The following is a 72,089-nucleotide window of genomic DNA, read 5'->3' as shown; positions in this document are numbered from 1 at the left end:
ATTATTGTTCTTTGATATTTTTTTTGAAGGCCTATTGTTCTTTGATATTACTCTCTCTCTCTCTTTCTCTCTATCGGTTCCCTATTTATAGGAAAAAAATGTGGAGACAACTGAAAGTTGGAACTTAAGAAAATTATTGTTCTTTGATATTTTTTTTGAAGGCCTATTGTTATTTGATATTACTCTCTCTCTCTTTCTCTCTATCGGTTCCCTATTTATAGGAAAAAAATGTGGAGACAACTGAAAGTTGGAACTTAGGAAAATTATTGTTCTTTGATATTACTCTCTCTCTCTTTCTCTCTCTCTCACTTCTTAGTATTCATTTGGGGAGTCCGAATATCCTATAAATTTCTCTATACGATCTATGAGACTGACACACGTCAATGCCAATACGGGTTGAAAGATTTGTACGTTTGAACAATTTAACCAGCATGAAATACCACCACACGGTTAATATAAAAGATGTCTCATTTAAAGTAAAATTTATAATGGAGAAGTACAGATTTGTCCAATACAGATTTCTGATTTTCATTGCATAATTATAAAATATTCAAAAGATCAACAATCTACATTTTATGTATCAACGCCCGTCAGTGAATTAGCATCAATTTTGAACTGGCACTTACCTTGACAGTACTTTAAGCCTACAAATTCTAGTTCTGGGTTGATTGGTCATTCTCTCAATTTATAAAACAAAAGAAAATAGCGACAATGACAAATTTGTGTGTTTTTTACTGGTTAACTGACTCTCCAGTACTAAAATTATAGAAGGTTTCTCCCAAGATGATATTGCCAGGAATTTAGGAACTTATGATAGATAACTAGAGTTTTAATCTTGAAAACATGATCAAGCTAATAAAGGGGAGAAGAAAAAATGGAAAGCAAGGCAGGAGAACAGAGCATTTAGAGAGAGAGAGAGGAGACCCATCTCTCTCTCTCTTCTTCTTCTTCTTCTCCCAACACCCCTTTGCGCATGTTTTTCTCTCTTTTATCCATCCAATCTTCATCTTCTGCAATTATTCCGTATGTGTGATAAAAATTATGTTATCCTCGGATTTCAGTTTATCAATGCTGTGATGATAGCCTTCTACACACTCACATTTCATAAGCATCACCCGGAACTTACCACTAACTCCCTCTTTTTTTGTTTCAATGTATTTTTAATTTTAAAAATTTTGGAAAACATAGAAATGAAAGTAATTTCATGCTGATTAAATTGTTCGCACGTACAAATCTTTCATTCATGTTTGTCGTTGTACATGAAAATGTATAGGATATCGGGACTCTCATTTGGGGTAGAAGATATTAATTTGGGTAGAAAAGAGAAGGAAATCTACAGCAATCTCTGCCTAAAATCTCTGCTCAATATGGGGTAAATCTGTCTCGATTGAAGATACCAACAGGGGCCCTGGACTCCTGAGTCCACGGTCATAATTCAGGGACCACCATCACCGTCCATGAGGAATTACCTCACATCTGGGGCCCATATATTGTTTATCATGGGCCCTGACCCATTTGTCTAGAGATGTTCAGTGGCAATTAGGTTAGGGCTTAGAACATAAGAGATATAATAGATATTGGCTTATGGCTTAGCTCTGGAATCTTTACCAGAAAAAAAGTGGTCCAATCCATCTAGAATTGCCTTGTGGACCGGGCTGCTTTTTTAGTCCAAATAAATATAGATTAAAATTGCCTTGTAACTTAAATAGAAGAAAGCAAGGCGGAGTGAAGTCAGCTTTAGGCAACATATAGTAGTATATACTTGGAGGGGTGGGTGCTGTTTAGGTCTCAGAATTGAATACGGCTTTTTGGAAAGAATACAATGAATCATGTTGAGTTCATTGGAACAAGGTTGCACGCATGCAGTGTCTGGTCTCAGCTGGAATCACTAATTCATGGCTTCATGGTCCCCTCCTATTATGTAGATCAAAAAATAAAAAAAAATGAAGTCAATACACTTGATGCTTACTTACAATCATTCAGTTGAGTATACTAATTCTTGGAGAAAGCAGAGAGCTTACCTTAGCAGTTAGTATCTGTAGTTCAATTTTGATTGGTGAATCCGAAATCATCTTGGGCCTTTCCATTGTCAGTAGATATGTATGGGTGATGGTGGGGGAACATCTCTTCTGGGTATATTCCCATGCAAGAGATGGCCCACTAAATGAATGGCCCAGATTAGTAAGTAGTTTTGGTGGAGTTGTGAAGTAAGCAAAAGCTGTCTGGACTATGGAAGGATGGCGACCCATGTTTGTGAATGGGCACTGGTGGGTACAAATTTTTGTTACTACTTACTAGGTTGTAACATTTTGGACTCAAGCCCAAGACTTTTCTGGGTTGTTTCACATGGGTTGTCGTTCCTCGGTTATGAAGCCCAAGACTTTCACATGATGTGTTGCTATGGGGTGGTGGTATTTGGTAAACTGGTAATGGGGTTGGGTTGGAGTGGTGGTGGTGGTCAGGTTCAGATCCGGGTCAGGTTGGAAAATGTGCAACCCGAAACCTAACCGGGTTGATGTCAATCAAACCCAAAAAGCCTAAAATGGATGAGCAGATGAGCCCAATTTGTTGGTTGGTTTATTGTTGTAAAGCAAAAGCAATGAATTCGCGTTAGGTAATATCAGGTCAGTCGGTCAGTCTAGAGAAAATGGATGGATTTGCAGGTGGGTTTAGCAGTATGTGTCCATGTCTAAGTTTAAAGAAAGAGTTGAGGAATTGAATTGCTTGGAACTAAGTTGTCAATTGAAACAAGTTGACTCCACCGAGTCAAAAGGCTGGTTTTGGGGAACATGATAGTTAATCAGTTATTGCTATTGAGTCCTCTGTGTGTGGATTCCTTCACAATATTACACTCAGATAGGTTGTTGTTCATAGTGAAGGAATCAATCACCAGGGTCCACTTATTATTCTTTTGGTTATATTAAATTCTAAGAAATAGAAAAAATTGGGTCCATAGTACACCAGCATGTGGCTGTGTTAGGGTCCATGGGGCATATAAAAATGAGCCTTTTTTTCTCCTTTGGCTGTATTTCATTAAGAGTGTAAATGTGAATCAATATAAAAATTCAACCGTTGGTCTGCATTTATACCTATTTGTTTCTGGTGTAAAAGTGGATCGGTGTAAAATTTTATACTTGATCTATTTTTGCAGTTGTTTATTTCTCATATAAAAGTTACATCGATAAAATCGATATACTTTTATATTCATTCACACTTAAAAATTACCAATGATCCAAACAGTTTTAAACTAATAGACTTTTACACGATGAATTTTTTTATCAATTGATTTTTACATGATGGATTTTTCCACTGCATTAAAATGCAGCCTTTAAAACTGTTAAAAAGATATTAATGAAGCAAACTAATGTGGTTTTAACAGTAAAACATAGTAATATGAGCAATACTTGATCTAATGTATAGGTTTTAACACAAAATAAGGCCAGGATCATGGCCACAGTGCTAGTTGGTGAGTTAAAAGTTAAGACATGTCACAATTAGAATTAGGTCATAGGATATGAGGCATTTAGTATGTGGGGTTTCTAGAAAGATTTGGTTGCGCCTTTTCATGGGTCTATCGAGAGAGAGAGAGAGAGTCACATCGGTCCTTATCAAAAAAAAAAAAAAAAACATATCCATAACATGCTATTGTTGTCTTTGTTTAAGTTAGTGTATTTTTGAAGTGATCAGCTTGGGTGTGGCCACTTGCAAATGCGGGGAAAATACATGTGTATATATTCTTACCTATCAAATCAAAAGTATTTTATATTCCTTTTTTTTTTTATTTCAAAATACTGTATTTTATGTAGTAGGTATTAGGTATGTGCATTTTAAATTGGATTTTCTTTTTCATTTGCTTCAAACAAAAAACTTATCTCATTACATGTGTATAGTGATCATAAACCTTTTTTTTTTGTTTTATTTTTTGTACTTGCACTTGTTTCCCTACATTATTAAAAATGGTTTTGATTAATTTATAAATAAAATTCAACAACGATGCATTCACTAATATTAACTGAACGTTAAATTAAGATCTCAAACAATCATATTAGAATGTTACATAGTCAGTAGTTTATTTTTCATTGGTTCACGTCTCATAAAGTATACTTTCATATTTAACAAGATGCATTACTATCAAAACTTGAATGATCACAACTTTGTTAATTAGTAACATCAATGGTAACTTAGATGAAGATTGAGTAATCCAAAGGCATAGGCATCCATGCATGGAGGTGATGCCAAAAAGTTCAATAAAGCCAGGCTCACATTTCATGCATTTGAAGGCTAATCCTTTGCTCAACTCCTTTGCTACAATGTTGTTTTTTATCTTCCATTCTTGTTGAGCATATAAGTTTCACCTCTTTACTAAGGAAAATAAGAGAGAAACATAAAGTTAAGGAACAGATGTTAACAAATTTTGTAAAATTCTTTTTAACTTTCCCTCAACTTTGTATTTGTCTCTTGCTTTATATCAAACTAAATACAACTTGGTGAGAGGGAAATGTGAGGAAATTAATATAAAGCTAAATTGGGCATTTAGGGTAATTCTTGTTTTGCTTACTCCACTCACAACCAGACACCACCTACACTTGTCTAATTGTCTTATTTTGTTGCCCAATCTTTTAGGAATGGCATCTATAGATAGGGCTGTAATGGGTTGAATCCAACTACATCCATTGACATCCCTATGTGTAGGATTGAGGACCTTTTTGGGAAGGCTGAAGCTTTAACCGAGCGGTTTTCATAGCTTTTATTGAATTGTTCTAAAGAAGCTATTAATGGAAAGTCAATTTTTTCTTTTTTTTTCCCTGAATGACAGTTTATTTGGACTTTATGGATTAAATTTTCACCAAACATAACTTATAGGCTGTTTGCGTGGAGGCCCACCTTGCAAAGCTTGCATAAAAGCACTCCCAAACTGGCATTCAGATTGATCTACAGACAATTTTCAATCCAAACTCCCAACATCTTTGATCTCACACTCCCATTAAAGCCCCAGACTCATAAGAAAATTCAACTTAATTGACTATTTTTTTTGGTAGAAATTATATTGACTTATTCTTAATCTTTTTCTTCTTATCCCATTTGAGATTAGAGCTTAATTAAACTTTAGAGATGCCAAAGGGATTTTAGAGGAAGTCCAAATTTCAAAATAAAGTGGTTTTCTTAACGAGGCAAACACGCTAAAATGTTGTGTGAATGGAGCTCAAGATAAACCACTTTATTTGAAAATGTTGTGTGATTGGCCTAGCTGTTAGAGAAAATCTTCTTGAATGTGATTCCTTCTAGCATTTGTGAGAGATATGAGAAACAAGAGGAATCTATTTTCCGTGCATGCCTTAGTGTTGTGTGATAAAGCAAGATGTCTTTGGGTGGGGTCGGGCCTTGGTGTCAATCCAAAATATTAAAAGAATTCAGTTCCTTTGGTGATTGGTTTCTCAGCCTTTTATTTTTTATTAGAAAATCAAATTCCGATTTAATTAATGCAAATATTACTATTTCTCTTTGGGTAAATTGGAAAGATTGAAATGGGTTTATTTTTGAAAAGCCTTTCGCAGATTAATAGTGGAGAAATCTCTTATATTGCAATAGAAATTGGGAAATTATTCAAAGGTAAGGTTGTTCATAAGAAGGCCCAATCCGACCAAACTGACCAATTTGGACTAATCCAACCCGAGTCGGCCGGGTTTTCATCAGCACGGATCGGTTTTGGGTTGGGCAAATTTATAAACCGAAATACCGGGTTGGTTTCGGTTTCCTTGTGTAAAAACTGAAACCGACCTGAAACCGAACTGAACTAATCTTCCTACTTAACTAGTCTTCTACTAGTTCGATAGTTCCTAGTTTCCTACTTAACTAGTCTTCTACTAGAACTAGAACAACCCTATCTTCTAGTTCCTATTTAACTAAATTGTATCTATCCTAGTTTCTATAGTCTTTTACACCAAATAGGCAACCCATTAGGCAATTACAATTAGAATTAGGTGTCATTTTTTACCTAGATTAGAATTTAGAAAGTTTCTTTAAATATAAATGTTTCAGCCTTCTTTTTATAAAACAACTTGACTTTCTATTTTATTGTCTTATTGAATATTGATAACTTTTGTCTTTTGTTTTCTATTTTTTGCCTTATTGAATATTGAATATTGATAACTTTTGTCTTCTATAATACAGTTTTGTCTTTTGTCTTATTGAATACAAAAGCTTTTTGAGTGGAACAGGGGTTAGTAAGGTTGACAGTGGACCAAAGGTGAGACAAGTTTCAGAAATAAGGTTTGACTACAGGAACAAAACTGAAACCGACCCAACCCGACTCAAACCGACCAGGTCGGTTTTGCCTATCAGTGGGTCGGTTTTTGTTTCCACCTCAGGTAACCCAACCAGGTCAGGTCGGTTGGAAAAACCCCAGTAAACCGACCCAACCCGACCCATATGCAGCCCTATTCAAAGGGTAGAAGTGCTAAAATCCCCAATGCTTGTTGGAAGCCTTTGGAAGCAAGTTTTTGGAAAATTAACAGTGTTTGTTTACTCTAATGCTCCAGGCTTTGGTTTTGTGATTAGAGACTCGTTTGGTCTTTGTTGGGGTGTTGGATGGGGTTCAAGTTGTGTTACTTCTCCTTTATTAGCATAAACATCTGCCCTTTTAAGCTATTTTATTTTCTATCAAGTACAGTTTGGACAATGTTGTGTTTGAGTCTGATAAACTGGTTTCTTTTCTGAATGGAGATGATAGTTGTTGTCATCAAGACTTTTGCTTCTTGCGCAAGGATTTGAAGATGTTGTGATCTGGCAAGAACTTTAAGTTCCTGTGAACTCTAGGGGTGCAAATTATATTGCTCAGGCTGCAGTGTCTTTGGGTTTAAATTAGGAGTGTAAACAGATCGAATTTGAACCGAATAAGGCAATATCCGAATTCGAATCTGATAAGAAAATCCGATATCCAAATTCGATTCGATATCCGACGGATATTGAAAATTAATATTCAAATTCGAATATGATTAAATATTTGAATATTCGATTCGATTCAATTCGAATTCGATTAATAAATTAATTTAGGTAATTAATAAATATATAATATAAATATTTTATTTATATAAATATATACATTATTTTATATAATTTAATTATTATATATAAATTAATATAAAAATTCGAATCTCGAATAGTAGTTTCAGAAGCTGAATTTTTTTTTTTTGGGTAGTTAGGTGTTTGTGTCTTTTCTTTTCCGGTAGTTCGGTATTAGTGTCCTTTTAGCTTTTCTTTATTTATTTTTTTTTCTGGTTTTTGTTTGTATCTGTTGTTTTCAAGTTGCGGTTTGGAATTTTCCCTTTAGCCCCCAAAAAAATCAACAGGTAAAAGTAATGTTTTAAAGGGGTTAAACACCTTTATGATAATAGTTGATTGGTTATAAGTCCTTCTGCTATCATGTTTTTTCGACATCATTGTCGAACAATTAAACTTTACAAAAATTAGATTGATTACTACAAAAAAGTCTACAGTCTAAATGTTGAAAACACCAAAATTTAATTTGCTTCTACTTCTAACAAGATTCGAAGTATTTACTTTTAATAATTTAATGGCCACGTACTATTCTTCCAATCCTTGACAATTGATCTAGTGGTGCAGAAATACAAAAATGTAGGGCTGTTCATAAGAAGGCCCAACCCGATGAAAGTGATCAATATGGACCGACCCAATCCGAGTTGATCGGGTTTTCATCAGCATCGGTCGGTTTCAGGTTGGGCAAATTTATAAACCGATATATTGGATCGGTTTCGATTTTTTTGTGTGAAAACCGAAACCGACCTGAACCGAACCGAACCAATTAGTCTTCTAACTAGTTCCTACTTAACTAGTCTTCTAAAGTTCTAGTTCCTACTTAACTAAATTGTATCTATCCTAGTTTCTATAGTCTTTTGCACCAAATAGGCAACTAATTAGGCAATTACAATTAGAATTAGGTATCCTTTTTTACTTAGATTAGAATTTAGAAAGTTTCTTGAAATATAAATATTTCAGCCTTGTTTCTATAAAACAGTTTGACTTTCTATTTTTTTGATAACTTTTGTCTTACTTGACACTTGTTTTCACATGAATAATTTATTGATTTTATTCTTTACCTAAATTGAATTCAGATTTATATTGTACTCTTGAACAGCAACTAATTCAGATTTACATGATTTATCTTGGACTTTGAATTGAATTCTGATGGCTGAAATGATGGTCAAATAAATTTCCTTCTAGTTCTAGGTTTCTCTATCCTTTTTGTATAGGAGCAAAACCGAAACCGACCCAACCCGACTCTAACCGACTAGGTCGGTTTTGCCTATCAGTGGGTCGGTTTCGGTTTCCACCTCAGGTAACCCGATCAGGTCGGGTCGGTTGGAAACCCCAGTAAACCGACCCAACCCGACCCATTAACAGCCCTACAAAAGGGATATAAAGAGTTGTCTCTGGTCATGAACCACAACTACCACCTTCGCTCTAACACCATGAACTCATATTCATCGAAACAAGTGGTCGGACCATTCAGTTCGAAATTGTCTAGACAATCAATTTCATTTCAACCTTAACTGGTTCTTTGGCCAAAAACTATTGACTTGATTAGCAATTCATAGACCTAAATGGTTGAACCATCAACTCGTTCAACCTAGACAATAGTTTTAACTATTTTTTATTTTTAAATTAGAACAGGTTATTCATTCAAACCAGATAATTGAACAATTGACCCAAAAACCAATCGCCAAGGCTCCAATTCTGAGTCAATTTTTAAAACATTGGGTCTAACACAAGCGAGAAATCACTTGATTCGATGACCATCTGCATCAATGGCCCCATTCCATTAAAAAAAAAAAAAACATTTTGGTTTGCTTCATTAAGCTTAATTTGCTCATAAAAACATGTTTCATTACTAAATTGAATTATGGTATACTAACCGTACGTTAGGTGAAGAGTTTATCTCTCAATTGCAAACGTTTTCTCACACAGGTTTTCTATTTTTGCCAGGCCTACCATTATATACCCTCCCCTAATGACAAATCTTGAGGTGCAATTTCATTTGTACTAATACAATTACATGACGGAGAAAATAAGAAGAATGCAAATTTTAGATTACTTTTGCTCCTTAAGATACAGGGAAACAAGTCAAAATAATTGGGGGTGGGGACTTCTATGAAAATGGGCTAGAAGGCCCAATAAAATGGATCTGGTAATCTTCCATCTGTTCTATTTTTGATGCTATACCATATCAACGCAATGACCATTTGTGTTCCATCACATTCACATGTAAAATTGGAGATGCACAATTTTAGGGTGTTTAATACTTTTATCATTTTCTTCTTCAGGTATCATACCTGTGATAGTCTGATAGAGGCCGGAAGAAGACAAATACAGCTTCCAGAGTCCACAACGACCACAACCAAGACTGAGGTCACTGGATCTGGGAATTGATTAAAAGAACTCATGGTCATGGATTGATAAATAACCTATGATGTCGAAAAGACATGATACCTAAAGAGCTTTGACGAATCACCCCCTCCTGTGAATCTTGATAAATACCACCTGATTGATTGTCATTATTGTAATACCCATTAATTAACTTAAAGCTTTTTCAGTATCATATCTTTTCCGTGTCATAGTAGAACCTGAAATGCAAATTATGGGCTCATTGTTCAGTACAGTTGGAGTTCTTAGTTTTCCTCTATTTTAAGAGCAATGTTTGACTGAACATGCTGACTGTTCAGCGGGCCTTATGTATTTTATTACTGGTGTAAAACCTCATCATATTATGTTCAATTAACTTGAGCAGAAATACGTAATTTGTATTTCTATCAGGGCAGCCTTTATATTCGCACCGTTCGCACAGCAGGAGGATGTATTACCCATCATGTTTTTTAGTGTTTCTTTTAATTTCAAACTGGAAGGATAAAGGTCCAGAGTGGAATCCTTTTTCTGATAATGAAAACGAAAACCAATAGAATAAGAGGGTCATCTACAAGGTCAATGTTTTTGTTCTCATTCTGTTTTTGAAATTGCCACATCAGCAACAAAAAAAAAAAAAAAAGAAAAACAAAACATATTCGTGAATTGTGGTTTTTTTAGAAGTAAAAATGAGTTGGCTTTGTTTATAAAAAAAGTCATGTTTCTAAAACCATCAAAATGATGGTTTTTAAAACAAAAGCAAAATTTGGAGAACAATGAACGATGATCAAGAGATCATTACATGAAAACATATTTTTTCTTTTTCAGACAAAAGATTCAAGAATACTTATTTTGTTTCAGTTTTGGAAACAAAAATGAACATATACAACTAGGAATATGTTTTTTGTTTTAAAAAACAATTTGTTTGGTTTTAAATTTTTTTAGTTACTAAAAAAATTTTTGTTTTTTTTTTTAACTCACAAAAATAAAAATAATTCATATTAAAAAACACCACCCTTTTCTTGAGTTGCAATTTAAGGCTTGCATTGACCGGCACTGGAGGACAAAGAAAGAGAAAAAAGAGTTCTTACCTGGTCAAATGTACCGACCAAATGCATTTTTCTCTCGAGTTTTAGGGCTTAAGGTTTAGGAAACCAAAAAAAAGGTTTAAAGTTTTAAGGTTAAATTCTAAAGGTTTGGCATTTAGAATTCAGGTTTTAGGGTTTTGGGATATTGATTTAAGGTTTTAGGGTTTAGCATGGTTTTGAAAATCAGACTGGATTGGATGGTCAGATCGGTTAGCCCGGGAATTGGTTCTGTTTCACCCTAAAACCTTTCTTGGGCCAAAAACCGTTAGTTTGCTTAACAACCTGCTGATCTGGGCAATCGAACCGTTGACCCATTGACCTGAACAACGGTTTATGACTGTTTTTATTTCAATTATTTATTTATTTTCAAATCAAAATGGGTCATTCGTTCAAACCGGATGATCAGACTGTTCGACCCAAGAACTAGTCCCCAAAATGGAAAATGGTTCTGTGTGTCCAGTTTAAGATTTAAGAATTTATTGGGTTTTTTTCCTGGTAAAAAGGATTTAATAAAAATCAAGAAATGACCACAATAGGAGCCAAGTTTTTTTCTTTTAGAACCCACATTGATAAATTACCCGAATTGTTGGAGATGGGAGCTTATTAAATTCAACAGGTCATCTTATCATACACTCATGCGCCTGTGTAAAGAAAAGGAACTAAACATAAACAAACCCCATAAAGAATAATTAATAATATACCTTTTACTCCAGTTATCTTGTTTGATACGCAGATGCATATTATATTCATTTCTTCCTTCTTATAGGTAGGCCACAGCCTTTGAAAAGTGAGGCTTCTTATACAGATCATGTATGCTAAAATAAGTCAACAGATCTATATGTCCATTCATTTTATTACTAAAAATACTTGTTTAGGAAAACCATTGGTTCTGGTTGGTTGAATTCTGAATCATTTGATTTAGGATCTATTTGGTTTGTAGTTGAAATCGGAATTTCAATGATTTATTCTTATAGTATGTTTGGTTCAGACAGAAATAGGAATGAGAATTAAAATCAGCAGGAATGAAATTTCATTCCTAAGATAGGGGCCGGAAATGACCATTCCCTCAAATGGGGAATGCCATTTTAGTACGAATGAGAATGGGATTCCAATTCCACCCAACCAAAGGGTTGGAATCGGAATAGCCAATTCCAATTCCGATTCCAAACGATGCCTTGTCAATATATTACAGGTTAAATATTTATTCTCTTTTTATTTTTCTTTTATATTTTTGACCATTTTTATTATCAATAAAAATAATTTTGATTTATGACACTTAACACCTCAAATTTTTTATAATATTTACATCTTTTCTATTTTTATATATTTATTATTTAATTATGACTTCACAGATGGGTTAAAACTCAGATAATGCATCATTAACCCATATGGAATTACAATTCTACTTTCAGATTGATTTAAAAGCACTGCTACTGAAGGGATTTCGTTAAAATTAGAGGTGCAATTTGGGCTGGTTCGAATTAGGATTTCGTTAAAATTTGAATGAAAGTGGGCTGAAAACTCAGGTCGGGTGTAGTGTAAATTCTTCAAATCGAATACTTAACTTACACCTTTAGGTGGAATATAAATTCAAGTACTTAGAAATTTAGAAATTTGGCCATGGTTTATAGATTCCTCAGACTTGCTTGAGAACTACGACTGAATCAATTCCCAGTTTGTGAACTGTTGACTGATTTGGATGAACAGAGCAAATAACGTCACTAATCAACTTGCACAAAAGAGAGAATTGATGGCTGCATTGACGTGAGGCCCCCTGCAAGCTTCAGCATTATATGAACAGAGCAAATCACTCAATACTCTCAATAGCCTCTTGTCTTCTCTTGCTCTTTACAGATGGTTATCTACTCATATTTCCTTCCTAGTATCCCACATTAGAATAAACTCAAACTTTATTCCCTCATTAGAATATTGGCCATAATATCATTGATGAGGGCGGATTTGGCCCTCCAGTCACGTTGTGATGCATGGCATCTCAGAATGATTAGATGACACTTAGACACCACCTAAGTGATGATTTGAAGTTCTAGATCGCAGCTCGTCTTTACCCCGACTTGGCGACCTCCCTTTATCACCGACCTGGCGACTTCGACCACAACTTAGGTCAGGTTGCAGCACCTCGTCCAGGGGCAGCCTGTAGCACCTCATCACCGACCAAAGTGACCTCAACGCGAGGAGCGACCTCCCTCGAGGGCTTGCCGACCTAATTGGGGACCAGACGGTGACCTGCGAGATGTGCTCACCGACAAATTCAGCATGCATATCCCGATGCTCTCAAGTTTCTCCGAAGTTGGCCCACGTACCGAATGTTCCGAAGGATGGTCAACATGCATGGCAGTTACCTCCGGTGATCTTGGACTGGTTAGGCATGACCTCCCAGAAATCCTGGGTGTGGTGCGTGAGGCCCACACCAAACAATGTCTATATAAAGGCACCAACCCGAATGACACAGGAGAAGCGAGTAAGCACATTCTACTTCTCATACCTTGTGATTTTTTAGCTTGCGATCTACTACGAGAGTACTAACTTAATCATTGGAGCGACCTCGCCGGGTTAGCCACCCCGGGTCCTTTAACATTGATTCCTTGCAGGTTTCTTTGAAGAGCTACCTAGCTCAGCAATCAACCCAGTTCGGCACCCAATCTACCCCCGGCTCGGCCTAGGCAGCTTGGCATCCAAGTCCTCATCCAACAAAAATCCTCTACTTCAGCCTCTGAGTCGTCGGCCACCTAGAAGTAGTCCGAACGATAGGGTGTTGCCAAAAAACCCTTCATCAATTTTCGCCTTTTGTGGGAAACGCTACAAGAAGCCAAGTTCTCACTTTCTAAAAGGCTAAGTCCTCTTCTTCCAGAAAGTTAAGATCTCACTTTTTAGAAACTAAAGTTTTCACTTTCTAATTTCCATTTTTTATGAACTCAAAGGCACTTTTGAGCAGCATCAACACCCAGAACGAATACCGACTACTGGGGGCAAAAACATCTATGAGGAATCTGGAGAACTCCCCTTTGACAAGCAGACAAGTTCAGGCCGAACTTAGCATCCCCAGTGCCCTAGATAAATACACTGCTACTGTATGTGAACACCCCTCTCCCCGTGGTAGAACCATCAGTGATTCCCGCCGGGACTGAAGCGTAGCAGTTCTATGAGATGAAGCATGAATTTCCATATCTGAGCATGGAAGAAGCCTGATGTAGACAACAACAAAACATTCTCAACTCATCCTCAACAACAGTCAGCTAGGACAAGGCCTCATCAGCCCTGTTTCGCGAGGTTGCCTCTAGAAGATGAGCTCTTCGTAGCTTCTGCGGGAGTTGGCAGCCAACGAACTGCATGGAAGCCCTTGCAGGTTGAGCATTCCAAGGCTCCCATGCGAGCTAGTGACCTAGAGTCAGTAGTGCTGCCCCCGTAGGTCGAGCTCCTAATGGCTTCTTGTAGGAGTGGATGACCGGCATCACTAACGAGGCTAATGCAGTGCAACTGTGGCCCTGAACTACCGACTCACACCGACTACAACATTATGCCCTCGCAAGGAGGGAAAAACATGTACGTTGTGGTCTCGCAAGCACTCACCCAAGAAGATAATCCCACGGGATGACATAAAAGTAGTCATATGAGAAGTTACTACAGAATGACCACCCGCTTAGGCGGAAAGGTCAGGTCGCACGTTGGCTAAATAAGGATAAGAAGAGTGGACCGCGAGTCGCTCCCAGAGCCCAAGGGCTAAGGTGCCAAGCTGATAAAAGACCTCGGCACCACATGAAACTCAATAACCTCTTCAACATGGGCAAGATCAAGGATAAGGAGAATGGACTGCGAGTCGCTCTCAGAGCCTAAGGGCTAAAGTGCCGAGGTGATAAAAGACCTCGGCACCACATAAGAACCAGTCGCCTCTTTTGCATGGGTGAAACAAAAAGCAGTTCTCATTCAACACAAGAAAGAGAACAAAGGAAAGACTAGTTCGCTCCCAGCATCATGACGGATGCAAACTTGGACTATCTCTTCACTTCGGTTTCAGGCTCCGTGTCGAACTCATTGGCTACTCTTTTGAGAACCAGTTCGAGTGACATTGCGTCGAAGTCTACTTAGGCGAAGCGACCTAATAAAGTAGTCACGTGGTTAGAACCCCTTATTGAGGAAGGCATGAGGAGCTCCGCTCTTGAGGTAATAGGTCGAATTGCAGAACCCCTTGATGGTTGCATCCCAAATAAGGTAGATGTCCTCGGGATACCTGCTTCACCTCTCCTCGAGTGAATGAGTCTTCTTTCATGCCTCAAAAATCAAGACGACAAGGTCCTACTTAAGGCCCAAACACTTGAACTCTTCTGACCGAAGAAGCAAATTGGACCAGTGCATATGACTACGAGCTCATCAAACAGTCATTCCGAGCCAAAAGGAATGATCTACTCCCTTTGCTGAGCTGCCTTCAACTTGGGAGTGGGGGGCAATTAATGAGGGTAGATTTGGCCCTCCAATCACGTCATGACGCATGACATCTTAGAATGTCTAGATGACACATAGACACCACCTAAGTGATGATTTGGAGTTCCAGATCGCAGCTTGTCTTTACCCCAACCTGGCGACCTCCTTTTACTACCGACCTAGCAACTTCGACCACAACTTAGGTCGGCTTGCAGCACCTCGTACAGGGTCAGACTGTAGCACCTCGTCACCGGCCAAAGTGACCTTGACGCGAGGAGCGACTTCCCTCGAGGGCTTGCCGACTTGACTGGGGACCAGGCGGTGACATGTGAGATCTGCTCGCCGACAAATTCGGCATGCATATCCCGATGCTCCCAGGTTTCTCGGAAGTTGGCCCCGTACCGAATGTTCTGGAGGATGGTCAACATGCATGGCAATTACCTCCAAGGATCTCGGACTGGTTAGGCACGACCTCCCAGAAATCCCGGGTATAGTGCGTGAGGCCCACACCAAACAATGCCTATATAAAGGCACCAACCTGAATGACACAGGAGAAGCAAGTAAGCACATTCCAGCTCTGGTATAGTGTTCACCTACGAGAGTATTAACTTAATCATCGGAGCGACCTCGTCGGGTTAGCCACCCCGGGTCCTTTAACATTGATTCCTTGTAGGTTTCTCTGAAGAGCTACATACCTCAGCAATCAACCCAGTTCGACACCCAATCTAGCCCTGGCTCGACCTAGTCAACTTGACATCTAAGTCCTCATCCAGCAAAAATCCTCTACTTCAGCCTCTAAGTCGTCAGCCACCTAGAAGTAGTCCGAACGATAGGGTGCTGCCAAAAAATCGTTCACCAATCATCAACTAATGAAAAAAAAATTCTCTCAATTACAACCGTCTGATCCTGATTGAATGACTATAATGTCCCTGCCAAGTTCACATCTGCGTCCCAGAAGGGGGCATCCCACAATGCAGCACATCCCCACTTTGTATTGAGAATATCTCGCAGTGAGGTCTCATCATCTCTTGTACTTATTATCGTGAGATGCTCCCAATACAAAGTGGAGATCTGCGGTGGGGCATTGTGGGGCGCCCCCTCGTGAGGCGCAGATGTCAACTCGTCCTTGACCCCACTCAATAACAAAAAATAAAGAGTCCCCACATAATTTAGACTCTAGCAGGTGAACACTCTGCATCTTGTTGTGATGCAAGCTAGCCCATGTTTGGCCAGGCGTGCTACATCTGAGGTCATGTGGGCATGCCTTAGTGTATTTGAAAATTCTGGTAATTTTGACCGTTTAATACCTGACTTCTAAATTAATATTTGGGTAAAAGACTTGAGCCTTCCTTAATGTTGACATCCCCTCAATTTTCAAATTGGACAAAGACCTCCCTTGTGGAGTCACCTAATCAGACAAAAGTTTTCCTTCCATTAGCTTTCCGTCCAAATTGCTTTATATGTGACATCATGTGAGAGTTAATTTTTTTTAAACCCTCATTGCCCCTTTGCTTGCATATGAACAAGTATTGATGCACAAGATTCAGAATATAATCAGTGTTTCTTAGTTTTGCAAAATAAATAAATAAATAAAACTTTTTTTTTTTCAGTTTGGTGGTTTTCTTCATTAATTTAAAGAACTTTGAAGGCCAAAATGGTCTTTTCATTAATACAGTTAAATATAACCCTACTTTATTCTGACAAAAAAGGTTTAGGTCGTGTGAAAAATGAGATGGGAGGTATAAGTATTTATGTTAAATCTCAGGGGAGGTTTAAGTCTTTTATCCTTGATATTTTTGTCAGCTATCTAGAATTGACAGACACACAGAATTGTCTATAAACGAAATACCCAATAGAACTGAGAGTAGGGGTGCAACCGTGCAAGTGGAACAGACTGTGACATCTTTATGGTTAATCCAGGCCCAATCTTAAGATTTGTGCCTAAGCCTGAGTCTGAGGTTTAGCTCCACCATTTCAATCCAAGCCTAATCTGTACTGTAATTCGCACTTAAGTTGGGCTCGGGTCTAGGCCAGGCTGGATTGGTCAATGAATTCACTCTAAAATTACATGTATATATTTATGCATTTATATAAATATATTTACATTTATATGTGTAAAAATATACAATATATATATATATATATATATATATATATATATATATATATATATATATATATATATATATATATATATATATATATATATATATATATATATATATATATATGTATGAATGTATATAGTCATACTAGACTCAGATTGGAAAAAGATTTGATTGAACTCAGACTGAGTTCGGACTATCTAAAGGTTAGGAACAGGCCTAGCCCAAAAAAATAAAAAAAGCCCAAAGTCTTAGGTTCAAACCCAACCCAAGGACCAAAATTCCAACTCCAACATGTATAAAAGTTTGGTTTGGGTTGGGCTCACCCAAGTTGTACCCCTAAGGCCTGAGACTTCTTAGTTCAATGGCTTTCTGCATGTATGAATAATTGAATACCTTCCAGTCCGGGCCTCCAAGTCTTAAGGGCTTAACCCACACAGATGGGTCTCATGCTTAACACGTGGCTATATTTGGTTAGCTGGAGGTTCATGGTTGATCAACAAGCATGGAGCCTGGTTATATAAAATATAGCCCTGACAAAGAAAGGCTGATTGAAGGCTATCATGGAGTAACTTAATTTATTACTCAAGTGGATATTAATAATTTGAACTTAGAAAAGCAATTTATTTATTGGGATGATGATGTATGATAGCATGAGTAGTTAATTAAGTAGCATTGGCATGTAATAACAATAATAGGGGAAATGCCAAGGTTTCTGATAAAGAAGTATGTGGTCTCTTAGGTGATTAATATCATACTAATCTATATTTTAGTTTATCTTAAAAATCAGAGGTACAGTCATAAGCATTTTTTAAATGGCTACGACATGATCTTATGTTATGTGTTAATTTTAAAATATTTTATTTATTCATATTATTATACAAAGGCAAGCAGATTATTATTATTATTATTATTATTATTATTATTATTATTATTATTATTATTATTACGTACGCACGTACAGGTGGAATTGGGCCTAGAATGACGTTGGGGTGGTCTACGATGTGAATTGTTTTCCTTATTCCTCGTTTCAAAACAAATCAAAATCATCTCGTTCAAAAATAGATTGTTTTTTAAAACAAAAATACAATAAGCATGTTCTTGGTTGTGTATGTGTTTTTTATTTTCAAAATTAAAACAAAAAACCAGTTTTTGAATATGATTTTGAAGTGTTTTCATCTGATTATTCAATATCATGTTCCATAAATCATATTTTATAATAGAAAATTTGTTTTTGTTTTAGAACCAATATTTTGTTGGTTCCAAAAACATGTATTGTTTTTTGAAACAAAACTAACTTGTTTTCCCTTTGAAAACAAAACAGACTTTAAAACCTGATTTTGTTTTTATACTGATGTGTTAATTCCAAAAACAAATGAAAACAAAAACATTCATGTTGTAGAATGCCCCTTAATCACCACGCGACGTACTGCTAGGACAGCGTTATATGATTTTTATGTCCTCCCTCACAAGTCTTTTTCTTATTTTTCTAATGGAATTTTCAATGGCACCCTCCACACGGGTTTAAAAAAATAACTAGAGCTTCTAACCCATCTCCCCTTGCAATTTTCTGGGCTTGGCTTTGTCACCAAGATGAAAATTGGCATCTATGATTGTGCTCAGTTGCATAAATGTTTCATGGACGAGACTGTTTTGGTCCTATCTACGAGATATGTGGCTGTTCGATTCACTATGGATGATGTCCATCTATAATATATTGTGGATAGAGAAAGTCCATTCCATGGTATATCATCTAGCTATATTTGGTTTGAAGGAAAAAGTAGGGAAAGAAAGGGAAAGGTGGGGAAATCTATACAAGGTTTGTAAATGATTCCCCACCTTTCTCTACTTTTTCCTTCAAACCAAACACAGATGAGGACCATCCACCCCATTCATGGTTGTCATAGTTATTTTTTAGCTTATTTTCATTCCTTTTATTTTATTTTAATATTATTTTTAATAACTTTTAATATTTGAAGATAATATTATGATAATATTTTAAAATTAAACCATTTTCATTATTTTTGTTGATAAAAAATATTTGAAGATAAAAAATAATTGACTTTAAATTCTTTAGGTGTGAACAGTTTCTATACACACATTTTGCCCATACTTTAAAACAACTGCAGACACCATTGTGGTGTGGATTAATGCATTATATTATATCCCACTATTTTTTTATCTACTTTATATAACACCCCCTATACCTGTGGAGGAATGGTATGTATGGCTTAGAGGTAGCAATTTCTTTGGTCCATTAAGCACATGTTCTGGATACAGATCAAGTTGGAACCATGTTGTGACAGTTTTTGTTGGAAGGAGGTCTTAAGGCAGGACCAGGTCCATCCTTGTCCGCTCAGACCCCAACTACTGGGACAGACCGCACGGAAAATTATTTTTACAAATAGGCCTATCGATCCATTTGTCAAGAAATTCCAATGAAACCCTTTTATGACTTTCATCTTTGCAACTCTTCTCCACCTAAGGGAACTAGGGCGAAATTTAGCCCTTTTTTCCAGATGTTAAGACATTTAAGATGGGCTATAGAATGGGATATTGGGCTTAACCATGTGATTAGTCCTGAATGGCCAAAAACAGCCTTTTTCCTATATTAAGAAATTTGAGATGGGCCATTTTGCTTATCCATGTAAGTTGTCATGAATAGCCAAATTTAGTCCTTTTCCTAGACATGCTATGACATTTGAGATGTGCTATTGGGCTTAACCGTGTAATTAATCCTCAATGGCTAAAAACAGCCTTTTTCCCATACATATTTAGAAATTTGAGATGGGCTATGAGCTATAGAATGTGCCATTGGACTTAGGCCATGTTTGGGAGTGCTTAAATTAAAAATAAGTGATTATTAAATTAAGTGTTTAAAAATAAGTGTTTATTCAAATAAATAATTATTTGCATTTGGCACTCATCTTTTTCAAGTGCTTATTTTAAAAAATAAGCACTTATTTCATATTGGGTGTTTGGTAGTCTTTTTCTCCAATAAGCATTTGTGATTATTTTGTTCTTCATGTTCTTTCAAATTTTCAAAACATACCCTTATGAAAGCACGTTTATTAAATTATTTCTATAAAACACTTTTGTGAAAGCACTTTTATGAAGCACTTTTATTAGAGTATTTTTTATAAAATTCAACTAGGGGTAATTTTGGAAGAAAAAAATGAATAAGTGCTTATTGTATAAACACTTAAAAAATGCTAAAATTTGGGCTTAAAAAGAAAGAAGCACCTATTTCAGGCTTATTTCCCAAATACCAATAAGTGCTTAATGGTCCAAATAAGCACTTAGTTTTAAGCACTCCCAAACATAGCCTTAACCAAAGTTCAAAATATTGATACACCGGTAGGGACGTATCAAACAATATCGATAGTGTTTTTTAGGCTTTTTTTTTTTTTTTCAAAACCAGTTCAGGGGGGCCGGTTTAAGGCTCTTCCACCCTCCTGAACTGGTCAGAACCCCAATACACCCCCTGTAGGGGCGTCTTGGGAAGCCACTGGTATGATATGTATCGATAATTTGAACCTTGGCCTTAACCATGTAACTATGTAAGTAGTCATGAATGGGCTTTTATCTTGTCCAGTAAAGAAACACCCCATGTATGTATGTGTGTCAGCAACTAGAGGTGTCAGTGAACTGGTTTTGGATTGGACCCCATTGAAATTAAAATCGATTTAGATGGATTAGACAGACCAATAAGGCATGCATATTGAATTGGACCACTCCAGACTTAATGGTCCAAAGTACTTGGATTGAATTGTGTTTGGTCAATTGTAATGGATTTATATTAGATTGATTAGATTGAACCAATATCCAGTCCATTAATAGGAGAAAAGAATACAGGTTTCAATGGACCAGGCTTGAGTTAGAACCAATTTAAACAGATTGGGGTGGTCCAGACATTGAATTGGATTAATCCAAAATGGTCTAGAGTATTCATTGGATTGGATTGGACTCATATTGGACCGAATCAGATTGAACCAAATCTGGTCCAATTGACACCCCATGACCCCAATCGGTAACTCTATGCGCCGCTGTATGGATTGAATACGAGTTAGGCCATGTTCCACAATAAATTTAGCTGAACAAGCTAGTTATCTATCTCTATAAATATTATTATAAATAAAAATATTAAAAGATGTAGTTTCACGCCCATCCACTTTGATCCAACTTTTGGATACCTATTAGACCTTATTTATACAAATCTCTATTTTATCATGTTAATTTATTAATAGGTTTACAATCAAACTTTTATATATTTAAAATAAAATACCTATATTCTTTATCTAACTTTCTATTCTATCCTTTGTTTACATCTCAATTTTAGCTATTAGTTTGTATACCTATAATACCCCTTTTGTTCACACAAATTTCCATCTTATCCATATAAATTTTAGTATCTGTAAGCATGGAACCTTTAAATCCACGTGGAAAGGTGAATAGCAGAATAGGTCAAAATCAGCCGCACTTTTGTGATTTTACTATGCATGTTGAGCAAAATGTCCTACGTGGAGTTCAAATCAATGTTGATATATACTTGATATTTTTTTTCACTATCCTTTAACTATAAATGTTTAAAATATTTATGTACCAAGAATATCCCTGTTATTCATACAAAATTTCAAAATTTATTCATTATTACATTTCCTTTCTCCTTTCGAATGTTTGACAAATCTGCTGATCTCAAGGAAGGATGGAATGAGCTTCTTTGAACCATGCAACTGAAACACACCCTTGAATTGATATGCATCCCACTTTATGACTTCAGTGGACCACAGTTCCCACGAAATGAGAAGCTGAGGTTTCTCTTTGTTGTGTGAAACAGTGTTCATTTTACATAATAGGACTCATTGTTTAAAGAGAGAAAGAAGCCACATCAAGTCAACTTTCAGTAGAGGATGAAAACAATTAGGATTCAGAATAAGAATGAATCCAAGGAACATCCATATTAGGAGCTAATGCCATCTGAGCCAAGTGGTGGGCCAAAAAAAGTAGTATTCCCGTCAACATGGGTCATACCGGTGCAGCAAAGAGATGAAATGAGCGTTTGGTAATTCTCTTTTGAACCGGTTTAAAAAGAGTACAAATGCAAATAAATACAAAATACAAGATTTTGCACTCTGCATTGAATACACACCAAGAGATATCAGATACAGGGAGAAAGACTTCAACAAGGCTTGAGTTATCACTTTGGCATCTCCTTCCAAAATGATGCCTATGCAAGCAAAGATCACGAGCAAGCATTAGTCATTCAAGAAAAAGTGATAAAGGGGATATCGCCTTGGAGCGGCCAGCCACGAAACTACCCCAATCCCTGTTGCCTCTCATGATAGTACCAACACCTTCCATGGAATCCGAGGCAACACCCTCAACATTAATCTTGTACCGACCCGACAAAGGTTTCCTCCTGGTGATTAAGTACTTCTGAAGCATGAGGTGGAGAAGATGGTCGACTCTACCTGACCCGACAAAGACACCTCTTCAAATGTTCCTTACTATGGTCAACGATTTCATTTAAGGTTTTAATACCGACTGTAGCTGACTTGGACGGTCGGACCGTTCAGCCTAGAAACCGGCCAGGTTATCAGTTCCGCTTCAGCCCTGAACTGTTGAGTTGATCAGCAACCTGCTGACCTGGGTGGTCGAGCCATCAACCCATTTTACCTGGACAACGGTTTTTAGACTTCTTTATTTTAATTATTTTTAAAAATTTCGAAGCATCACAAGCTGATCTATTTGGACCGGATAGTCGAACTACTGACCCGGTTTCTGGTCGCCAAAGCGGTTCCGGTAAGCGCATGAATAGAGCAATTGGTAGCATATTAACAAGTCTAAGATGAGGACAACCAAAGAACAATATCGTAGATGGTAAAGACTGTAAAATAACAAAGGCCAAACCCATAATAAAGCCTGCTCATTTTCTCAGGCATTATGCGGAAATAATTGCCGGGAAGATTAGCATACATCCTTCATGAATCCGTCATCCAAGAACTTAAGTCATTGTTTATAACATACATTGAACCTAATACAACGAGAAAAGGTAAAAGAATACACTATGAAACCTAAATTTTAATTACACAAAGGAACTGAGATTATATGCACATATAGAACACAGCTTCACCTGATAACATCAAGTGGGAAGATACAATGGTGGCTTAACATGGCTTGAATAACATGAATCAAGCCCTCTAGAAAATCAGTCATCGTCACTCCAGGAATCATCATCCCCTTCCTCATCACTTCCCACAGCCTGCATTTTTTTAAACATTGTTGTAAAATCTGATGCATTGTGCTTTCAAAATATGGGACAAGTATAGGGAATAAATTAACCATAAAAAAAAAGAATAGGATGGTAAGAACCTGGCGTATTGCAGTTGCCTTCTCCAATATTGCAGCAACTTTGACATTGGTAGTGGGACCGGATGAGAAGTTTGGCTTCTTGGGTGTGGTACGCTTGAGGTTGAATGACTGGAAATTCAACCAAAAGAGTAAGAACATAGAAATCAAATATCAAACTGCATCAGTTCCTTATGTCCTATTACTTCAGTAGGTTGGATCATATTGGGTTTTTGTCATAACTTGAAAAATATTGATTTGCTGGCTCAACACAGAAAATTAGCCAGTATACAGGGATAACTTCTGATTTAACCAGAAGGCTTTCTAACATGTTCAAGTCTAATGCAATAAAACTTGTTTCTGTGGACCATGTTATGTCCATGAACAAAACTTCTCGAACCTCATATAATAAGTTGACTCTATTCACCACTCATAATATCACCATTTTCCCCTACATTACATAGTCTATAGGACAAATATACTAGCTATGAAATATCCTAAATGTATCAGAAGAATCATGAGCACCAATCATCTTCTTTGGGGGAGGCTTTGTTAAGGATGTCTGATATCCAAAAAACCATTAAATAACCATAGAATCCTACTGATGTGCCCACCCCTTGGAAGATATTTTGTACTTGGTTATAGAAATGGGGATTGAATTGGACTTATCCCCTTCTTGATAATCCGTGCACATCCTCATTGAAAAAGCATAAGATAACCCTGTTTATGATGATAAAGAAAAGTTATACATAGGGGGTAAAATGTGTTCTTTTTGACTAATAATTAGGGATTTGCACCATTGTTTTTATCAGTAAATGTAAAAGGATTTTATTAAATATGAAGATAAATGTGTATATGTACATAGTAGACTGTAATATGGGTAGCTAGTCTCAGATAATCACTACCAGGATTGTTAATCATAAGCTCCTCTTGGGAGACATGCGCCAAAAACATCTGACATCTTACTGCCCCATGTTTTGCTAGCCCAGCATCCAAGCTGTTTGCTGATTGATATTAGTATAATCTCTTGATATGTACAACAAAGGCAGTCCAATGCTTCTCCCTAGTTCCATAAGGAACTGGACTTCCCCTACATGGCTCTTTTCATCCCAAAGGCTACTCCCCACCATACCGGTGCTTACCTATTTATTCCTTCAGCAAAGGAATCAGAAAGTGTGCTGACAGATCTTGGAATCCATATGAGAGTATACAAGCTTGCTTCTCAATTCTGGTGACTAAGGGAGTGTTTGCCAATGTGTATGGTTTTTGTTTTCTAAAACAAAATATGCCACATCATAAATAATACATGTTTTGGATGATATGGCATTTTTTTTTTTGTTTTAGAAAACAAAACCATACACATTTGAAAACACTTCCTAAGATTCCATAGTCATGCCATTTCCCCTTTTAACCACTCAATAACCACCTTTGATTCCCCCTCTATTGTTGAAGTCCATGGTTTGCCTCCCCTTCCAATCTTATTGATCTCAGAATCAAGGTCTCAAAATTTTCAATAAATGAGTGTATCCCATTATCCCATTTATTGAAAATGGTACGTTTCACTCAAATTGTTTCCACAACCAGGTATCTCAAGGAAAAGAGAGAGAGAGAGAGAGAGAGAGAGAGAGAGAGAGAGAGAGATGTATTGACCTTAGTTCTAATTTGATGCAGTAAATCTTCCCTTTCATCCACTTCTTTAACATGTCCAGCCTGATTAACTTCCTTGCGTCCATTCAACTTCTGCTGGCCTTGCTGCATGCAAGACAATGCATCAAAACTAAACACAAATATCATTCATGCTGAAACTTGAACAAGGACAATAAACTAAAATTATCACCTTTTTGTTTGGTGGGCATGCAGTAGCCTCCTTAACAGATGGTGGTTTTGGTGGAGCAGACAGTGGTTGTGAAGTGGTTGACTGCACAATGTCCAGATTATTTGGATGTACAATAGCCTCAGATGAAGGTCCTTCCCTAGCTTCAACCACATCAAGGTGGCAATTAATCACACACCGCACTGGAGGGAATGGAGGTGGTGGTGGTGTTGGTTCCTGAGAATTATGAGACCTTGCTTCAGGGAGATCCTTTTGTTCTGAACCACTCCTTAATTCTTGCTTATTTGTTGTAGGACTTACTGCATCAAAACTTGGAAAATCAAGTGAAGGACCAGAATGAAAAGGCCTCATGGCATCTTCAGTGTCTAGGTTTTTTAATTCACAGTCAGGATAAATATTTCCATGGGATGCTCCCTCCAGTTGAGAGGAGCTTGATATGGATTCAGCAGATGATACTCTATGTAAGGCATCACATAACTTATGGTCTATACTTCCTCGTGTTTCACCCGATCCCCACTGCTCAGAGTTTGACTCAGATCGAGGGCTAAGATCCTCAGACATATATGGAGATGATCGACAAAATGTGTCATTGTCAGAGTCAGAACAAGTATCCCTTCGAGGAATATCAGGCTCTGGAAGCAGATGGAATGAAGCAAATATGACATCTCTCATGTTTTCATTAGAGCGACACCCATCAGGAAATTTCAGTCTCAACTTGGATGTCTCAAAGCCATTCATAGGGTGGAAAGAAATCTTCATATGTTCAAGTGGTGGTGAAGGTGGAAGGGAGTTTGCAGGGGATCCTGAATGATGCTTTTCTTTGGTGATTCCTTTTGGAAAAATTGGATGTGCAACTCCTTGTTGTCCTTTCTTCTGTTCATGGGAAGGAGGTTCCGAAAAGTTCACTGCATCAGTCTTCAAAGAGGGGGCAGGTTTGGATGTATCACCATGGACAGATGATTCTTTCCTTTGGAAACCATTTACAAGTAATCTATTGCCAAGGCTAAACACACCAGATGCATTCTTGACCTTCTCTTTACCAGTTTCATCTGTTGGGGCTTTGACTTCAGAAGAACCTGGCGACTCCACTCCAGTAGTCATGACAGCACATTCTGTCTTTGTAGCTAATTCTGAAGAATCCTTCCTCTTGACAGTATCATCATCATGGAAGGATCTGGGACATTCAGATGAATCAGTTTTTTGGTATTTGTTTCCTACCCCTGCCACTTGATTTGGATGAAGATCAGTAAGGCTATTAGCATTCGGTGAGACATAATTTCCCCCCACAGAGCTTGGATCCTTCTCTCTGTGTTCAGGAGTCTTAATCAATGTGTCTAGTTTGCTAAAAGAGCCACCCATTTGGGATGTGTGCCTAACAGTGTTACTTGCAAGATCATGTGACTCATCCTCAGTGGGACATATGGGATTCTGACTTGGAATGTTTGAAATACTAAAATCTGGTGGTTTTGATGGCTCAAGTCCTAATAGGCCCCCATTTGTCCAAAACTGAATTGAAGGTCCACTAGAAACTTCAGCTTGAGATTCTTTGGACTTGGAGCTGTCTATAATCTTATGACTTGATGGAGCCTGTGAATTGGGAATATTGGTGCTCAGAGAAGATTGATCATTTGCAACTTCAAAATCATTTACTCTAGAAACATTAACAAAATTAATATTTTCACACGACTCAGTATCTTCTGAAACCTTTGCATTAGAAGATATGGTATATATATGGGGCGTTTGTACACAGGTCATATCCTTTTTAGGAGCCATATCAGCAAAATTTTTGTCCAGTTGCTTGTTAGGGGGACAGTAGGATGCAGTATGAGAGTCAACATCATATGAATCTGAACTTTTATTAGTCATCTCACACAATAAACCTGCTCCATATTCCATCTCTGTATTTTTAGAACTGGATGTGGGTAACTCAACTTCCCGTTTGGTCTGACATTCTATATCAGTATCAGTTTCTGATTCCATAGTGTTAAGGGCATCCACATAGTTGTCTGGCTCACTTCCAATCTCATCAAGCTGGTTCCCAACACAACCTGCATCCTGTGTATCAATACCGAACAAGTCTGTATCAACATTACCAAAAGAAGCATCTGGTCTATTTCCATCAATTATATTTTCATCACCAGATGAGACACCATCTGCATCATGATTTTCAAGAGAAACAGATCTCTTAGCCAATTTATTTAAGTCACAGTTCATAGGCCGTAACTCTGAAGCTTCGTGCTGATCATCAACAATGTGGTCATGCGGTTGACCTGTCGGCTCCACTATTTCTGTCTTTTCGTACCACATAACAGAAGATGAATTAGGGGCACTTCGGCCTTGCAATGACACATGTAGGAAATCATCATCTGAAACTCCATCTTGTTCATCAACAACAGAAGAATGGACATCATTTGATTGCATCCTTAGCTTAGAAGAGGACAATGCACTGTGCTTGTGTTCATTGGTTTGCATGGAAGGACTTCCATTGGAAACACATTCAGCATAAGCTGACCTGGTTCTTAAATCAAAAGATTGGTTTCCAATCTCTGATGTTGATCTCATATTAAAATTGGAGATAACATTAGCAGCAGAGCTCTTCCCATAAATGTTCGAAGGGGCAAACTGTGTTCTGCATAATTGGGCATAAATTCATTAGTTTTTTATAAAAAATATGCAAACAACTATTTCAGTAAAATGATTCAAGATCTTATATAGACCTACTATTAAAATACTATGCCAATACTTTCTTATTTTACCTAGATTTAGTTTGTATTTCAAAGGTAAAAAGATAAAAGAATACAGAAATACCTTCCATTGCGACGGGATATTAACTCTGTATGTGGGAAGTCTCCATTCCTCCGCCGTGACCCTTTTTTCTGTCAACACATTTTACCATCACAGTACAAGGTCATTTTTTTATAACTGACAGTACAAGGTCATTTTAACACATGCGAAAGGTTAAGAATCCATTATGTATACTGCATTTTACAAACTTGATTCACAAGTTAAAATCCTGGCACATTACTAACTATTGGGAAAGAATCCATTATGTTCATTCAAAAAGACATCCCGAAAGGCTAAGATTCCAGCATTGTCTTGCAAAAGTACAATATATGCACTTGGGCCAGCCAAATAGACACCCTGATTTACACAATAATGCCAACTAATTTAAGTCTACAAGATCTATTATGTCAATCTCCAGTAAGAAATATAACATTATTTAATCATTATAAAGTTGTGTTTCTTCATCACAGAGATATATACCTTGCTTTTGCGAGCCTTCTTATCTTTTTGGGATTTATCAGCATTCATTAATTCCGAGTTAGACATTGCTCTCTTAAAATATGATGGATCTGAATATCTTTTTAAACAAGCTCCAGGACCACCAGCATCAAACCTACAACAGCAAATAATAAGTGTTTTAATATCATTGTTTGATGGGATAAAACCAAAATTTTCAATTGTAAAAACATACTTATCAAGGAAGTGCAGACGTGGTGGATCGCGGCATTCTTCATATGAATCCAAAATAAATTGTGGTAAGTCACTGTTGAGAAGGTGATTTTGTTCAGTTTGAATGTTGGCATGCCAATCCAAACCTACAATACAGCTGCTTTCCATTAAGAATTTGAAATCTTGGTAGATGGATATTAGAAATGTGGAGAATAAGAAAATCCTTGAATCAGTCAAAAAATACAAAACTCCTTTATATAACCTTTTATGGGTTAATATCAGCATCACTTTATAGCATGGGGGCCATGCTGTTTGTTAAATACATACACAAACACACTAAATCATACAATTTACCTTCAGTATTGAACTATCCAAAAGCACTTATTTCAATACACAGTGTTATGATTCGGCCTGCCTTGGAGTTCTGTTTGTCTGAGATCAGTCACGTAGAAAGAGGTAGAAAGGTGGAAGAAAGAGAGAGAGAGAGAGAGAGAGAGAGAGAGAGAAGGAGAAAAGTCTGGTTCGAACTGGAAGTCATAAACCCCTACTCCCACTCGGCCAGACGTGTGCTTTTATTATTAAAAATAGTGGAAAAGACATTTGTGCCCTTATTTAAGTAAGGAGCACTGGTTCTAACATAACATTACAGAGCAGCAACCTTAATATAAGTATAAAGACAGAAATACCCCTACACTAACACTCCCCCTCAAGCTGGTGAGTATATATCATACAATCCTAGCTTGTTACATATGTAGTCCACTCTTCCCCGACTCAACCCTTTTGTAAATAAGTCTACCGACTGGTTTCCTGTATTGACGTATGTGGTGTCTAGCACTCCATTCAGCACTTTCTCCCTCACAAAGTGACAGTCAACCTCAATGTGCTTGGTTCTTTCATGAAACACCGGATTAGAAGAAATATGAACTGCAGCCTGATTGTCACAATAGAGCTTCATTGGAGTATTGATGTTGTACCCTATCTCATGTAGAAGGTGTTAAAATGTTGGAATGATGTCTCTTTGTATGTGTGTTCGGCTGATAAGAGTTCTTATTAGCCCATAGTTAAGTTTAAGTTATCCTGTAACTGGGCCTAAGCCTGTTTAATGTTTTAAGTTAACTGGGTGTCCCATCACTAATCAGGGGCATTCCAGTAATTTCTTGTATCTTGTACTACATTCAAATATAAATAATAGCATGGTCGACTGGCAAGTATAGTTCAACATTCCAGCATCTCTTCTTCTTCTCCTCTTTTCTGCTACTTCTGCCACAGTAGTTCAGCTTTCATGGTATCAGAGCATTGAGCACCTTCCTGGTTACAGCCGACGCCATCTCCTCTCTCTTGCTGTCTTTCTTCTTTTTTTTTATCTGAGTTGCTGCTGTGAAAGCCTAGGGTTTCAGGAGAACAACACAAGGTTCAACCTAGGGTTTCCCTTGGTTGTAGGACACAAGGGAGGTAAGACCCAGAAGCTGATGTCCTACTAGTTTCTATTAGTTAGAGAGGTCTGTATAGAACAAACCTAGTTGAGGACTGATTTCAGCAGTCCTAGTGTTGGCCATAAGGAGGGGAAATCTCTTTACAGTTGCAGTACTCGAAGTTCAAGTGGAGTCTGCATAGCACAGGTCGGTTACCAGCCCAAAACACCTCATTTGTGGCTGTAACTGAACTGCATCAGAACTGTGACAGCCTCGGCAAGTCCGAAACTATGTTGCGAGCTGTCAGGGCCTGCTTAGGTCACTTCAGCTAATCAAAACCTGCACCAGAACTGGTTCAGAACTTTCAGAACTGCTTCAGAACCTTCAGAACTTTCAGAACTGCTTCAGAACCTTCAGAACTTTCAGAACTGCTTCAGCTAGTCTTAAATCAGTGCCATCTACACAGAGGCTGCAGTCAAGATGTCTTCAATAGCCGGAGATGTTTATTCTAGGGATAACAGAACTACGTCAAGGTCTTCAAATCTGGAAAACCCTAATCTGTACAGCCTGCAAATTACAAGTGTGCTACTGGATGAATACAACTTCAGGGAGTGGTCCGTTTCTGCAATGTTGTTTATTACTTCCCGTGACCTCACAGGCTACCTACATGGAAGCAAGAAGGAACCTGATGTTGGCAGTGCAGACTATGCTGTGTGGCACAAGGAGAATGCCACAATTATGTCCTGGTTGCTTGCCTCTATGACTCATCGGGTTGCCAGGATTGTTCATCACTTTCTTACAGCAGCCAAGATTTGGGAAAAGGTGTCTAAGACCTATGGACAGAAGAAAAACAATGCTATAATCTACAGATTGAATCAAGACATTGTTGCCTTAAGGCAAGGTGATATGATAGCTGCAACATACTTTGCAACTCTGGAAGGTCTTTGGGAAGAACTTGACCATCACTTGATATTAGATTGGGAAAATGCCAGGGACAAGGAGAGACATGATAAGCAAATTGAAGAGAGCAGAGCCTTCAAGTTTCTGGCTGGCCTAGACCTAGTATATGAGGGTATAAGGTCACAAATTCTAGGGAGACCTGAATTACCGGAGCTTCACCATGTCTATTACCTGGTGAGGAATGAAGAAGTCAGAAGGGAGATGCAAGTTGACTCCCAGACACAGTCAACTGGACTATCTGGAGAACATTCAGCCCTAGTCTACACTAAGGGAAATAGATATCCAGACAAGAAGTCCCTCAAGTGTACCCATTGTGGTGGTGAGAAACACACAAAGGAGAAATGTTGGGTCTTGTATCCTCATCTGAAGCCAACTGCTTTGAGAAAGGACAAAAGGCAACATAAGGGTCATACAACAAGTGGGAATCTTGCCACCAACAACAGTAGTGACAACTCACAGAGTACTCCGATAGTGTCTTCTTCCTCTACAGGGCAGGCTGCCGACTCCTCTGAACCAAGTACTTTGGGCTTCACAGCTAGTGAGGTAGAGGTTCTCAGCCGGACATTAGCCCGTCTGAAGATAATCCTTTAGCTTCCACCTCTCTTGCCAAATCAAGTACAACCTCTGCATTTAGTGCAACTAGTTTCATTAACTCTACCTCTTGGGTGATTGATTCCGGAGCCACTGACCATATGACACATATGTCCTCCTTATTCTCTTCATATCATTTGTTGTCTGGCCAGGATAAGATGAGAGTGGCTGATGGGTCTCTCCACCATCTCTAGAAAGGGGGTGGTTGACCTAAGCAAGGATCTCTCTCTTAAATCTGTCCTACATGTTCCTAGTCTTACCTCAAATATGTTGCCTGTTTCAAAGCTTACAAAAAATTTGAACTGCAATATAACTTTTTTTCCCTCTCATTGTGTTTTCCAAGACAGATTGACGAGGAGAACGATTGGGAGTGGTCATGAGTATGGGGGCCTCTACTATTTTGATGCAGACATCAGCTCAACCCTACAAGCTTCTTCTACTACTAGTCCGGATAGTGTGGAGTCAATAGCTAGGTTGCACCTATGGCATGCTAGGCTAGGTCATGTGTCTTTCTCTTCTTTAGCAATGTTGTTTCCCGAATTATGTAATGGAATTCCAAGTCAAAGTTTAATTTGTGATGTGTGTCAGATGTCAAAGCAATGTAGAACAATGTATACAATTTCTAGTAATGAAATTCGAGCTCCTTCTGATTTGGTTCATTTTGATGTTTGGGGACCTTCACCCATTGTTTCCATTGATGGCTTCCGTTACTTTATCAGTTTTATTGACCATTATTCTCGGTGCACTTGGATTTATCTGTTAAAAGGGCGTGATGAAGTTCCACGGATAACCATGATTTTTTGCAAGATGATTGAAACACAATTTGAGAAGAAGATTAAGCAATTCCGGTCGGACAATGTAGCTGAATACTTTGAAAGATCCCTGAACTCATTCATGGAAGATGCAGGCATGTTACACCAATCATCATGTGCTTACACCCCTTAGCAAAATGGGGTTGTTGAGCGCAAGAACAGGCACCTATTGGAGACAGCTCGAGCCCTACTTTTCCAACACAAAGTGCCCAAGCAATATTGGTCTCAAGCTATACTCACTGCATCATACCTGATAAATCGGATGCCATCTAAGGTATTGGGTATGAAGACTCCTTTCTCTGTTTTGTGTCCCACTCTTCCAGAATTTCCCCTTCCTCCACGGGTTTTTGGCTGTACATGCTTCATACATGTGAAGGATCCAAAGAAAACCAAGCTGGATCCCAAGGCTACGAAGGGAATATTTTTTGGGGTACTCTCCTACACAAAAGGGGTATAAGTGTTATGATTCTGTCTCCAAGAAAAAATGTCACCAGAGATGTAGTCCTTTTTGAGTCTCAACACTATTTCCAGTCTTCTCAGAATCCTCTTCAGGGGGAGACTAGTGGGTTGGAAGAGGATTCTCATTCTCCCTTCTTTTTTGTTCCCCTTTCATCACCTTCCACTACTCCTAGCTGTGACATTCCGGGTCAACCTAGTGAGGCTCCCATTGTGCCAGTCACTTCTTCTGATACAACAGATGCTCCTGAAGGTTCCAGTAGGCAAGAGAAAGAGATATTTACATACAACAGAAGGAAGAAGGGCCCTCAACCTCATGATTGCAACCAGTTGAACTCAGATCAATCTGTCTCTGCAATCCAAGGTAATTCTGACTCACTCACTTCGGATTTGGATCTTCCTATTGCTTTCTGTAAGCCTGTTCATTCTTGAAACACCTGACATCCCATAGCTGATTATGTTTCTTACTCACACTTATCTTCTGCCTATCACTCCTTTGTGTCTGCTCTTTCCTCTATATGTGTCCCTTCTAGGTACTCAGAGGCGGCGTCTGATCCAAGGTGGAAAAAAGCCATGAATGAAGTGATGAAAGCCCTAATGAAAGCAAGAACGTGGGAATTGGTGGACCTGCCAAAGGGGAAAGGCATTGTTGGGTACAAATGGGTATTCACAGTAAAGCACAGAGAAGATGGGTCAATCGAGAGGTACAAGGCCAGACTTGTGGCAAAGGGATTTACACAAAAGGAAGGAATTGACTACAAGGAAACCTTTGCTCCAGTAGCAAAGCTCAACACAATCAGGGTTCTACTGTCACTAGCAGCAAATTTCTCTTGGGAACTCCATCAGCAGGATATGAAGAATGCCTTCCTAAATGGTGATCTTCATGAAGAGGTATTCATGGAACCTCCACCTGGCTATGATGTTGGAAAGGTGTGTAAACTAAGGAAAGCATTATATGGTTTGAAGCAGTCTCCCCAGGCATGGTTTGAGAAACTTTGTATGGTCATGAAGAAAGTGGGGTACACTCAGAGCAGTGCAGATCATACATTGTTTACAAGGAGACAGGATGACAAACTTACGGCTCTCATTGTTTATGTGGATGATATGGTGATTACTGGAAATGACGTGGAAGAGATGAAGAGGCTGAAGGAGTTCTTAGCTTCAGAATTTGAGATCAAAGACCTGGGAAATCTGATATATTTTCTTGGGATTGAAGTTGCTAAAACAAGAGAAGGAATCTACATATGTCAGCGAAAATACGTGCTAGATCTCCTAGAGGAAACAAGCATGATGGGGTGTAGGCCAGCAAACACTCCAATAGAACCGAACCATGGACAACAAGAATCAATGGGTGAGGAATACTGTGATAAAGAGAGGTACCAAAAATTGGTAGAAAAACGAATATACTTATCCCTTACTCGTCCAGACATTGCCTATGCAGTGCATGTTGTCAGTCAATTCATGCACTCACCGAAAATCCCTCATATGAGAGCAGTGGAAGGAATTCTCAAATACTTGAAGACTTGCCCAGGGAAAGGAATTCTATTCAGGAAAAACAACAGACTTGAAATTGAAGCCTACACTGATGTTGATTGGACTGGGTCTGTTGGAGACAGAAAATCAACCTCAAGTTATTGTACATTCTTGGGAAGAAACCTGGTCACATGGCGCAGTAAGAAACAGAATGTTGTGGCTAGATCAAGTGCAGAAGCAGAATACCGAGCTATGGCACACGGGGTTGTTGAACTCTTATGGCTCAGAACTCTTCTTAATGAGCTTGGTATTAAGGCCGGGGGTCCTCTCAGGCTGTATTGTGATAATAAAGCTGCTATCAACATTGCCAACAACCCCGTGCAGCATGACATGACAAAACATATTGAAATTAATCGACACTTTGTCAGAGAGAGAATTGTTTCAGAAGAACTCTATGTGCCTTATACTCCATCAGAGATGCAAATTGCAGATGTATTGACTAAAGGACTGTCAACAACAAAGTTCAGGGACATACAAAGAGACATCATTCTAACATTCTAACACTCCCCCTCAAGCTAAGTTATCCTGTAACTGGGCCTGTGTTAATGGGCCTAAGCCTGTTTAATGTTTTAAGTTAACTGGGTGTCCCATCACTAATCAGGGGCATTCTATTAATTTCTTGTATCCTATACTACATTCAAATATAAATAATAGCATGGTCGACTGGCAGGTATAGTTCGACATTCCAGCATCTCTTCTTCTTCTCCTCTTTTCTGCTACTTCTGCTAAAGTAGTTCAGCTTTCAGAAGGTTCCTTATCCACACTAATTCACAAGCAGTATGTGCCATAGCTCTATATTCTGCTTTTGCACTACTTTTTGCCACGACTGTTTGCTTCTTACTTTTCCATGTCACCAGGTTACACCCCAGAAAAGTGCAATAGCTTGTGGTAGACCGCCAATCAGACATAGAACCGGCCCAGTCAATATCAGAATACCCTTCTATCTCAAGCTTTCCGCCACTTCTGTATATCAAACCACGACCCGGGGCCCCTTTTAAATACCTCACAATTCTCAGAACTGCATTCCAATGAGGAACCAGAGGTTTCTGCATGAATTGACTTACCACACTAACCGCAAATGAAATGTCTGGCCGAGTAATGGTTAGGGAGTTCAGTTTACCTACAAGTCGTCAGTATCTGCCAGGGTCTTCAAACACTTCACCCATATCACTGCTTAGCCTAGTATTTGTTTCCATAGGTGTTTCAGTTGGTTTAGCACCCAACAAGCCTGTTTCTTCCAGCAAATCAAGCACATATTTCCTTTGGCACAAATTAATACCATACTTAGATCTTGCTACCTCTATCCCCAAGAAATATTTCAGTTTACCAAGATCCTTTGTCTGAAAATGATCCTGTAGATAAGTCTTCAGCCTGTCAATGCCCATGTTATCATTCCTGGTAATAACAATATCATCTACATACACCACCAACAGTATTTTTCCTCTCGGAGAGTCATGACTGAATACCGAATGATCAACTTGGCACTGCTTCATACCAAACTTCTTTACCACCTCACTAAATCTACCAAACCATGCTCGAGGAGACTGTTTAAGCCCATATATAACCTTCTTTAGTCTGCATACCTTACCATCCTCCCCCTGAGCAACAAACCCTGAAGGTTGCTCCATGTAGACCTCCTCGAGTAAGTCACCATGCAAAAAGGCATTCTTGATATCAAACTGATATAGCGGCCAATCATACATAGCAGCAAGAGAGATCACAACACGAACTGACCCTATCTTAGCAACTGGTGAGAAGGTCTCTGTGTAGTCAATACCATAGGTTTGGGAGTACCCTTTTGCAACCAATCGCGCTTTCGGGCATTCAACACTACCATCAGGCAAATACTTAACTGTATAAACCCATCTACAACCGACAGCCTGCTTCCCAGGAGGAAGAACGATGAGGTCCCAAGTATGATTATGATGAAGGGCTGAAAGTTTTCTTCCATCGCAAGGCACCACCCTAGAGATGCAAGAGCTTCCTGGACATCCTTAGGAACAACAACTGATGATAACAAAGTGACAAACTGGCAATGGAAGGCAGAAAGGTGAGTAAGTGAAACATGATGAGAAATAGAATGAAGGGTGCAAGTGTGTTTACCTTTCCGCATGGCAATGGGAAGATCAAGATCAGATACTGGCTTCGGATCTGGAGCCGAATCTGTCGACGGTGATGTAGCCGGAGGAGTATTAGCCGGTACACGTGGCTGATGTGTATACACTTGACGGATAGGTGGGCGTTTAGCAGGTGGTGGCACTGGAGGCAAGGACTTGGTCACGGCTGGAACAAGGGGAAGGGGATCGGCAACTAGAAGTGGAAGAGGAGGAGGTGATGAGGAGGAAGAAGCATCACCGAACCCCAAAAAGAACGGAGTAGACTCAAAGAAGGTGACATCGGCACACACAAAGGACCGTCGAGAACTAGGATGGTAACACTTATACCCTTTCTGGGTCTGAGAATAGCCAAGGAAGATGCACTTAAGAGAACGGGCGTTGAACTTGTCGTTCCCAAGGCCCAGATTATGAACGAAACAGACACACCCAAATACTCGAGGAGAAAGAGGAAACGGAGACAAGGTGGGAAACAAGACCGTAAACGGAGAATGACCATCAAGGATGGACGTGGGCATCCGATTAATCAGAAAGCAAGAGGTAAGCACCACATCACTCCAAAAGGGTTTAGGAACATTCATGTGATGCATGAGGGATCGTGTTGTTTCCAAGAGATGGTGATTCTCTCTCAGCCACCCCATTTTGTTGTGCGGTGTAGGTACATGAGGTCTGATGTATAATGCCATTTTGGTCCAAGTACTCTTGAAATGATGAAGATAAATATTCACGGCCATTATCAGAACGAAAAAAATTTAATGTGAATACCAAACTGATTACGAATCTCAACATAAAATTTCTAAAAGATGGTAAACAATTCACTTCTTTCTTTCATTAGATAGAGCCACGTCATCCTTGAAAAATCATCTACAAAAATGATAAAATATCTATATCCATTATACGACATCACTTTATAACGACCCCAAACATCGGCGTGAATCAAAGAAAAATGACTCGATACACGGTTATCAACCCTAGGACTAAAGGAAACACGATGATGTTTCCCAAACTGACACGACTCACAGTCCAAAACAGAAAGTTGACTCAAAGATGGAACCAAAGACTTGAAAACTTTCAGCGACGGATGACCAAATCGACAATGCCACTGGAGTGGAGAAAGAGATGACGGGAGAGTTGTTGAAGTTCTTCCACCACCATCAAGGTAATACAGTCCACCAGCTTCATGCCCTCCACCAATCTTCATCCCCGTCTTGAAATCTTGAAAAACACACATAGAAGGATAAAAGGTAATGGAACAATTAAGTGACTTGGTCAGCTTACTAACAGACATAAGATTAAAAGGCAATTTAGGAAGATACAAAACTGAGGATAGGGATACAGGGTCTAGGTCAACATTACCAATACCACAGATTGAGGATGTGGAACCATTAGCAAGGGTGACAGATTGTGATGTTGAGCAATGAGAGAGGGAAAAAAACACACCTGGAGTTCCAGTCATGTGATCGGAGGCTCCAGAGTCAATGATCCAGGGATTGGGTGTGGATGCCAAACAAGCTATACCTGAGTGTGCGAAAGTAGCCGTGTTCTGCTGTGACGTAGACTGGATAAACCTCTCATACTCATCACGAGGAACACTCGCCATCTCCTTCACGGGACCATCTGTGGGTATAGGAGGTATCTGATCAGATGAATGATTCTCCTGTCTAAAACTGGAACTGGTGTCACTAGTCATGGCATGATTGGCCCAGGTTGAGGGTGGACCATGTAGATCATAGCAATAGTTAATGGTATGTCTATCCATACCACAATGAGTACACCTCCTCGGACCCGAGCCACGTCCTCTACCACGGGCTCCCCCTAAATCTCTACCTCCAGTACGACCACCACCACGGTTATAAGTAGGCCCACCACCGTCACTTCGGCCATGCACAGGACCACTACTACCACCATGGCCTCTCGACACAACAAAGGCCGATCTATCTAAGATATTAGAGTTCTCAGTAGATCCAATAGAAGTCCTCCGGAATCGAGCAAATACATCTTCTAAGGAAGGGAGAGCTGACCCTCCTAGTATCTGAGCCCGTACTGGTTCATATTTAGATTTCAGTCCCACCAAAAATTGAGTCACATCAAGTTGTTGTCTCTGTTGTTGTTGAATTTTGACATCAGAAGTGAGAGGGTGATAAACATTCAACTCATTATGGATGTTTCTCATATTGGCATGGTACTCCTCAAGACTCTGATTGCCCTATTGCAAATTAAATATTCCTGATACAGCTGATACACTCTAGTTGTATTGTCTTGACCCGAATACAATTTTTTAGCATGGTCCCGCACATCTTTGGCAGTGTCAAGAAACATGAAATTTATACTAATCCTGGGTTCCATACTATTTCATAACCACGTGATAACCTGTGCATCCTCTTGCTCCCAGTCTTCATACTCGTGAGAGTCAGTTGAGGGTTTCTCCTCTCTTATGTGTTTTACCTTTTTCTTTGCCTTCAGAAAGACTTCGACAGATTTAGCCCAAGGTGCATAATTCTCTCCATTCAGTTTAATGGATGTCATTTGAACGTTCAGCTAGTCAGTAGGCACCATCACATTAGGTTTACTATCACTGTTATCTCCCATTCTGTTATCACTGATTCTGCACACTTGTTGAATTCTATTATCACTGAATTCTGCACACTGCACTTGACTAGATCACAGTAGTCACACTGATTTCAGCACTTTTTTTTTATTGCTGAGAATTGTACTCTTTACACCACAGACCCCACTCCTATGGCTACCTAAAATCTCACCACTATATGATCACAACTCTTCCTTTGAATCACACAAAAAACAGCATAAACCCTAGCACGCTACTGTCTGAAATCCCAGCATATGATCTGAAGTGTACTTCCTATTTGATTCATTACAGAAAACATGCATAGAAATCTCTTACCTTATCACTGGAAGAACAACCACACGAGCAGAAAATCAATCCACACAAGACAGCCACTGCACCACGCAGATCGGCCCTCTTCTCTTCATCGGTTAGGGGAGGGCTTCTTAGAAACCACAGCAACCGACCACATAAGACACAACTGAGGCATAGAAACCTCCAAGGGAAGAGGGTGATCACTCCTTTTCAGCCCTTTCCCTTATCTCCACTTGATAGCAGGAAATACAAGAGAAAACCCTAGATTGGGTGCGTAGAGAACAAAAATCTAGGCAGACAGAAATCTAGGCAGATTCGAGTTGCTTAGTTTAGCTTTGATACCATGTTATGATTCGGCCTGCCTTGGAGTTCTGTTTGTCTGAGATCAGTCACATAGAAAGAGGTAGAAAGGTGGAAGAAAGAGAGAGAGAGAGAGAGAGAGAGAGAGAGAGAGAGAAAAGGAGAAAAGTCTGGTTCAAACTGGAAGTCAAAAACCCCTACTCCCATTCGGCCAGGCATGTGCTTTTATTATTAAAAATAGTGGAAAAGACATATGTGCCCTTATTTAAGTAAGGAGCACTGGTTCTAACGTAACATTACAGATCAGCAACCTTAATATAAGTATAAAGACAGAAATACCCCTACACTAACACACAGAACTGAGAACCAGAAAAGCAGTTACAAGTACCTATTAGAACCTAACAGTGATCAATATTGCTTACATGTTCCATTCAATTCGTTCCACCTTCAGTGTTGAACAATCAAAAGCACCTAGATCAATTACAAGGAATTGTAAACCAGAAAAACAATTGCAAGCATCTAACAGAAGCTAACAGTGACCAATTCTATGAATCCATGCATCCTGCAACCCCACAGCCCCCAAGCCCCCCATCATCATCATCATCGTCATTGCCATCGTCTAAAACTTGCCCCATCCATATGGGTTGGCTACATGAATCCTATTCTGCCTTTCTTTTTCTGTTCAATGCCGTATCTGTAGGAATCCATTTAATTTGTGCCGGCATGGAAAGATAGGTTATCATTTTTTTTTATGACAGATCAATTCATTAAACAGGAGCAAAAACCAGCTGCAAAAACAGTAATGTAGCTGCCCAAAGAGTACAAACAGCTTCTATCAACAGAAGTTTAACAAGTAGCAAGGAGAAAAGAAAAAACTTTCAACAGTTACAGCCCGGTCCAGGGCAACCCCATTCAAGAGATTCTCTTCCCACCCCAGCTCTTGCCAAAGAGTCTGCTAATGTATTGGCACTCCTAGGAACCAAGTTGAATGAGTACAAACCACTACAACCCTCAATCAGTTCTTTTGCTCCATTTTTCAGTGGCTACAAGGAAAGCCATCTATGCCTTGTGGAACTACCGATTCTGGTATGCTGGAATTGATGAGGCCCCTACCAATTCTGCATAGATAGCCATGTATTCATCCTCATTGATGAAGCCCCTACTAATTCTGTCACACCAAGGATTGACAAGGGAATCACTAGCAAAATAATATTCCTTGGAACTCCTGGTGTGCTGGAATTGGTGAGGCCTTCACCAATCAGGATAGAAACATTGAAACCTAGCTTTGCTACATAGATACTGACACGAAGGTTGGAAATTGGAATGTCATGTGCAACCAAGAGTCTGACTTGGTGATATGAAAAGGATTAATTTGGTAAAATGTATTTTATATATATATACAATAGAAGAAAGTTAAGAAACAACCTAATGGCATCTCTATTAGGAATCTTAGCACAAACAGGCATAGATAATGTTCTCATCAAAGCTGATGGGAATATTCTTTGGGGCCTTCAGCAGGCCTATGGAAGATATGGAGGTTCACAAATGTCATTAGATGGTTGGGGCAAGGCTTACATAATGTATCTGTCAAAGAGATTATGCCAAGCATGTGCTGGTTAAGACTGGAACAGGTAGAGCTTTTCCATACAGCAGGGTTTGCAGCATCTCCCTGTACATGTAGTTCCTGTGCTAGTTTAGGAATGTCTGTCTATATTTTATGCAGTCTTGTACATCCTCTCATGTTTGCATTCCCTTTGGTACATAATACATGCTTTCCATGGAAAAAGAAAAGGGAAAAGGAAAAAAATAATTATCTTGTAAATTGTATTGTAAGATTTTTTTTTTTTTTTTTATCAATTGAATTGTATTGTAAGATTATATACCCATAGAAAAGCACACAAGTAATTATAGAACTTTATCTGTTCCATGTAGGAACATTCTATAGGAAAAGGTGGAACTTCAGCTGTTCATTTATGTCAAACGAGTTAAAGAATAAAACAACAATATGTGCAAGTATCCCTAAAAAGTCCAAGGGCTCTTGGAATCTAATGTGTGCCTGAAATGGACACTCCACCCATTTAGGAAAGTCCTATACTAGTTAGAAGCCAATTTCCTAATAGTTAACAAGAAGAAGAATATTTCCTGTTAAAATGCCCCTATTCATCTGCTCCCCCTGCCCACATAGTAAAACATCACACAAATAACAGCTTTCCAACTGCCTTCTTGAACTCAAACCAAATGACATCTTATGGCAAAGCATGTTGTTAGTGAAGGGGTATTTCGGTCTTTGTACCTATTGAGAATGCTGATGTGTACTATTATGTTAGTTCGAGTGCCTCTTACTTAAATAAGGGCACTTATGTCTTTTCCAATTATATTAATAATATAATAACAGGTCTGGCCGAAACTAGGGTTGACTTTTTCCTAATTCGAACCAGACCTTTTCTCTTCTTCTTCCTCTTTCTTCCTTCTTTCCTCTCTTCCTTCTTGTTGTTTACTTTACTTTTCAGCTAACAAACAAAACAGACTTCTAGGGCTGGCCGAACTTTAACATGGTATCAAAGCCACATTAAACAAATCAGACTTGCTAGAATTCTGTTTTCTACGCATTCGAACTAGGGTTTCTCTTGGATTTCTCAGCCGTTGGTTGGAGACTGAGAAAAGGGCTGAAAATGAGTGATCGCCCTCTTCCCTTGGAGGTTTCTATGCCTCCGGTGGTGTCGTTGGTGATTGGTTGCTGTGGTTTCTAAGCCCTCCCCTAATTAATGTAGGGCTGGTGCGTGTGGTGCAGTGGTGTTTCATTCCTTCGTGTGGTTGGCCTTCAGGCGATGAGGTAAGGAGTTTTTTTTTTTATGCATAATTTCTATTATAGAACACATGAGAGGTGTGGTACAGATCATATGATGGGTTTTCAAATTGCAGTATGCTAGGGTTTATGCTGGTTTGTGTGTGATTCGAAGGGAAGTAGTGTTTACTTAATGGTGAAACTTCCGATAGCTGTAGAGTAGGGTTTGTGGTGTTACTAGTACAGCTTTCGGCCTTTATTATTGCTGAAATCAGTGTGCAGATTTCGGTGAAGTGTTTGTGTGCAGTGTGCAGTGTGTAGTGCTCAGGATTCAATGATAAGGGAATTCGGCAATGGCAGATAACAGTGATAGTAAACCTAGTGTGATGATATCTACTGACTACCTGAATGTCCAAATGACCTCCATTAAACTGAATGGAGAGAATTATGTCCCTTGGGCCAAGTCTGTAGTGGTTTTTCTGAAGGCGAAGAAGAAGGTAAAGCACATAAGAGAGGAGAAACCCCCCACTAATTCTCAGGAGTACGAAGACGCATAGATCATCACATGGTTGTGGAACAGTATGGAACCCAGAATCAATGTGAACTTCATGTTACTTGACACAACCAAAGAGGTGTGGGGTCATGCTAAGAAATTGTATTCTGGTCAGGATAATACGACTAGGGTATATCAACTGTATCAGGAATACTTCAATCTGCAACAGGGAAATCAGAGCCTTGAGGAGTACTATGCCAGTATGAGAAATATCCGTAATGAGTTAAAAGTCTATCATCCTCTCACTTCTGATGTCAAGGTTCAACAGTAGCAGAGAGAGCAGCTTGATGTGACTCGGTTTCTGGTGGGGCTGAAGTCTGAGTATGAACTAGTATGAACCAGTACGAGCCCTTCCATCTTTAGAGGAGGTGTTTGCTTGTCTTTGGAGGACTTCCATTGGTTCTATGGAAAACTCTAACATCTCAAATAAATCAGCATTTGCAGTGTCAAGAGGTCAAGGTGGCAGAAGTGGGGCTCGAGGAACCCAGCTTGGCCGTGGTGGCAGTAGTGGTCCAATGTATGGCCGGAGTGGTAGCGGTGGATCTACACATATCCGTGGTGGTGGTCGTACTGGAGGCAGAGATTCAAGGGGAGCTCGTGGTAGAGGATGTGGCTCGGGTCCACGGAGGTGTACTCATTGTGGTTTGGATGGACATACTATTAACTACTGTTATGACTTACGTGGTCCACCCTCAACGTGGGCCAACCATGCCATGACTAGTGACACCAGTTCCAGCTTTAGACAGGAGAACCGGTCAGCTGACCAGATGCCTTCTACCTCTTCAGATGGTCCAGGCAAGGAGATGGTGAGTGTTCCTCGTGATGAGTATGAAAGGTTTGTTCAATCCACGTCGCAGTAGAACACAGCTACCTTTGCACATTCAGGTATGGCTTGTTTGGCATCCACACCCAACCCCTGGATTATTGACTCTGGAGCCCCCGATCACATGACAGGAACTCCAGGTGTGTTTTCATCTCTCACTCATTGCTTGACATTACAAGTTATTACCCTTGTTAATGGCCCCACATCATCTATTCGTGGTGTTGGTAATGTTGACCTAGACCCTGTATCCCTATCCTCTGTTTTATATGTACCTAAGCTTCTATTTAATCTTATGTCTATTAGTAAGCTAACCAAGTACCTTAATTGCTCCATTACATTTTACCCCTCTATGTGTGTTTTTCAGGATCTGAAGACAGGGATGAAGATTGGTGGAGGGCATGAAGCCGGTGGATTGTATTATCTTGATGGTGGTGGAAGAACGTCAATGGCCCTTCAGTTATCTATTTCTCCTCTCCAGTGGCATTGTAGATTTGGTCATCCTTTGCTGAAAGTGCTGAAGTCCTTGGTCCCTTCATTGAGTCAACTTTCTGTTCTAAATTGTGAGTCGTGTCAATTTGGGAAACAACACCGTGGTCCCTTTAGTTCTTGGGTTGATAACCGTGTGTCGAGTCATTTTTCTTTAATTCATTCAGATGTTTGGGGTCCTTATAAAGTGATGTCATATAATGGATACAACTATTTTGTTATTTTTGTTGATGACTTTTCAAGAATGACGTGGCTCTATTTAATGAAAGAAAGAAGTGAATTATTTGCCATCTTCCATAAATTTTATGCTGAGATCCGCAATCAATTTGGCATTCACATCAAAATTTTCCGTTCTGATAATGGCTGTGAATACTTGTCTTCATCTTTTCAATAATACTTGGACCAACATGGCATTATACACCAAACTTCATGTACCTACACCCCACAACAAAATGGGGTTGCTAAAAGAAAGAACCGACATCTTGTAGAAACGATACGCTCACTCATGCACCACATGAATGTTCCCAAACCCTTTTGGAGTGATGCAATGCTCACCTCTTGTTTCTTAATTAATCGGATGCCCACGTCTACTCTTGATGGTCATTCTCTTTTTGGTGTCTTGTTCCCCAACATGTCTCCATTTCCGCTTCCTCCTCGGGTATTTGGGTGTGTCTGCTTCGTCCATAATCTGGGTCTCGGGACTGACAAGTTAGATGCACGATCCCTTAAGTGTATCTTCCTTGTCTATTCCCGGACTCAGAAAGGGTACAAGTGTTACCATCCCAGTTCTCGTCGTTCCTTGGTATGTGTTGATGTTACTTTCTTCGAGTCTATTCCGTTCTTCGTGGGGTCCGTGATGCTGCTTCCTCCACATCACCTCCTCCTCTTCCCCTTCCTGTGGCTGATCCTCCTCCTCTGGTTCTAGTCGTGCCTACGTCCTTGCCTCTGGTGCCACCGTCCATTGACCATCCACCTATCCGTCACGTGTATACACGTCGCCCACGTGTACCGGCTGCGACTCCTCCAGCTTCATCACCGTCGACAGATCCAGCTCCAGATCCGACACCAGCCTCTTACTTTGATCTTCCTATTGCCTTATGGAAAGGTAAACGCACCTGCACCCTTCACCCTATTTCCAATTTTGTTTCCCTTATTCACCTCTCCGCCTCCCATCGCCAGTTCATCTCTTTGTTATCCTCAGTGGTTGTTCCTAAGGATGTCCAGGCAGCCCTTACCTCTCCAGAGTGGTGCCGTGCTATGGAAGAAGAGCTCTCTACCCTCCATCATAATCACACTTGGGACCTTACCACTCTTCCTAGGAAGCAGGCTGTCGGTTGTAAGTGGGTGTATACCGTTAAGTACTTGCCAGATGGTGGTGTTGAGCGCCTGAAGGCACGACTGGTTGCAAAAGGGTACTCCCAAACCTACGGCATTGACTACACAGAGGCATTCTCCCTGGTTGCTAAGATAGGGTCAGTTCGTGTTGTCATCTCCCTTGTAGCTATGTATGATTGGACTCTATATCAGCTAGATATCAAAAATGCCTTTTTGCATGGTGATTTGCTCAAGGAGGTCTACATGGAGCAACCACCAGGGTTTGTTGCTCAGGGGGAGGATGGTAAGGTATGCAGACTTAAGAAGGCTATATATGGACTTAAATAGTCCCCTCGAGCATGGTTTGGTAGGTTCAGTGAGGTGGTCAAGAAGTATGGTAAGAAACAGTGCCAAGTTGATCACTTTGTCTTCAGTCAAGATTCTCCGACAATCAAAATACTACTGGTGGTGTATGTAGATGATATCGTTGTGACTAGGAATGATAAAATGGGCATTGACAGATTGAAGGCATTCCTACAGGAACACTTACAGACAAAGGACCTTAGCAAATTGAAATACTTTTTGGGCATAGAGGTAGCAAGATCTAAGCATGGCATTAATTTGTGTCAGAGGAAATATGTGCTTGATTTATTGGAAGAAACAGGTTTGTTGGGTACTAAACCGACTGAGACACCTATGGAAACAAATACAAGGTCGAGTAGTGATAATAGGTGATGTATTTGAAGACTCTGGCAGATACCGACGACTTGTAGGCAAACTAAACTACCTAACCATTACTCGGCTAGATATTTCACTTGTGGTTAGTGTGGTGAGTCAGTTCATGCAGAAACCTTTGGTCCCACATTGGAATGTAGTGCTAAGGATTGTGAAGTATTTGAAAGGAGCTCCTGGCCGTGGTTTGCTATACAAAAGTGGCGGAAAACTGGAAGTAGAAGGATACACCGATGCTGATTGGGCAGGTTCTATGTCTGATAGACAGTTTACCACAGGCTATTGCACCTTTCTGGGGGGTAACCTGGTAATGTGGAAGAGTAAGAAGTAAACGGTTGTGGCAAGAAGCAATGCAGAAGCAGAATATAGGGCCATGGCACATACTGCTTCTGAATTAGTGTGGCTAAGGAACCTTCTACAGGAGATAGGATATGACATCAGTACTCCAATGAAGCTCTATTGTGACAATCAGGCAGCGGTTCATATCTCTTCCAATCCGGTGTTTCACGAAAGAACAAAGCACATCGAAGATGACCGGCATTTTGTGAGAGAGAAGGTGCTGAATGGAGTGATAGAGACTGCATATGTTAATACAGGAAACCAGTGGGCAGACTTGTTTACAAAAGGTTTGAGTCAGGGGAGAGTGGACTACATATGTAACAAGCTGGGATTATATGATATATACCCACCAGCTTGAGGGGGAGTGTTAGTGAAGGGGTATTTCGGTCTTTGTACCTGTTGAGAATGCTGATGTGTACTATTATGTTAATTCGAGTGCTCTTACTTAAATAAGGGCACTTATGTCTTTTCCAATTATATTAATAATATAATAACAGGTCTGTCCGAAACTAAGGTTGACTTTTTCCTAATTCGAACCAGACCTTTTCTCTTGTTCTTCCTCTTTCTTCCTTCTTCTTTCCTCTCTTCCTTCTTGCTGTTTACTTTACTTTTCAGCTAACAAACAAAACAGACTTCTAGGGCAAGCCGAACTTCAACACATGTCAACTATTGAACCCAGGATCGTTCATTCAAGCCCCAAAAAACCCTAAAGAAATGATAAAACTGTATAGCTTATGTACAATGAAGTAGGCTTGCCATTTTACAAGGTACACACAATCACATGTGATGTTCATTTTATAGGGTGAGCCTCACCTAGCTTGTTGCGATATTTTGATGAATTAACCTTGACTTTGATGTTGAATATGTAATTTTTCTATATTGTAGAGTGCACCTCAACTATGATGCTTAGAGTTTAAAACAGATTAGCTTATGTAAAAAATACAAGGTTACAGCCTTCATGTTAATAACACAATAACTAATTGAGCTTACAGGCTTTTGTAAATATTTTATTTGTTTCAGAACATATTTTTGTTTATTGATGGGGTTCTTACCAATATGTATGATTTTGTTTTTCAAAACAGAAGCAATTGCCACATAATATGATTTTGGTGATGTTTTTTGTTTTGAAAATCAAAGTCATACATATTGGTGAACACCCCTAAGTTTTTCTTTCATTTTCTTTTTTCAAAAGTGGAGCTTTGTTCAGCTGCACACCTTATCTTGTGCTTTGTATCTCAAGCTCCAGGGACCAGTTGACTTCTCATTTTCAAAACACTGAGTAAGCCATGGCTGATTCTATTTGTTTCAGAACATATTTTCTTGTTTATTGAGGGGGTGTTCACCACTATAACACCACAAAAACAAAGCCACCAAACCCAGGAATGGCTCCCTTGTAAAACACATTAATACCACATGTGAACCATTATCCCTGAACAAGTGCCTTTTTGTAGGCAAATATTAATATGTATGCATGTAAATATAAGAGGCATTTTATCTAAATAAGATTTGATTGGTACAAAGATATGAAAATAATCAAGCTAGGAAGACCTGCAACAAGAATACTTATTTTCCATAAACCAGTTAAGCTCCCTAAACGTATTCACATTTGGACCCATGAAAGAAAGCAAAATACACAACAAAATGAAAGGAATTTTACCCTGCTTAAATCAACAGCTACAAGGTCCATAATTTACAGAAAATCACTAAATAACAATCTTTGGATTTCTTCTCCAAAACAAATAGAAAGTGATCATTGGGTTACCACCAAAGAAATACATAGAAATTCAATATAAAATGGCTACGAAGATATGAAGAAATATAAAACCATGACAGTCAAAAAGTTCTAAAAATGTAAGAATTATGATGATAAACAAGAGATATGAGGCAAACCAGTTGTGTAAGCAAAATGTATATGACTTTTTTGGGTCATAACAGATTTCTCTAGTGGAGGAAGTGCTGCTTCTATGTGTTGTACTCGAACCATTATCTTATGACTTCTAGATGCAGTAGCCATTACTTGCTCCTGTAGGCCATGAAAAACCTCGCCTGCAAATCTACAAACACATCCAAGATGTTGTTTTAGTAACTATAATCACAGTGTACAACAGATAATCCACAAATGTATATATACCAAACAAAATGTCAAAAGACTAAAGACGTTTGAAACAATGGTATGATTACTTTAAGTTGGAAGTCAAAACTCCGCCAGTGTGAGTTTGTCTTACACTGCCAGTCCCAAGTCCAGATAAAGGAGGAGGTTGTGTCAGGTTTGCATCCAGCACTAAAACTTTTTCCAAACCCTCATGAATATGGATCCAGATGACTCGAAGTTGAATGTCCACAAATGCAAATTTAATAAAAAAATGCCTCCCATATAACATTATTCAAGTCAGTTATATTTTCTAACAATTTCTACCAGTGGTTCTATTTACATAGTTTCACAATTTTCTGACTACTGCTATTTGCAGTGGTAAACTTTCACAGTATATCCAACCCAAACTACAGGTACAGTGGAGAGGGTACTGACCTTCCCTCTGCAAAGGTAGCATGGAAAAAACATAAAAAGGCCAATAACCAATATGAGGAGGCTGCTCTGATGCTCCGCATCCCAGTTCTATCATTTTTGACATGGCCTCTAATAGCCTATGGTAATTCAGCTTCAAAGAAAAAAAAAAAAGGATATTCTTGGCAAGTGCCTTGAAAAACCTAAGCATGTAGATTTTTTTAGGATCCTTTTAATTTTTGTTAATTTGTCATGAGTTTGCCACTCCATGTTTAGAATATACGTAAAAGTCCCTCTTGACGTAACTGATTGGAAGAAGGACCCACAAGAAGGGAACATTAAATGTTGTTGTATTGGAAGCCCTATACTTTAGCTAAAGAACTGAGAATTCATGATCAACAAGGCACCTAAAATTATCAGTAAGGAAAGCTTCTTAATGTATCCAATGAGCTGACAAAAGGGGAGTAAGAGGCCATGTATCTTTCCCCAGACCACTCCTTAGCTAAACACAATACGCACGGTAAAAGCTCTCATTGAGTAAGTTTAACAGGAATTGATAAACCAGTAACAACAACACAAGGAACGGAGTACAAATACCCCAAACATACAAACTTCCGAACTTAACCCCAAAACTTTATAGTATAGGATGGTTTCTACACACTAGTTCGAGAGAGTAGATCTATAAGCTCTTCCAGTTTAATTTATTATCTTCGTTGGAACATATGAAGAGAACTCCATCTGTTGCATGGTCCACATTGAGCCTAAATAGTATTGCATTCACAACCACACTACTATATTCACATTCAGAAAATAATTCATCCCCATCTATTAATTATCCAAAACCAAAGAGAAAATTTAAAGCAAAGAGTTCTAAATAAGGATATGGTATTCCACAGAGAGAAAAAAGGCTCAGTAAAACACGCTGCTCACTTTATTAGTAAAGGTTAGAAAACAAACTACGACCAAAATCAGCCGGCGGCAGAGTTTCGAAGATAATCTCGACAATGACTTAAACTAAAATTTAATCTCGATTTCAATTAATTCCTTTCTTATCTCTCACATTGCCAATAAAAAAAGAGTTGAAATTCAGGAAAATTGAGTAAAGGGATAAGCAAATAAAAGAAAATTAAATAAACGGGCAAATAAACTCACTCAGCCAGATCGCCAAGCTGCCGCAAGATCCCAACAAGCCCGGAAACTGCGACTCCATCAAGAATAGCCTTTGGATCGTCTTTGTTCGCAGCTTTGTAGAGCTCCGGAGTACCTAAACCATACTCATTCCTCACTTGACGCCGAACCAGAGGCATGGTTCCTTCCTCTTGTTCTTCCTTCTGCCTTTCCTCTTCTCTCTTTCTCTCTTTCTCTCTTTCTCAATACCGAAAAAAAAAATCTGAAACTACGAGAGAGCTGATCTCATCGAACTGAGTTGCACACTCAGAGAAGAGCGCTCGAAAAGAGCTGCAATTAAGAAAGCAAACAGAACAAAGCAAACAGAACAAAACAAACAGAGCAAATGCACAAAATGCTGAGGAGAAGACAGATATTAGGTAATCGGATAGAAGCAGCTTAACTGCCGAACAGTCTGCACCTCTCTCTCTCTTTCCTTCTCTCTCCCCCCGATCGAAGAAGACATTGCCAACTCTGCAAGGCATTCTCTCCTCCAAACATCATTACCGGTAATAGTCAAAACTTACACTCAAACCCTCACTATTCACAGAAATGGCTCGCGTGTCCCCGCCCGGGTTGGTCTCGGTCTAAATGACGAAAATAACCTTGGGTGGTCATTGACTCATTGTGGTGCAGTTATTGAAGTTTGAATTAAATTTGAAACAATAGAATAAAATAAAACCAGAAAGACCGTAAGACCGAGACGACGTGGGTGACGCTGGTCACATGACGTTTGGAGAGTATTTAAAACTTTCCTAACACGGTTCCAACATAATCTGTATCCGTGCATCTTGCATGGAAGTAGGACCCACTATGTAATGTGCGGGTACAGATTATGTTGGGATGTGCTGGTACAGTATATTTGTTGTGACTTGTGAGCGGATCCGGTACATCGGATCTGGCTGGCGCATTTACCAAACTTCTTTATTCCTTCATAAATTTTTGTTTCCGGGTGTTGTCGCGTTTGTGGGAAATAGAAATGAGGTCAGTGTCCACTGCATTATAACAGAGTTGACTAATTAAGGCTTTGTTTCCCAGTCTTCAGACTCGGGAATCTTCACTGAATTCATCGTCGAGATTTGCCACGTCAACAAGCTTTAGAACCGAAAGGATTTGCCACGTCAGCAAGTTTTAGAACGAGGTTCGGTGTGATGAGCTGATGACTGGTGGAAACGCGCCTTTGCATGTTGAGAAATCCATCCATCTCGTTACCGAGACGGAGAGAATACGCGTCCAATTTGCAGCGTTGAATGTATGACGCATGATCCTGGGCATCACTCCACGTGGCCGATGGGGCCCAGTAAAGGGAAACAGGAAAAAGAGAAAAAAAAAAAAGCCCACTAAAAATCAAAAGCGGTACATAAATCTGAGTTGGACATGTTGCAGTGTTTCAGCAGGGAGGGTGGCCATCCCAAAAAAGAGAAAGGTAGCCCAATTATATCTCCAATGGATATCCTACATTTGCTCAGCGGCTCAGCCATGTGGTAGGATGAGGTGGACAATTGGGATGGTCCATTTGGATAGGAGAACCTTCTGCCTTGGCCAAGTGTTCAGTGCCCCAACCCAACCCATATTCCCTTTCTGGGCCTCCCAAGCCTCAACCCCACCAGCCCACCTGACCACCTCTATGGCTCTATTCTCAGTATCACACATTTGGCTGATGATGATGGCTCTGGGCCTCTGCTCTGTGATCAGTCAATTTATTCCTCTTTCTTTGGCTGAAGCTTGCCACATGAGAAGGTAGTGATGTCATCTGATGCACACTAGTAGGCCACCACCTAAGCTGTGGGCATGGGCCAATTGATTGAAAATCTAAAATATGAAAGCATCCATACCCAATAACAGGCCAATAAGTTCATGTTCTTGAGCTTTATTAATACGTGGGAGGTGGGACCCGATTACTAATCTGATACAGAACATTAGACCAAGATCTAGAGCTAGACCTTACCAATGAGCTATTGAGCTTCCACTCTGTAACAAGGTAATGGGTAATAGCTCTTTGTCTAAGGGTTCATGATTCAATGTGGAGCCCTCGGGTTGTGGTGGAGGTGGGGGGGTACGGTTTTAAGTTTAAACCAGTGGATTGGTGTCAGAAGAGACCTCAACCGTACAAGGTGGGGGCATGTATGCTAGATAGGTTCCAATTTAACGACATAAAGTGGCCCACCCACCCACATATCGAGGTTCATGTAAACCCTGACCCAGATCCAATTATATGCATCAATTCCGGGTCTTATCAGATTTGGGCGGATTTTAGTATACGTGGGAAGACCTGGCAATTGGGTTGGGTGGATATGGTTCGCTTCCATTGGGTCATGTTACTTTCAGGCTAGAATTCAGGTTGAATCAGCAAATATTAGACCCTAATCGTAAATGTTCAGGCTAGGGTTGACTTGTGGACCGATTTTAAAAATAATTAAAATTAAACAAAATAAAAAAAAATAAGTAATTCTAACTGTTCAGGCTTGGGTTGACTTGTTGATTGACCCTAAAAATAATTGAAAATAAAAAAAACATAAAAAATGATAAAATTAAAAAAAAATTAATCTTAAAATTCTAAACATAAAATAAGAATTTGAAAATTAAAAAATTCAAAGAAATAACCATAAAAATTAAAGACTTAATAGTAAAGATTAAAAAGTAAAAAATCCAACAATACAAAAGAAATACTAATTAGACCTAACAATCGGGTCAACAACTTGACCCATGACCCAAACCGACCCAATCCCTTCTACAGGTTGGGTCATTCTCAAATTCGGGTAACTAAATATGAGAATCTAACTCTTTTCAGTTCAAATCAGGTTAGTGGGTTATATCAACTTTTTACCAAGTTTACATGGACGTATAGACTGTAGATCTAGTCTGATCAACTAACTAATGCCAACTGCCACAGTATTTGCAGTTTAGTCCGCTGTAGCCCGTATGGGCTGTAGGCCCCACGACAAACAAACGATAAATAATTCATTTTTTTAATGGGCCGAAGTCCATGCTACTGATCAACGGACTGAGAGTGATTAAGGAAAGGGAATCAATTGTGAGGCTATATGGTTTGAGAATGTTGGCACTAACGTAAACAAGGCAACCTTAGAAGGATGGAACTTTCAATGTAACTTACCAAGCCACTTATTTATTTATTGAAATAAACAATGTAACTTTCAATGAGATCCTCTAGTTCTTTCCTTGATGGCTGATGCCTACCAATAACCATTGTTTAAGCTTTAAGTCTTTCCATCGATTTTCCCATTAAGAACGCTTATAGGTGACTCCCAAAATTTATCAACTACGTTATCTTTCAACTATGTATAAAATAAAATAAAATAAAATCTAAAGGTCCATTCGGTTTATAGTTGGAATTGAAATCAGAACTGGAATCAAAATCAGAATGGTTTATTCCCATAGTCTATTTGATTCAGGTAGGAATGGGAATGAAATTGGAATCAGCAGGAATGAGATTTTATTCCCAAGGGAAGGGTAGGGAATGGCCATTCCCTCAAATGGAGGAATGTCATTCCAACATGAATGAGAATGGGATTCCAATTTTGCCCAATTAAACAGTTGGAACTGGAATAGTCCATTCCGATTCTGATTCTGAACCCCTATTCCTGCAAACCAAACGGAGCCCAAAATATTCTTGGATTATACGCAAGTGTATTACATCATATAGAGCAAGTTTTCTTCTTGATGGGTGGGTCCTACAACACAATATTCCACATGGGTGGTTGAAAAATTTGTACATCGAAACTGTGAAACTGTTCAACGTAAAAGTGTTGGGTGAGGTTTGTGGTCAAATTGGTTCTGATATCATCTCAAGAAATAATTTAACTTAAAAGATTAAGTTGTTAAGTGAGGTCCTTGAATATGTTTTTTATTCTCTAACATGCCTTCTCATGCCAAGGCCCATTGGGTTTGAAATGTGAACAATCACAGGCGCATCCATAATTTATGATTAAATTTAATTAATTATAATAAAAGCAATGATGATCAAACACTAGACCACTTGGTCAAACTAGCTTCAATACCATCTTAAGTAACTATTCTAACCTAAAAGTTTAAGCTGTCAAGTGAGGTCCTTGAATATGTTCTTATTCCCTAACATGTCCCCTCACGCAAAGGCCAATTGGGCACGAAATATAGATAATCACATGTCTACTCATACCTCGTGCTGAAATTTAATTAATTATAATAATGATAGCAAGGAATGAACACTAGACAACTTAGTCAAATTAGCTCTCATACCGTCTCAAAAAATTGTTCAACCTAAAAACTTAAGCTGTTAAATAAAACCCTAAATAGATTTTTATTCTCTAACACTACCAATCTACTATTAAAATTCTCTCTCCCTATATTGTGTGAGAGACCCTGGATGAATCACAAATCCATTAGAATTCATAAGATGAGTATCAGATCCTCATGCATGCATGATTAATAATATATTCCATCTTGGATGCATTATGCATAGAACAATTTTTGTTTCTGGTCCGGAACCTACACCCACTGACCCACTCAATGAACTCATGACCCTTTGTGAAATACTTCTTTGATTCCTTACTAACCCTCTCTCTCTCTCATCCTCTTTCTCTCTCATATGAAGCGGTTAATATCATCCAGTTGGATAGAATTTAGGATCAGGAAGCCTTCTAGATGGAACCAAACCAATGAAAACAATGGCTCTGAGTGATCCATATAATATTAATAGCAGGTGGAGGCCAGAAGAATTAAAAGTGAGAAGGGCCCACCTGATGTATGTGTTATGCCCCTTTTAAGTGAAGCAGGTGGAACATTGTTTTAAGACCGCACGACTGTGATCGTGGTAGGTGGGCCGAATGGTCTAATATTCCAGTTGGACTTGTGAATTCAGCTGGGTCCAGTTCAGTGACATCACTTGGCCCCATAACACACCCATCGGTGAAAGCTATCTCTATATATTATTAGAAGTTCAGATTTAGATTTAGTGGTTCAACTGCTTAGGCAGGGAATCCAGATCTACTGTCAGACAAAAAAAAAAGGTTTAATGTCAGACCACAAAGTAGTAAGGACCCAGGAGTTTAATCTCAGTTTAGCTGGCCGTAACATGCATGGTCATCATCATGTAATAAAATACAAGAGACAGTGATTTGGGATTATCTTAATTAAATTTGATAATCAGGATTATTAAACTTTTTTTTTCTCTTTCATGAACAGTCGTTCCTTAAAAGATACAGAGCTCAATTTATTTTGCGTTGGTGTAAATGCATGGAAGTGAAAATAGGCTGACCTGAGTGCAATTTTTATGAGAAGTAAAATGTTGCAATCATATGAAAAAGAGTGAAGGTGGGAGGAAGGTTTTTTTTTTTTTTTTTTGTTCTTTTGGTTGGGAGTGAGGTAGAAAGCAAAATGATGTGGCTCTCACTTATTGACATTTTTAATGAGTGCAAATTAGATAAAAGGTACAATTTTGTATCAGATAAGAGTATAAATTATAATTTCAAACAAATGGATGCAAAACTAAACCAAATGCAAAATTTATATCAGATTCAGTTTTTTGACTGCAAAGTGCAAATAAACAGAGCCAAAAGAGAAAACAGTAGATATATATATTATGATCGCTTCTAGAAGGTGGGAGACAATCCTTAAAACGGACGGATGGTACGATAAATTTCATGCATGTTTGTCCTTGGCGACCTAGTACACTCCCACATGCATCTACTCGAAAATCTAATGGAAGATGAGCCAGTTGTTAAAATCAGTGTGTGAAGTGACTCTTTGCTGTTAATTCAGAATGTTCATCAAGCTTGGTTAAGTTTATTATCTCAATTCAATAAGGCTAGCTGTTCAGTGAGTAATTGATGTAAAGGAGTAGAAGACAAGAATTAATGGGTCCTACCTAAGACATCTACCCATCCAAGAAGTCAGTATGTCCAATATTGAAATATCACCAAAGCTTTCTATATTGATGTTTTTGTCATTTCCCAAAACTCGCCAGCTATATATAAGTATAAATAATTCAATAGGTTTTAAATGTGCCCTACAAATACAGTATATGATGGGAATATGCAGTTGACATCATTTATAGAGAGAGAGATTTTCACTGTATTTTGTAATAGTAATTGAATAGTAGCTTAGGATCAATTAAATGATTTTATCATCTCACTGGATTTACCCTGAATAAGGGTCTCTTAGATTTAGTTTGGATGGAGTATAAATATAAATATGTAGAGTGTAAAATTTTAGGTTGCATTTGGATGTGATGTAAATCAAGAACAGATGTGAATTTTACATCGGTTCGGTTCCGTATGTGTTTGGAAAGAGGGTGTAATTATTATCGATGTAAAATTATACTTCAGTTCAGTTTTGCATGCGTTTGAGTGTAGTTTTACGGCGATAATTGATGTAAAACCTTATCAACTCTAAGGTTATATTTGGTTTGAAGGAAAAAGTAGGGAAAGGAAGGGAAACGTAGATAAACCTATACAAGGCTTGTAAAGGTTTCCCTACATTTCCCTACTTTTTCCTTCAAACCAAACATAGCCTAAAGTTTTACATCAATAATCGATGTAAAAACTACATTGATTTTATCAATGTAAAACTTTACACTCTTCCACCCATCACTATTTTCAAAAAAGCAACGGTCACTTTCTAATTCAATGTTAAACCTCATCAACTCTAAGGCTATGTTTGGTTTGAAGGAAAAAGTAGGGAAAGAAAGGGAAATGTAGAGAAACCTATACAAGGCTTGTAAAGGTTTCCCTACATTTCCCCCTTCAAACTAAACACAGCCTAAAGTCTTACATCGATAATCGATGTAAAAACTACATTGATTTTATCAATGTAAAACTTTACACTCTTCCACCCATCACTATTTTCAAAAAAGCAATGGCCACTTTCTGGTTCAACGTAAAACATCATTAACGTATTTTTACACTGATTCCAAACGCAGCCTTATATTTTGTATGCATTTGTACTATACATATTTGTATTTGTACTCTTTCCAAATTCAGCCTTAGTTTCACAAAACAAAAAAGGGTTTCTTAGAAGAGCAAGGCTTAGGCTATTTAACTGAATGTTTTGGCTGTTTAGCGGGCTATGGAACCAATAATGAGGTTCCACGCCATTAATAAAATACATGGGGCATGCATCTTTTATAGTGGAGCCCATGAATTTATTACTGGTGTGGAATGTAACCTCATTATTGGTTGATTGGTTCCACAACCTATTGAACAACTAAAGCGTTTAGCTAATCCAAATTCTTCTTAGGGTCAATTTGGAAAGAGTACAAATACAAGTATGTACAATATAAGTACATACAAATTACAAGGTTTTGCACTATACAAATTTACATTTGTATTCCCTCCAAACTGAGCTTTAGGTCCCACTTGCTTTTCGATAAATTACTTAACCAGGTAAATGCAATTACTTGGGTATGTTTTTCCCAGGAAACTCTTACCCAAGTAAGTGTATTTACCCATGTTCTTTTATTTCCAAAGTAAAAAAAAAAAGGAAATAACCATTTTAACCATAAAAATTCATTATTAAAAGGGGCATTTTTGTCTTATTCAAGTGTTGGAAACTTTCCCCCCAAGTGGGAAAGTTATTTACCCACATAGGAGATGGGTATCAAGGTAAGTGATACCTAGGAAAATAAACTTTCCCTAGTCTCCACATTAATCTGAAAAAAGAAAATGGGATTCTTGGTTAATGGGAACCAAAATCCCATTGACCAACTCTCTCAAAATACAAAAAAAGAATGCCCCCTTAGTGTAATACTCCTTGTTATTTCCTTTCATTAGGATTAAGAAGACTAGAGTGTCTACTAACTAATCTTCATAGAACCTATTTAGGGACCTTACTTAACAGCTTAAGCATTTAGGTAAAAAGGTTCTTTGACATGGTATCAAAACTTATTTGGTCAAGTGGTCTAGTATTTGATCCTCACCACCCTTATTATAATTAATTAAAATTTAACACAAAGTATGGATGGACCTATGTTTATTCACACTTTAAATGGTTTTCTCATGAGAGGGTGTATTAAAAGAATAAAAACCTATTAAGAGACCTCATTCGTATAAGCTTTGAGATTTAATCTTTGACACAGACAAGGAGAGAAATAAAATAGTTATACATAGTCACCAGACCATTGCATCATAGATAATTGTCTACATAATGGTCATGAGGAGAAACATTTTCTTAAGAAATTGATTTATAAAATGGAAACAAGAACAAGCCAGCCTCACTCATATAAAAAGTGGAAATTATTGGGAAGTATGCAACCAAATTTGTGGGGTCTAAACATCCTACCATTGGCTTAGAAATGGATTTCCCAAAAAAAAAAAAAACATCATACCTTTTGTCTTTATTTTCTTTTACATTTTTAATTGAGAGAATCTCTGAGGGCATTTTCGAGACCAAATCAGCCCCCCACAAGATTGGCCCCCATAGCACATACCCATCGTGTATTTCTAGAATTATTATCGGGAAATATTCCCAATGCTCGGCGGGAATGTGCTGTGGGATGTTGTGCAAGATAATCTTGTGGGAGACTAATTTCAACTCGGCATTTCCTACCCGTTTTTCTTCACAAATATGCAATTAATATCCCATGTATTAATTTATGTTTTTCCCATTAAAATTCGCACAGGAAGGCCGTGTGTAGGTGTAGTAGCATTAATTAAAAAAATTTATCAAATCTAGAATGTGCTTCCCCCATTAATTATTAATACTTGCACTGTCCTTCAAGTCACAGCTCTTCATGAAATCAGTATATATGGATTTGAGGGTCCCCTTTAGGCTTTACCATTCATTTCTATTGAGTTTTATATATAAAATATCTAGGTACTCTGCCGTAATTATACACAATGGTGGTGGAAGGTAATAGATAGGAGCTGATAATATATTTAAATCTAATCCTTCACTGGAGGCCTGGACAGGAAACCCCTATTTTTTATATTATATATATATATATTGTATATTTTTTTAAATCTTCACGAAAGTAATAAATGAAAAATATGGAAAATAGTTTTGATGTATTCATGATTTGATAATGGACATGACATTAAATAGAACAAAATGGTGAAATAGGATTTATGTAACCAACCCTATTTAATTGGGAGAAGGCTTAGGGGATAATTAATGAACATAGCCTAATAAAATAATATAAAGGCTGTATTTGGTTGTGGTGCAAATCTGAATCAGATACAAATGTTGCACTATTGCCTCATTTGTACTCGCTAGAAGTGTAAATTTTGCATCTCAAAACTGATAAAAAATTTAGGCTGCCTTTCTCCCATCTCAATTCTCTCTGCATAAAGTCAGGATCACATCATCTTGCCTCATTCCAAACAATAATTAACTGTACCTCCATTCTCTTGCATATAAGGTGGGATCACACGAATTACATCCTATCAATTGTTTCGTTTTTACAAATAGACAAGATAAAGTCAAATATGAAACAAAGTAAACCAAAATTTACACTCCCATACATTTACACCAGTGCAAATGCAGACAAATGTGTTAGTGGAGTCGGTCTATTCAAATGATGAAGAAAGCACTTACTAATGTCGTGTTAAAGAGGGATAGCATGTCCCCAATTTTGAGCATTTTATTATTTGCATGGAAATGAGTATTGAAGAAATCCTAGAGATTTGCTTTCATTGTGGCCTTTCAAAAAAAAGAAGAAGTCTATTTATGGGCAAAGAAAGATGAATGAGTTCAAGAGGCAAATCAAAATGATAAAGGTGATGTATAATTGTCTGAGACTTTATACAGACTCTACAAAAGGATAATGAAAGGTTCAATGGCAATTTAATTTAGACAAAATGGGACAGAGGACTGTTTTCAAAAAGTTAGAAAGAGATGCAAAAATGGTACTAAAGATTAGGGCAGTTCTCCAATGGGAGAAGGAGAAGTCACTTTCCCCCTTTCCCCTACTTCACATCTTCAGCCACAAATACAGATATATGTGATCCTGGGGCTGGATTCCATGAGGTAACAAGATTCCTCTTGCCTCTGGAAGTGATTTAAGCTTTCAACCAAGTAGAAAAATGTGTTTCGTACGTGATACAACCCACAGGCCTGGGGAGTAGGGGCTTCTCTCATGGTTGTAAAGTAGGCATTCATATCTTAAATTTTAATTCCTTGAATCCCGGAGGTTTTGTGGACCCGAAAGATGGCCAGGTGGCAAGTTTGGAGCCCGGCCACCTGAATCAACCATCATGTGAAAATACTGCCAACTACTAAGGAGAGAAATTTCCACCCTATCCGGTGGATATATATTTCGTATTTGTCCCTAATGGGGCATTCTTTTCTGAATTGAAAAATGGATTTTGAGACGGGACGAATTTTGGGATATTACAATCCGTACTGGTGTAAGTTGGGTATAGTATTAGGTTAAACCCAACACCAATTCATATATTGTTGGAAGGCATCTGAACTTATGCATTATATGTTGAATTTAATAATATTATGAATTTTATATGAAAAAAAATTGATACTCTTTTATGTTTTTTACATGTTATATGTTGTAATCAAATAATTGAAAATTTTAATATTTTTTCATGTTATTTTACTTCTTTATTGCCTATATATGACGAGAAATAACAAGAAATTACATGTAGGTTCTGGGCCCAACCCAATAATCTAATCTGCCCCACCCTCAAATGGGAGAACATAAGTCGGTGAGTTTTTTGCATTTTCTTGTGCGATGAAGATTTGTTTTCTGAAAATCCAACCTACTATAGGTTTTGGGGAGGGGTACAAGGGTATAGAATTTATAAAACCCTCTTTGAATCCACCTGTTTCCATTGCTGCCCATTACACTTTCTATTAAGAATTTTCCAATTCTACGATTTCATTTTAATTATATCTAACACCAATTACTGTTATACCAATCTAATGGACAAGAACTTTTTAAATCTACGATTTAATTAGATTTTTTTCCTCCAATGTATAGGAGTGTTATGTATAAAAATGTTATCAAGAGCTTCAGGCAGTTTTGAGAAGAAGAAGACGATGGAACTTGTACAGTGAAGACAGGTTGTATAGCTTTGCTCAAAGTGTTGTATGATACGTGATGCACCATATTAATTCATCACCATGGCACATCGGATGACAGGTAAGTGTCATATAAGCTAAAGCATTGTGAGACACAATGGGGGGAACCTCAATTTGATGTTTCCTCCAATATCCCTTCAGACAAAACACTTCTTGACTGTTTTGTGTTAAAAGTCTCAATCAAATAAAAAATTCCCACTATAATACAAAATGCCTACGTGGCGTTATGTGGCAGGGTTTCAACTGGAAACGAAAATGATACCAAACATATCCTATCCTAAGACATAGAGGGAAGGTCCCACTTTGACAAAGATTAATCTGCTTAGGGCCATATTCTGATCGAGAGACCTATTCTGGTATTAGGCACCAAGGTTTTTAAAATCGACCCGGAGAACAAACCGTTCAAGGGTCCGGTTCTCGGGTCAAACGGTCCAACTGCTCGAACTGAATGGTCAGTTCGTTCTGACAAAAAATAAAAAATGGTTAAAATGGTTTGTATGGTTAATCGCCCGGGTCAGCGATTTATTGACCAAAATTAATGGTTTTTGGAAATTTTCTAATTTTGAGGAAAAGCGGAACCAATCACCTGACCGGTTCCCGGTTTTTCTGATCTGACCATCCGGTCCGGTCCGGTTTTAAAAACCATGTTAGGCACTTGTTTTTCTTTTAAATAGTACATATATATCAGCCATGCGTTGCGGTCAATAGAATTATATCTTTGTGATGGAAGCTCCTTCATTCAATTGACAATTTCTTTGGTTGCATTTACTATAAACCAAAGCACAGGAAGGAAGCTCCCTTGATGGTAGGGGTGTTCACGGGTCAAGTTGGGTCGGTTTCATGGGATTTTCCCAACTGACCCAACCTAGTCGGGTTACTAGAGGTGGGAACCGAAACCGACCCATTGATAGGACAAACTGACCTAGTCGGTTTGAGTCGGGTTGGGCCGGTTTAGGTTAGTTTCGGTTTTTCTCCTGTACAAGCCGAATAAACTCTGAATTAGTTGAGGACTTGAGCCGAGGGGGGTGGATCAACCAAGTTAAGTTAGAGAATAGAAGATTTTAAGAGAAGACAAAAATGGAATTAGAAGACTAGTAGGAAACTAAGAATTCTAATTGTAATTGCCTAATTGGCCTTCTAGTTCTAGTAGGAATTCTAATTGTAATTGCCTAATCTAGGTAAAAAACTAAAAAAAAAAAGACTCCTAATTAATTGAATTCTAATTGTAATTGCCTAATCTAGGTAAAAAAACTAAAAAAGGACACCTAATTAATTGAATTCTAATTGTAATTGCCTAATGGGCCTTCTATTTATAGTTTAAGTCTAGAAGACTAGTAGGAATTAGGAAACTACTCAAAATAGGAAATAGGACTACCAAACTAGTAGAAGAAATACTACTTCGGTTTGGGTCGGGTCAGTTTCGATTTTCTTATGTGAAAACTGAAATTGACCCGAGATATCGGTTTTTGTATGTGCCCAACCCGAAATCGACCAATACAAATGAAAACCCAGCTCGGATTGGATTGATCCGGGTTGGTCGGTTTGGTCTGGGTTGAGCATTCTTATGAAGAGCCCTACTTGATGGTACTATCTCGAGAACCCCGACAATCTGTTTGGTTTGTAGTCTAACGCGCTGTGGAAGAACAAACTGTCTTTTGGAGGTACTAACTTTGGGGTAGAGGCTTAAAGGTTTTATAGCCTTTTTTGGTTGTAGCTTAACGCAATAACGCGTTTTCCTATGCTGTAAATAAGAATTTTGGAGCATATTTTAATTGAAGATATATAAAAAATTAAGTGCAGACTCCAACAGGGAGGGGGCCCTTTTAAAAAGACCGATGGGGCCCCTTTTTTTCTGACTTTATCTTTTGGTGCAACTTGGACGAGTTGTCATGGGGCCAGCCCAAGACCTGGCCTAACCTGAGGCAAGCCCAGCCCAATCAAACTGCATTTTGATTTGGTAATGAATTCAAGCACACTCCGTTAGCAATAGCCATACTAATTAACTAAACTATTCTCTGCTGATCTGAGGCTTAAAGGTGGGTTCAGCATCAGTTTTGTCTAGTGAATTTCAACTACAAGTGTAGCTTATTTCATTCAAACACTTTTATTTTCTTTGGGGATTTCCGGTGCGGATGAGTTGAAGATAAAATCATGCACACCGGGCTGAGTTATTTATCACAAGCGAACACTGACATATTCATTGTAGGCCCCACCTGTACTGAAAATTGGCATATACCAATGGTTTTTAAAAACCAACCCAGAACCGGAACCATTTTGGCCACTGGTTTTGGGTCAGTGGTTCAACCATACGGTTTGAATGGATAATTCATTCTAATTTAAAAAAAATAAAAAATTAATTAAAATAAAATGGCCAAAACCGTTATCTGGGTTGAACAGGTTGATGGTTTGACTGTCTGGGTCAGCGGGTTGCTGACCAAGCCAACAATTTTGACCAGAAAACAAGTGCAAAACGGAACCGATTCCCTAGACAATTTTTAAGACGAACAATCTGACCATCTGGGTCAACGGTGGTTCAAAAATCATGTCGCGTACAACCCAGCCCGATATGCATGCTTTTGTCTCCAGTCAATCCGGTCTCGTGCATTTCTGCTTATAGAATGTACAATCAATTTTCACATTCCTATTTATATTCATATTTGTATCATCTGTTGGTAATCTATGCAGTGTCCCAGGGTTTTAACTTAAACCATTAGAAAATGGGTCGTGGAGTGAGTAGTCTATGCGGAATCAAATTCTGGTTGGAGAAGTGGTTCGGGCAGAAACCTCTAATGGAGTTATATCCATTACCCAGCTTTACTCTTGGCAGATCATAGTGGGGTGTTGGTTTGTTAGCATTATCAGCTCCTTGATTCAAGGTTGAGATATTCCTAATTAGTTGTACATGTATTTCCTTTATAGGTTGATATATTTTCCTATATAGGTTGATTCCTAATTAAGGTCACCAACCTTATTTCATTTATTGTATTTCTAGCTTTATTATAAATAGGTTGTAACCCATTGTATTCAAATACATAGAAATATTATTTTCTCCATTCATTTTCTTTCTATTTTGGTAACTTGGTATCAGAGGTTTCTACAAAAGCTTGGTGATTTTTTTTTTCGCGTTAAATCACCACTTAGACCCTTTTGATCCTCTTGAGTTTAGTACTTGCGTTCAATTTTCTTTCATTTTTTTGCCTTTTTAAAGGTCGGTATTAAGATATTCCCTTGATTTGTGTTATTGTGAGTTCTGTGTTTTCCTCATGGATTCATCTGAAGTTGCTCAACATGTCTCTCATCCCATCATTGTTACCTTCGATGGCTCAAACTATGATCTATGGTCCCAAGAGATGTGCGGTTTTCTCAAAGGATGCCTTCTATGGCGATATGTGACTGGTGAGATTCCTAAACCTACTAAAATTGTTGATGAAATAGAAGATAAATTTGTTGAACGAGTAGAAAAATGGGAAGGCAAAAATCATCAGATATTAACCTGGTTTCGCAATACTTGTATTGCAAGCATCAAATTGGAATTTCGCAGATATGATTCTCCTAAAGAGGTATGGGATTTCTTACAAGCTCATTATTCTATTTCTGATGATGTGCATCAGTTTCAACTCTATAGGCATCTTCACCGTATGAAGCAGTAACTTGAACAGACCATTCACAGTATGTCTCTGAATTACAAGTTCTTGGGGATCAGTTAGCACAGCGTGAACCTGAATGGGATAGTACCTCTTTAGCTACTACTTATTCCAAGCTTCGCGATCGCCAACGTGTTTGGCATCTTTTGATGACTCTCAGGGATGAGTATGAACCTGTTAATGGTACTCTACTTCATTGTAGCCCATTGCCTTATCTTGAAGTTGTGATAAAAAATTTGCTTTCTAAAGAAACTTGTCTAAAAAACACTTCGAGATGAGCGATCTTTATTATCTACTGATGTTGTTCTTGCTACTCCAGTCACCCCGGTTATGTCTGCTACTTCTTCAAATTCCTTTAAATAATCAAAAAGGAGTTTTTGCAATTACTACAAGAAGACTGGTCATACTATTTCTGATTGTCACCATTTGCAAGCCAAAAAGGCTTTTGGACAGAACTCCTCATCCATGGGTTCTCAGGCTTTGAATTCTACTGCAGTTGCTGCCACAGAGGGTTCTTATGATAACACCTCTCCAAAATTTTCTCTTAGAGATCTCCAAGTTCTTCTTCACCAGCTCCAACCTAATTCTGGTATTCCTTCTAATCCAGTCTTGTCTGTCACTACATGTACTTCCTAATCATGGTATTTTGATTCTACATGTTGCAATCATATGACCTCCAATTCATCTATGTTTATTTCTAAGTCACATGCTTCTATTGCACCAATTATTCATACTGCCAATAATTCAACTTTAACTGTCAATAGTGTTGGAACTGTTTCAACACCTCATTTGTCACTACCTAATATATTTTTTTGTGCCTAAATTATCTCTAAATCTCATACCTGTTGGACAATTATGTGAACTTGGTTTTGAATTACATTTTTTAAGACGTGGTTGTACTATGCAGGATCCACAGATAGAGAAGATCATTGGGACAGGCCGTAAGGTTGGGAGACTATTTGAGCTATCATCTCTTCAATTACCATCTCAAATTTTTGTTGTTGCTATCACCTCTAGTGTCTGGCATTCTCGTCTTTGTCACATTTCTACCTCTAGATTAGGATCTTTAAATTCTAATGGATGTTTAGGTCCTGTTAAAACAACACACTTTGATTGTGTTTCATGTCATCTTTCAAAACATCATGCTTTGCCCTTTAATATAAGTGATTCTATTTCTTCTATATCTTTTGATCTTATTCATTCTGATATTTAGGGTCCTTCACCTCATAATACCATGGGTGGTTCATGCTATTTCGTGATTTTTGTTGATGATTTCTCTCGATATACATGGATTTATCTTATGCGTAATAAATCTGAATTACCTGCAATTTATATTCAATTTGCCATCATGATCAAAACTCAATTTTCCTCTACCATCAAAATTTTTTGCACTGATAATGCCATGGAATATAGAGATTTTGTCCTTACTCAATTTCTTTCACAAAATGGAACCATTATTCATAGATCTTGTCCGGGTACCTCTAAACAAAATGGGCGTGCAGAACGAAAACATAGACATATTCTTGATACTGTTCGAGCTCTTTTAATCTCTTCCTCTTGTCTTGAAAGTTTTTGGGGGGAAGCAGCTCCCACTGTTGTTTATACCATCAATCGCATTCCTTCTCCTGTTATTGGTAAAATTTCTCCTTATGAGCGTTTGTATGGCCATTGTCCTCATTACCAGTGTCTTCGTGTTTTTGGTTGTGCATGTTTTGTTCTCTTACAACCTCATGAACGTACCAAATTGGAACCAAAAGCACATTTATGTTGTTTTCTCGGGTATGGTATTGAACATAAAGGGTATCGGTGTTGGGATCATCTTTCCCAATGTCTTTGTATATCTTGTTATGTTACCTTTTGGGAACACAAAATGTTCTCAAGTTTCTCCCCATTTCGAGTTACCACGACATCTTCACATTTTTTAACCGATCCTACTATTTCATTTTTTCCTGATTATTTACCTGAAGGTCCTACTAATCCTTCATCTGATAGCTCTCACAGTACTACATAACCTACAACCTCTCCTGATTTATCTACCTTGGCTATGGATCCTCCAGTTTTGCCTTCTTCAGAGTCCTTGGTTCCTCCTGATGAATTAGATCCTGATCATTCTGATACTTCACTACGTCGTTCTGGTAGGGTCACTAAACCTTCCATTCTTCTTCGTGATTTTCACTGTTATTCTACCATTGTATCTTTATATGAGCTTTGTACCTATCGCGAGGCTAGTACTGATCCTCTATGGTAGAAAGCAATGGCAGAAGAAATTCAAGCTCTTACAAGCACTCATACTTGGGACTTAGTTGATCTACCTCCAAATAAATTTGTGATTGGTTGTAAATGGGTCTACAAAATCAAGACTTGGGCAAATGGTTTAGTTGAAAGGTATAAAGCTAGATTGGTAGTTAAAGGGTTCACACAGGAGTGTGGCATTGATTATGAGGAGACTTTTTCCCTAGTAGCTCGTATCACTTCTGTTCGTAGTCTTATTGCGATTGTTGCTGCTAAGCACTAGCACCTATTTCAGATGGATGTTAAGAATGTTTTTCTCAATGGAGATCTTTCTGAAAAGGTTTATATGTAGCCTCCTCCTGGTTATGGTCATCTACTTAATCAGGTTTTTCGTCTCTGTAAGGCTTTATATGGACTTAAGCAGGCACCTTGAGCATGGTTTTCCAAATTCAGCTCTACTATTTGTCAGTTTGGTTTTCAATCTAGCACTTATGATCATGCCTTGTTCATCCGTAAGACCTCTTAGGGTTGTGTACTTCTTCTACTTTATGTGGATGACATGATTATTACTGTTGATGATTTGCAGGGCATTTTAGATCTTAAGTCTTTTCTTAGCAAACTGTTTGAAATTAAGGATCCTGGTCGATTGGATTATTTTTTAGGTCTTCAGGTTTCCTCTGACCAATCTGGATATTATCTATCTCAGGCCAAGTATGCCACTGATCTTGTTTCTCGTGCAAGACTCACTGATACTAAGACTGTTAACACTCCCATTGAGCCCAATGCCCATTTTCAACCATTGATGGAACTCCCCTTAGTGACTGCACCTTTTATCGGCAACTGGTTGGTAGTCTTGTATATCGTACTGTTACTCGTCCTGATATTGCTTATGCTGTCCATATTGTGAGTCAGTTCATGTCTGCTCCTCGCACTACACGTTATGTTGTTGTCTTGATATTACCCAACTTTATTCTTGGCAGATCATAGTGGGATGTTGGTTAATTAGGAATTGTTTCTCTATCTCCAATAGTGTTGTCAACTAGTTTCCATCTTTCAGAAGGAATTTGAATCACTGGGAGTTTGATCAATGGATGGAAATGCTCCATGTGTTGCACCTTCATTCTCCCAAGCCAGACTCACAACACACTAGAATGTGGGTGGGTGAGAAAGATGGCTCATTCTCTGTGAACTCTTTCTACAAGCTCCTTGTTGGTGCAGTCCCCAATTCTTTCCCTACCTCTAGAATCTAGAAGAATAATGCCCCTTCAAAGGCCAAATCCTTCGTCTGGTCTGCTGATCTAGGGAAGTGTTCAATTCAGGATAAGTTTCTAGGCAGAGGGCATGGAATGTAGTTCTGGGAAACAGCTAATCACATCTTTCTTCATTGTCAGCATGTGCATAGGGCATGGAATGTAGTTCTGGGAACTTTTGATTGGTTTGGCTCCTCCTCATCCATTCTCTCCTTTCTCAAAAGCTGGGTTTTGAAATGTTTGAGCAAGAGAGGTCAAACACTATGGGATATGGTTCGTATGGATGTTATTTGGGGGGTATTCTTTTTTTGGATTTTGAGAGGGGAGAAAGTTGGTCAATAGGATTTTGGTTTCCATTGACCAAAAATCTCATGCTCTTTTTTCAGATTTATGTGGGAACCAAGGAAAGTTTATTTTTCTAGGTATCACTTACCCCATCTCCTAGGTGGGTAAATAACTTTCCACTTAGGGGAAAGTTGCCAAAACTTCAATGGGACAAAAATGCCCCTTTTAATTATGGATTTTTATGGCTAAAATGGTCATTGCCTTATTTACATGAGAAATAAAAGAACATGGGTAAATGTACTTACCTGGGTAAGTGTTTCCCAAGAAAAACTTACCTAGGTAACTGCATTTACCGGGTAAATAACTTACCGAAAAGCAAACAGGGCCTTCGTGTATTTGGAAGGAAAGGATAAAGGAATGCTCGGATCTTCAATAATGTGAGCTCAGATTATCAAACTATATTGTCCAACATCAAAGGGATGCTCTGCTCATGGCCGTATTTTCACAGGGAATTTAGTGATTTGGACAATCACATAATTTTGACTAGGACATGCTATTTAACTGCTAATCTTTTTTGATACTAGTACAATACAATACTTTACCTTTAAAAAAAAACACATTAATACAAGCCACCTTGAGGTAATGCATTATTTATTACTTTGATCTAGATAATGGACCAAATAATTTCTGAACCAATACACAGTAAGCAGTAAAATAGGAAAAATCATTTGTAATGGCTTGGATATGCAAAACCATGCTGATGATGATACTAGTAAGAATGAGTGCTTTGGCATAGGTATTACAGCAATCAATGCCATTCCCTCATGTGAATTTTGGGGGCACTTTGAGGAGTCTTACTAATGAAGGGCTGCACAGACTCCAATGGTCAAGAAAAAAAAATTGAACATGGATGTGGTGTTGTTTTGCAATAATGGTCATAGATGGCCTTATTTTGAAGTAACTATTCACCTATATGTGGTCTACTTAACATTGATTAGTGATGCAGCAAGATCCGGGCACTCCTAGCCAGCTGCTGACTGGCTCCTTGTTGGCAACGAACGACACCTGAGAAGATGAAGAAGAAGGATTCCCAGGGATTTGCTCGGTGGGAAAACTCCGAAGCTTAAGTTAGAACACTGGGGAGGAAGAAGAGAGAGTATAAAAGGCTAAGAGTGTAGACCGTGCTAGATCACTATGTCTCGAGATTAACTCGTGAACAAGTAAGAGTGCAAGTTCAGATCTAATTTGAGAGAGAGAGCCTATCTCTCCACTTTAAGGGCTTTTATACGGGCATTATTGTCAAATCAGGCGTAACCGCCACTGGGCTCCTGTCGCAGCCGTTACCTGCCAGGGCTGCACAGATGATCAATATAACGTACTGCCCGCTTGGCTGAGTGACACGTCTCCAAAGGGACAGGCATGCCACCATCTGTTAAGAGACATGGGGCAGACTGTCAATCGGGCAGGGACTGCTTCGTCAGTTGAGAGACGTAGCACAGTCTGACGAGTACGGTCTTGTCAGATGGAAGCTTCCTAAGAGCGTCGCATCACAGTTGCAAGTTACCTCGTAGCGGGCTATCCTTGCCGCGAGCTACTTTTTAGCAAGCTCTTAGGGGTACTTCGAGGTGACCCTCACCAAGGTTGGTCTTTGGGGCAGTCTTCTACCCAGGTGCTGGAACAAGCTGGTTTTCCTATCTCGCGAGCTGAAATAAGCTTGGAGTATTCCCTTCTCAGTAGCTCAGGGGATCTGGAGCTCGCATTGTAGCAAGCTCCCCCTATAGAGAGCCATGACGTAGCGACATGTTCTACATACTCATTACTTGGTCGCAGTCAAGCCAAGTTGCTGAGCTATTGCTCGTGTTGAGTCAAATCCACGTGTCATCATCTCAGTGGGTCGGGTCAAATCATCCTCCATCAATTGCCCCCACTCCTCAAGCTAAAAGTGTTTCCTTAGCGCGAGGAGTTCATGGAGTGTGACGAATTGATTTGACCGAAATTCAAACTTGATTGACTACTCATATTAAATGCTTGCGCGGGAATAAGGGGATTTTCTGACTTTTTGAATACCGAAAACATGCTAAAGTGGCTCTTAACTCCAAATGTCCTGCAGTCATCATTACCCTGATCATGGGATACGTGTAGCCAGTCACATTTCGGTTTCAGAAGGCGTGCGGTCAACTTGACTATGAACCGTCAGATCCGCTTTGATCTGGGTCGTTGATCCAGGGACACAATGACTATAAATAGGAGGACACCCTGGGCTTCATTTCCTTTCATGCCATCTTGCTACCTTTGGATTCTGAGGTCACGCATTCATCTAGTCTACCCGAGTTCCTTAGTTTACTTCGTTTCGTCTTTTCCGTTGAGTCCCAATCACCGCCAACCATGTCTGGGTACCCATACCACACCTACTACCGAGGCGATAACTAGGACGACGATGCTCCCTCGAGCTCAGAGAGAGCTTGGGAGCAGGTCCCGGAGGCTTGGGGAAACCTCCGGTGATGTAGCATCTACTTCCCGGGGAAGGAGCCTGACACTTTCGGCCCTTCCTCCATGACGGCAGAGAGACTCAGGTCTCTAATCCGCTATTTTCACCTCCCTGGGGACCTGATTTACAACCTCCCCACTGACAAATTCCCTTGGGAGCATGGTCCCAATGACATAGTTATCTTCCAGGAACAGCTCGAGGCTGGCCTGTGTCTCCCTCTACACCCCTTAATAGTGGAGGTGCTAAACCATTTTAACGTCACCATCGATCAGCTCCATCCCAACACTATTCGGAACATGGTTGGGACTATATCTTTGTGTTATGAGTATTGTCTTCCTTTGAACCTTGACATTTTTGCCTCCTTTCTTTGCATAAAAAATGCCGCTCCTTGGGTTCCACCGGAGAGGCGCTTTTACTACCTCTCCCCATCACGGCTATAAGCTCTTGTACGAGCTACCGAATAAGATTCCCGCCTGGAAGTGGGATTATTTCAAAGTCCGTAACCCCGAGGGGTGGCCCTTCCCCACTTCTTTGAGGGGTGCCACCCAGGACCCCAGGGCCGAGTTGGACTCTGAAACTCAGAAAACGATGCTGTCCTGGCATCGGTAGGCTTCCTCTGTTTGGACCACTTGACCGAGGAGAAGCTCGTGCAGGCCGGCCTGAGTTTGGGTAGGTTGTCTTTTTAGGTGGCGTAGTGTCTTGTAGTAATATTGTGTATACATGCA

At 38.9% G+C, this 72,089-nt stretch overlaps 1 protein-coding gene across 1 annotated transcript; it reads right to left on the bottom strand.

Moving 5' to 3' along the window:
- Positions 1-22,960: 22,960 nt before the first annotated feature.
- On the bottom strand, positions 22,961-50,935 carry WAVE2 (SCAR family protein). Its single transcript, XM_088966640.1, has 9 exons — positions 50,426-50,935; positions 48,661-48,824; positions 28,705-28,828; positions 28,494-28,626; positions 28,038-28,105; positions 25,233-27,858; positions 25,046-25,147; positions 23,420-23,527; positions 22,961-23,309 (listed from the first exon to the last, which is right to left on the bottom strand). Exons 1-9 carry the CDS (start codon positions 50,578-50,580, stop codon positions 23,256-23,258), a joined length of 3,534 nt encoding a protein of 1,177 aa, XP_088822766.1. The 5' UTR covers positions 50,581-50,935; the 3' UTR covers positions 22,961-23,255.
- Between the last annotated feature and the right edge of the window lie 21,154 nt (positions 50,936-72,089).

This window comes from Nelumbo lutea, chromosome 1 (assembly GCF_056320005.1).
Source record: "Nelumbo lutea isolate HS-2025 chromosome 1, American lotus-T2T, whole genome shotgun sequence".
Taxonomy (NCBI): Eukaryota; Viridiplantae; Streptophyta; class Magnoliopsida; order Proteales; family Nelumbonaceae; genus Nelumbo; species Nelumbo lutea.
The sequence above is the reverse complement of the archived record's forward strand: the minus strand, read 5'-3'. Positions and strand labels throughout refer to the sequence as shown.

Excerpts from the sequence above, each read along its gene's own strand:
- WAVE2 (XM_088966640.1), bottom strand. The coding sequence starts at position 50,580 with ATGCCTCTGGTTCGGCGTCAAGTGAGGAATGAGTATGGTTTAGGTACT. Across the intron at positions 48,825-50,425 it reads CAGCTTGGCGATCTGGCTGA|ATTTGCAGGCGAGGTTTTTC; the intron begins GTGAGTTTATTT and ends ATGTGTTTGTAG. Across the intron at positions 28,106-28,493 it reads AGAAGGCTCGCAAAAGCAAG|AAAAAAGGGTCACGGCGGAG; the intron begins GTATATATCTCT and ends ATGTGTTGACAG.